We start from the raw sequence: 72,089 nt of genomic DNA on the forward strand, positions 1-72,089 counted from the left end.
ATATGAATATGAGTGAAAAGGAAAAATCATGATTTTTTTAAGTCAAATGATATCCAGTGCAAGTCAAATGATATTCCTGCGGCTGTGAAAACCCACGAAAGGTTGTCGAACAATCTCTTCAGCCACCACGACGGGCAGTTAATGGCGGTTTTTGAGTTAACGCTGTCATCCAAGCTCGTGTACTGTCCGTACTACTGTTAGGTTGACCGCCACGACGAGTGGGTTGCGTCACGGAATGTTTTTCACCGACTTGATTTAGATCAAAACGTTCATTTCCGCACAACCCCTACAAAAATGGCTGCATTTTTCTGTTGATATAAAACAACACTTCTTATTGAAAAGTTCTACATTTATTATCTTCTAATTTTCTCTTTCTTTACTTTTTTCATTTTTCAACTTGCTCTTTGCTGTGTACAAAAAAACAGGATTCACATTTATAGTTGATGCTTGTTAATTCGATGAAAAGAAGACGACCCGCCATAACTGACCTAATCCTAAATTTCATTCAAGAGCAAGTTTACATGTAAACACAGTTTCAATATAAATATATGTCTGAGTATTGCAAACGACATGTTTCTGTTAGTATATCAGCTTTGTTTGACGCTGAGCTCAAAAAAAAAAAAAAGAAAAGAAGAAATTATTTCACTTTTCATTCGTTTTATGGCGACGCTCCTTTGTCTTTAATAACTTTGGAGTTCAAATCAACGATTTCCCTATTTTCTCTTGCCAAGGAGCAATCATAAAAAAGTATGAAGTACTAAAAGCTATTCTTACCCTTTTCCTCAACAATAGTTGAAGAATAGTAGAGAAAAGTAAAAAAAAAGGTATTCTCAGTTTCTCTGTTCGGTACTCTTCCTCGTCCTCCTTTCTTTCGCAATGCTGTGTGGTTGATGTTGGCGCAATTCTTTTGACTTGAATGCCACTACACTACAATGCTGTGCAATATTATCAACACTTTTCACTGATTGCATGCCATTAGACGGGAAAAAAAAGTTGACAAAATATCAGAATTTCCCAACCTTTTCTCTTCTCTTCCCTAACTGCTTTGGTCTGCTAACTAATAAAAAATTAATGCATGAGCCTAACTATCGCAGATTATCCTACACAAGGATAAATACAAATTTTCATAAGATATATATAAAAAAAAAACCATATCCCTCGAGAGCTTAAATTATTTTTCTTGTTGAAGCAAAGCCATTGTAAATTTTGACAAATTATCAATCTTTCGGGTTTTATTGGCTCAATTTATTTTTTTAAGTGTCAAGAATGACTTTTCAAACGATAATTGTGCACGTGGAACTATTTCAAATGATCACAAAATTCGAATTTCTTACAATGTCTTTAAAGCGACATTCTCCGGCAAAGCGCGATAATTTGACCTAAACATTAAACAGGGCCCTTTTCATGGTCACAATCTAAGCTTTTTTCATTGAAATCCTCATCAATCATACAAAGATAAAACTTTCTAAAAAACCCTACATGCTTCACTAGCTGTAGACGAGGAAATTAAATTTGTTGTCTCGTTTTTAAGACAAACTTGAACTACGTCCATTGCGTGCCGCAAAGGCCCTTAAATTGATGGCGTCTCGCGAATACGGCTCCGACCTTGTCATTTTTAAAAATTTTTCCGAAATAGTGTGAAATTCTGAGTTGATATAGCCATGTCTGTCCGTCTGTATGGTGTGTATTGTTGGCACTCTCCCAGTCGCCAAAATGTAAATACCGCCTTTAAATTTGATAGAAACATTGTAAGTTTCTGCACGCAGGTTGGCACTGAAAATGGGCCAAATTGGTCAGAGCGTAATAAAGCATTACCTGAACGCAATTCAGATTTTTTTAACAAAAATTTTTGAATTTTTGCTTGATACTCGGAAAGGATGAAACTTTTGACATTTGCTTTGCGAGTCGCTTCACTCTCTAGGCCCAATAATGGAACCAATCGGCCGTGTCCACGCAAACTTACCGGTAATTAAATTAAATTTTTTCCACTCTTCTGAGGGTTATTGCTTATTTATCGTAAAGCAAAGAAAATAAAACAAAAGCAGGGAAAGCATTGCTTTCAACCTCCTATGGGGGAGTTGATTGCAACTAATCTTGAGCTAGTTAAACGGGTGGCAAAAATTTCCTCCGTGTTCGAGCACAGTTTGCAGTTCACTGCTTAGCTACATCTTGTGTTAAACGCTACCGCTATACTCTACATAATGTCAACTTGCTTCCTTCACTACACAGCTGTTATGTGATACTTAAGTTGATCTCAAGCACACATTGCCATAAACTCGATGCTTGGCTTTTATAGCAAAAATTTAAACTGAAACCAAAAAAAAATTTACTCAACGCCCAAGACATTATTTTCAATATGAAACAAAACTTGAGTTTTCCTTGTTCGTTATTTAACAGTAACACAAGCTCATGTAGAATAAAAATCGCGTTCACTTGAAAATTAAAATTTTTTTTGTTCTTGTTTCTGTTTTTGTGTATAAAAAATCTAAAAAAAAAACTTCTTTATTAACGCATAAAAACACCTAAAATACAAACAATATTTAAAAATGCTTAATACATATAAATATGAATAAAATGTTTTACATGTATATATGTATGTATGTATGTATGTATATATGTATGTATGTATGTATTTATGCATGGATGCATGCATGCATGTATGAAACAAACGCACAGTCAGCTATTTAAGCAGCAATTAATTTGCATTAAATTAATCTGCAATCGTGCGACGATGCTGCTTAATAAGAACTTAAATGAAACAACAAAAAAGCTTGCTTTCTTATTAATCTAGACTTAAAGTAAGAAAAAACAAAACAAAACAAAACAAAAAAGATATTTGTCACTCGTTAAAAACTATTTTTATGATATCGTAACAATAACAAGAGAGTGAGTTAGTCGAGAGTTAGCAAAGAGCAAGATGCATATAGATCGAGTACAACATATAATACAAAATGAACACAGTGACGGAAATAGTTATTCAAGGTAGATGGAGGAGATAACTAAGATAGCTTGTGGATCACTTATCATTTTTCCATTTTATAGAGTTAATTAAGCCTTTCATCCTTTTCGAATTTCTTTGATTTCGTTTCTTAATGTTTTCAATGTGAGGGCGTTCCATATGACGAACTGGGCGCTGAGGGACCTGAAGGCGGAGCTGGAGCACCATAATCGCCAGACGGAGGTGGAGCAATACTGTTCGGATATGGTCCACCATTATCTTCTTTTTGCGTCTTATAGCGTATAAAGTACACTTCCGGTTTACTGGGCTGAGTGGGCGGTGGTGTTGGAATAATAATGTCTGGCTGATCGTCCGGCTTCTTAACCAACACATAAACTAATGTCTTCTCTTCGTTTTGTGGGAGAGGAGGTATTGCCGGTGGCGTTGGAACAGGTGGCGAGGGAGCTTTAATGAACACAATTTTGTAATGCTTTTGTGGCGGTGGCGGTAATATTGGTTTTCTAAAACATAAATCAGAAAACATTAAATTTTATATTGTACATAATTACTATACCAAATTACAATTAATCAAGTTAATAAATTAATCTTTATAAGAAAATTAATTTCAAATGGTCTGCCAAGCTGCACAGAGATCGCAATTTCCGCTTAACATAAACATTGATTTCCTTAAATACTTCCAATGCCGTACGCAGCGACCATAATGCTAGCTAGCTTGGGAGTGATTATAAATGGAGTAATAGATAGGTCTGTCTGTCTTTTGGTTCTCATGGCACAGAGGCACCCCAACAGAAACCTTGTTCTTTCTCATTGCATCTTGTACTTCTGCAGCAGATTAAAGCATTTGGAATTGTTTGTAATCTGTCACCCACCGCAGTAGGTGATCTGTTACGAGAAAAAGGGGTTGTCTTCACCAAAGTGCAAATTTCATCACCGTCTTAAAATTGTTTCAAGTCAGAAAAATTTCTTTGATTAAGAAAAATAAAATTAGATATAAACAATCGGTTGCGAAAAATTCCCTGAAACATATTAGAACCGTGTCCCTAACAGGTTAAAAAAAAAATGAGAACGCTTCGAAAATGCAATCACTCCGAATACCCAGAAATTCTCTCGAAAAAATATCTCAGCTTAATTTATGAGAACTTTCCCGAATAGCGAGTGCCGTTTGCATTATTGCGAACACAACGTTTCGGTTCCTTTTACTTCTTAAATCATAATCACTGGCAAAAATCGTTTCAAAACTTTCTTCGTCCTATCTAAAGGTGCTCTGATTGACCAATTCATCTAAAAGTAACCAAGGAATTTAGTCATTTGGAGAATTCTATTCATCTTACTGTTGGTCGCAGGTTTCTATTTTCTTTTATTCAGATCTTTTGTGAATATTACGCCGATGTGATATTTTAAATTATAAAGCATGTTACATCGTTTAACCCAAAGGATATGAAGATTTAAGAAACTTTAATGTGAAAAGAACAACAAAACAAATTGTTCCCTAAATCACGTGATGTGCTACATAAAGAGTATATCGACAGACTGAGTAAGCAAAACCAAAAGAAAATTAAATGAGAAAAACGCCTTGTTGTGCTCATTTAACAACTTCCCCACACTCCTTACAAATAGCATTCTTCTTCTTCCTTCTATTGTATGACAGTTCGTTTTATGAAATTTTAAGAAATAATTTTTGATTTTTTTGTGTCATGCTTCCTCATATCAGCACATATAGGCGGCTTCTATCAATCTTTGTTAAATCGCTATTAAATTTGGCATACACACCCAGGCGCGCATTTCACTGCTGTTACTTATTCATTTATTAATTCAGTTCAGCTCGACTTCGATATTGAAATTAAATTATAAATGCCATTAAAACTCTTGTGGAGACCACTACGGAGATTTTATAAAGGCCACAATGGAGTGCGCATTGTTTAAGTTTCATGAAATGAAATGGACGAGTTAAGCGTAGGAGAACTAATTTTGTTTAAAAGAATTGGTTAAGCGGTACATCGCATTATATACCTGAACATTTGTAGCGAGGATATATAGATAAGTCTAGGTCCACGTAGAAGAACGGACAAGTTTAGTTCAGCCAATGTGACACTGATAGCTTGGAGACCAAACAATCGGAACGTATTCGAGAATAATTCTCACCGGGGTCATGCGCAGTCTTTTCGTTACGTAAGAGTAGTTAAATTATTTTGTTTAGCATTTAATAAAACCCAGCTTGCGCTGTTGCTTAATAATAAGTTCTATGTGTAAATTGTAGAGGCGACCAATATTTTCCATCTATTGAATTGATAACACTGATAACAGCAAGAGACCGTGCAATTTATTTTAGACCAGAACGGCCATGGGCTATCAAGAGACTTACAAATAAAAGCGAATTAAAGTCATCTGCATATAAAAATATTTAAGCAAACCGAGGGCGTGGAAGTAAGACATAAGAGGTGCTAGCTGCAAACGAGGCGAAAGATTGCAAATTTCCGTGGAAATCATAATCAAAATGAATTTCTATCAAAATTGAAACCTAATTAGCAATTATTATAAAGTGCAAAGAAAAATGAAATCAACTCAAAAAATCTGATAACAAAATCGTTCTAAAGAGATTTACCGTACAAAGAAAACGAAGAGTATAGAAAACCTATTGAGCAATAGTTCATTTCAATCAATATCGAAAAACGGCGACGTATATATTTGCAGGAATATTAAATATGTATACTTATGCTGTATAAGGTTTGCTTCAGATTGTCTCAGCGGCCAGCAAGTTTTATATCATAATTCAGGAAGCATTTTGTTTTATTAATTTTTTAGTTGTTATTCGTCTTCATTGTACTTTGCGTTAATGTTAACGTCTACAGACACATGTGTGTATATAAAAATAAAAAATAAATATATAACATTACAACGTATACAAACGTAGCAATATTTTTTTAATGCATGCAGCATATCAAGCTATATACCATTTCGTGGTAGAAAATAAAAGAAAAGTTAATGAAAGCACTGACGCTTATAATAAGCGACACAATAAAACGCACAAACGCTGAAAATGACTTACATGATAGCGTTATAAGTTTACATGAAAATAAATAGACATACACATGCACTCACACATGATAATAATAATCATATGTTACAGTAAATTGTATGCAAGCAAACGAACAGATATTTTATAAATGTATTTGTGCATTTAAAGTGCTTATAAATCTACTCACAGGTATCCATACACACACTGAAATCGTAAACGGAACGTTAAACAACTGAAATTTTCGTGTGCTTGCCGTAAATTAAGTAAAAAATGAAAAATGAAAACAAAAAAAAACTCTTTTTTTTTTTATCTAAAATTAGCAAAGAAAGGAAAATTTATGGTTTGTCGAAAATAACTTCAAGAAACACACGCACACGTCCATAGTCAGCAGACAAGGATTATTGAAAATTTATTTTTTCAAGACTTTTCAGCCGCGATCACATCACATTTCTTAGAAAAACTTGCAGGCAAGACCACCCACCTTTTAACAGAAATTGCTCGAAACAAACATTTATAGCACATTAACCAGTTAGATCAGCTTAGAAAAAAAAACAATTGCAACATAGAAACAAATGCGATATAATGAAAAGCGAACAGAAAATGAGTTGGCAATGTTTGAAGTTGAAGTTGAACGCATATCAAAGGAATTAAATGACATGAAATTGGCTCCAGTCAACGCGATCTTAGATGATCGACCGCCAAGTCAAAAAAGAGACAGCAATGTTAAGAATATCTATCTATAGTAATACGATCGGATCACAAATGGTGAAATTAAAAATTTGTGAATTAATTGTCCAGCAACTGTTTGTAAGAGTCATACAATTATCCGTTCAATCATAGTGCAATTGTGACAGTATATGTCTTGTGTCTTGTCTTCAAATGCTTCAAACCTTTTTTATGTAGCCCGACTTTTTGCATCCATTATGAAAAATAATTGAATTAAATCGCGAGGTGTAATTGTTTTTCTCTTTTGGTTTTTGGCGAAGTCAAGCGGGGACTTTTTTTGGTTTGTTTTTTCGGTAAACAGTTGCAGAAAATCAAGACAATCGAGTCTTAAACGTAAGTAAAACAGAAAAACAAAAAAAAAAAAAACAAAACAAAATCAAGACAAACGCACGCCTAAAGGTTTGAAAAAAAAGGAAATCTTTGCAAAAATATTGCGATTTCAATCAATGCGAATAGAAATGTCTCCTTTCACTCACCAATAAAATACAAGCAATCGTAGCAATCAAAGTGTCATATAAACGGTCAGCAAGCAGAAATCACATCGAATGGGGAAAAACGCATTAAAGCCTAAAATATTCCCAAAATGATGAAATTGTATTCGTGTACTTTTTAAATAATCGCTTTCGGTTGCACATTAGATATGTTATGTATGGATACTGAGAGATATTGAGGTCTTGTTTTTTTTCCGAAGGAGAGAAGAAAATATTTTCAATGACAAAAAGAAAAAAACAATTACGGCATACACTTGCATCGACATGACCAGACAACAAGCGAAGTTTTGCTACAACTTGAGCATAGAAAACATGCTTTGTCGATTAGTTGCACGCTTAGTTGAATTTTTAAAAAGACCGGCAGATGAATGAATGAATTGTTGCTTATTGGGCGATACACAGCATTACATTAAAAAAGAATAGCAATCAGTTTAAACAAAAGATAGGAAAACTATACTCGCCAGTATACGCATTCGAAATACCTTACAGTAACCGGCTCAAATAATTAACGGATTAATTTAATTAACTTCTACACTTCACTCAACTGACGGAGTTTTTGGACAGATTGCTGATATGCCTGTCTATTTTATACCTGTTATCGACGGCTCAAGACGAAGTATGAAGATTACATATTCCTTACATATTTTTCAGTCTTCTCTATTGAGCACACAAACGGTAGTATCAATATTCCAAAGTAAAAAAAAAGTTTTTCCGACACACTATTCTATCATCGGGAAAATAAGCAAGCCCAGACGTTGTCTAGGAGATTTAAAGAGCATACTTTTCCTCGACACCCACTGACAAACGGAAGGAATTGAGTGTGAATCGGTACCCGTCAATGGCCGTGGCAATAACCCTAAATCAGAAGGCCTTACTGCGCCTAGTGTGATAAAATTATTGCAATTGTACGAACACAAAAACCCTTACAAGGAGATATTGTTAGATAGACAGACATTGACAAATTTGTTAAACAGGAAAGCTTTGGAGCTCAAGTTTTGCTTTGAGATTTCTAAAGATATGTACATCGTCTTGATCATGAGTACATTTTCTGTAACTCCTTTTTTGACAACATATTTCTGTTTGTTACAAACGACATAAGTAAGTCAACATAAGCGTATCTATGACGGAAACTTATACATCTTTGCTTATGACCACACAATGGCAACGCCTAAAAGTTGAAAAAAAATGATGGCCGGGGTCATAATGTGAGATAAAGATCATAATAGATAACGTAACTGAAGAAAAATGAAAACGAATAAAATTTAAGTTTCTTTTCCATTTATGTAAGGCCTTCAAAGCTTTGTCTGCAAATGTATCAACAGTAAATTGAGATTTTTTTGAAAATACGCAGCAAAATCTTTTGAGAATCGTAACTCTTATAATAAGTAAGTCATGTTTTGAATCTCTAATTAGCAGACAGCATTTATTTAAGAGTTGCACTATAGGTCCACTAAAAAGATAACATTGTAAGTTTCGAAGCTTCCCTCTCTATAATAATAAGTCGATCTGTTAATTCTTTCGGGCTTAAAGGCAGCAGTCGGTTTTATTTTGTAAAATTATTCGAAATTAGTCGCAGCCCGCAAATATTCTGTAAGAAGTTCGTTCATCGTAAGACCAAAAGTATCTGCCCTGTTTCTATAGAAACGCAAAACTATCGCTGACTAGAGGGATACTTCTAAGTTGGATAGGTAATCCTACGAACATTTACCTTTCAATATATACAAATACTGAACATGTTCTATATATCACATTACTATCGGTGAAAGGTAACTAACCTCAGGTGAAACTGAAACTGCTGCGGGCAAGGGCATCTTAACTGAAGAGATTGGGAAATTGATAAAGTCCTACTCAATCACTTCACTTTGTAAGAGGGGATAGCATTTGTACCTTCTTCAATTTATTGGTTGGCGTCCTGTTTTAACATGTGTGAAGCACCATCATTCACCATAGCATGCGCCAGCACTGCGGCGAAGTGCACTTCAATATGCTTTCGCAAAAGAAATCTTTGGCTATACCACAGGAATGGAGATATAGACCAAAGAATTCCATTTAAATTCAGTCAAAGTTGAACAAATTGGCGAAAATTGTTTTTCGAAATCCACAGCCCAATTTTTCAAATAATTAACTTTATACCTACACGATGAAATATTATATTTAGGAACTGTCAGCCAAACCTGGAAACAAGAATTCGACTCTAGAATATAGAAAAGTTGCGAAATTGTTTCTTGTACTAAATAAAGTGTAAAAGAAACTATATTTAAGAAAAATAAATTTCATTTATTTTTTTTTACTAAATTTTAAACTTTTATCTACTCGGCGTGCTCTTCGATTAATCGGATATACTCATACTTCATTTAAAAACTGCAACATTAGAAATGTGACAAAGCCGCCAACTTAAACAAAGAAGCAACTATAAGAAGAAGGAAATTGTATTCGTTCGGATCCTAGTCCCAAACATCCACAAGAAATATTACGACTACAACTAAAAATCTGCAAAATTTTATTCTAATCAAAAATATTACTACGTGTTCTCTCCCTGCATTAATGATTGCAAAGATATGGGAACCGTATACCGAAAATATTTTTATCACAATGAAATAAGTTCATAGGAAGTTCCTATAGATGTTGCGCCTTTATTGAATCGGTTGTCGTGTTTGCTCACTTGGTAAATGATTATTGGCGCTTCTTAGACGAAATAAAAAGCTAATTATTATGCGATATAAGAAAAGGTATGAAACTTGGATTCATCACTACAACGGACCAGAAAACGCAAATGTCGGCAGACATTTTGACACGCGCAAGGTATAATACAAACTCAACTGTCTCGAAAAGGAACAAAGAACAATAGTGCATCTTTCATAAAGTTATAAGTGCATTTGAATGGCGAACAGGCACGAAAACGGTGATAATCCTACGAACTTATTGAGTGATATTTCACTTACGGAAGTTTGTCTAGACTTTTTAGTAAAAATCAATTTTATCTGTTATTGTTTCTACTTCCTACTTAGAAAAAAAAAAAACTTAGCCGAAAACGTTGTCTAACCAGTTAGCTGTACCGAAGTCTTTAGCGATATGCACGCAGACTCGTTAAACATAGAGTATGTGCAAGTTGAAATTAGGTTGTAATGAAACGTATTAACAAAATATCACAAAAATGCTTTCGCACATTATTATGCCAAATACGCATTCATAATAATAAGAGTTTATGAGGAAATCCGACAAGGACGGATGGACGTATGCATTTATGACAGATTGTTGATTGGTTCCATCTAATCTAAAATCACAAAATCAAGTACAGGCAATTTTTTTTTACCCTCCTCTACATACGATTCTTTCTAAATATTGCTTCTATAGAGAAAATTTCTCGAGTGAATGGACACCCAATAAAATATTGTATGCAATGATAATGTTCACCTTTAAAATGTACTCTTTGTACACTTTGTTCATTTTTACTTTTTTCTCCTTTTTCTCTATTTTACTATTAAGGCAGAAACTGAAAAAAAAAAAAAAAAAAAAAGAAGTAAAAGAAATCGATTAATAACTTATTAAACTATTGATGAGTTTATTGCCAATTAGTTGTGTGTGGTAATTGCATTATTATATGTGTACAAATCCCATACCATCTCTCTGTCTCTCTCTTTCTCTTGTGTGCATATGTGTGCTATATATATATGCTGCAAAGGTGCACTCTAAGCATACATCACACAATTGCATGCGATCGCAACAATTTCAAACAACAAAGCACCGATCATCGTTACATTGCGTCTTTAGTGCAGTGTATATGTAAATAAAATGTACTTTATATTATAAACTAACGGTTTATGATTTATTAATGCAAAACGTGTTCATAAGTGCGCTATAGTAGTCTTTATCAGTTTTTTTTCTTTTTTTGGTTTTTTTTTTTTATATATATTAATATTGTTGTTTTAGTTCGTGCTAATAAACTTTTCAACGTAGAAAAAAGAAAGAAAACAAAAAAAAAAAAAAAAACTGAAAAAGAAATAAAAAAGTGAATATAAAAAGATTTGTGCCAATAAAGCGTCATTCACTTAAGTGTTGATTTAAAAGTTCCCCTGATTTTTATAAATTTGCTCAGTATTTGTGCATGTATTTAGCGTATTAGTGTAATTCTCTCTCATCGCCGTCATCAATCAATTGGCGCGGAAATCATAAATAAATTTTTCCTTTGCAATTTCATATTAATAATTGTTTCTTGTGTAAATATTTATTTAGCTTTTTCGTACATTTTTTTTTTTTCACAAATCACTGTCTTGCTATTGTTTTATTATCGTTTTTTTTTTTTTTTTTTGTTATTTCGCTATTTTATTGTTATTGTATTGTGTTGTAATTTATTGTAATGCAATACAAAAATTCTTTATATAATTTATTTGCCTGCCGTCAAGTTGACATAGTTTTTTTTTTCCTTTATATATATTTTTTCTAATCTTTCTTAAGCATATTGTCTGCCGTTTGACTTATGAATGCTAATTTTGTAGATTGTGTAACACGACACACATATTGAGGAGAGTTGTCCGAACGAATTTCCCATATAACAAAGTTTCGTAATAAATGTGGGGACAGTTTGCATAAACAAGCTTTACTTGAAAACAAAACAAGAGGGGGAGTTACGTCGTTTCACTCAAGACATTTTTTCTTATTGAATCTTTTTTCTCTCATCATCCTCTTGGCTTCCCTTTTAAATAAATTCTTTGGATTTTTCTTTATAGATGCCATAGGGGCTGCATTTAGCAGCTGCATGCGGGTCGTACCCTCAACAAATTATGTAACGTAATCATATCGATTCGGCGATAATGGAAATATCTCTATATCATCCTACAAACTTATTGACCGATGTATTACAAGTTTTTATTCGTAGTGAACAGATGTTTGTAGGAGCTTAACGTGATTACCCTCCCGCCACCCCTCTCTATAAAGGCTTAATAGCACAATGCTCGATGGCACATGGGATGAGTTTGTGTCGTCCAACGTTCCCAACGCTGTACCGTGGGTTTCAGATCATTAGCACTAACCATCACAAGGGTCAATGGGGCTTTCTCCCTGTTTCAGAACGTATAAAACGTATATTACCGCGTTTTCTGTTCCCGCTCTATCCAATCCTTACTAATTACCACCGTGCTTATACTCAGAGAGTCCCCCATCAGGCAGGCCTCCATTTTACTTTAGATAAAACCTGTACTTGCATAGTAATTTCACGGTCAAGTTTGGTGCGGAAGGCGCACTTGAGTACGAGAACAACCACCATCATGCTGGAGCTGTTCCCGTAGGACTACTCTCAGAGGCCATGCTGACATTAACAGATAGATCAGAATTTTTCCGATAAAAACTATTTCGCCACAGATTCTACAAAGGCGGTGGAGAAAAGCTGCTCACACCGTATGTCTCTCACTCCCTTTAGCCCTACTTGTATATCGCTAGATCACAGGCTTCGCTAGTAGAGAAAATATCGATCCTTTTATATTTTCTATGATGATCCTATCGTCGGAAAAAAGAATTAGATTGTCTGTATGTCTGTCATAATTATTTAATTAATTATTGAACAATTTCCAATTACTTTTTAAAGTGTGAACATTTTTAATTGTTTCAATTATTAATGACTAACGGATTAGCAATTATTAACGAATTTTTTAATGTTTCTTCTCATGTGCTTTTCATCTACAAACTTTTCTACTGGGCTAGTATCGTCACTTTTCAAGTATCATTTTAGTTTTAAAACGCTGACGTTTATGGGAAATAAGAGAACCTAATAAGCATTTTCTCATTTTCTCTTTAGATAAAAATCTCGAAATAGCCAAAGATTTTTAGATATTTTCTCATTTCCTAATCTCTGCACAGAATAAACCAACGTCACGCTTACAACATGTGCAAACACAATGTACTAAACTTAATGTTATCAATGATTTCATTCGTCCTTGAAAAATTTTAAAACCGTGACCAACTTTGACATTAAAAATAAGTAAAGAAATATTCGATAACGGAAATATGTTTAGTACTCAAGGTCAAGAATTCATGAGCAACACATATCTGTCTCTGTTTCTGTTTCTGTTTGTCTTTCTGACTCTTTACTTTTTTGGAACACAAACTTTGAAATGAACAACTTTTTGGGATTCGAGTGGAATATCGTTACAATCAATTTCAACGTTATGCATAGAGTCGATAAAACAACAAATTCATTGTTCTTTCCCCAAATTAATTAATAAACTAAGAGTTCATTCTCTATCATCGTCTACTGGTCAGCATTTCCCTCGAGACATGCCCCTCTCATGCACGCCACTTTAAATGCGAGTGCAATGAAATCGCGTACGTGTTTAGCTTCTAGCAAATTTATTAACTAATAATTTTATATATTATAGAATATACAGAGTTTAGTTCTATAGTTTTTGCGCTATTGTTATGAACAAGTCTAGAGAGCATCTTGTACGCATAAATTGATAGAGCGAAAGAAGAGGAAGGTGACGTTAAATTTTCTAAAGCAACATCTTTTCTTGCACAGATGCTAAACAATGTTGTTAACGTAAAATAAAATGATTTAATGTCAGAGTTCACGACCAGTATCCAGTATAGAACAATTAGGAAATGTGATTTATACGGAAAAAGTAAAAGAGTGTGCGTACGAAACAACACATTAAGGTTTCCGCAACTTATGTCTGGATCAAAATGAACTTCGAAAAATCCCTCTACCTTTCTCTCATCCGCAATCTTTTGCTATTGAAACCTTGGGCGTCACGGAAGGAGTAAAAAGAAATTAACACTTCAGGGATTTATTCCTCGCTTAGACCGAAAGACGAACATTTATTGGTCTGAACGCCGGTACAAGAAACTATGTATTTCTATTTTCCATAAGGTTCGTCAAATTTTCTTATTTTCTTTATCCATGATGGTAAGTCGTACTTAGGCTCCTAAGTGAAGTCTCTGAGCTCTCTTATTTAGAAAAGTCTGTTCCTTAAAGATCTGGATGATCACCGCTTAAATTCATATGGAAGGGATTAAAAACTTAATTAGGTCTTTGTAGTCTGCAGTTCTGCCGGAATATAAAATATTGGTAAACTTAGATTACCGCTTACCTAAGTAATTAAGAATATATTCTCCTTGAGGGAATAGAGCCAGATATTATATTAAGTCGTCTTCTTCTTCAAAGATTCTTTTCAATTGCGATAAATCAATTATGTAAAGAAAAGAACCAAAGGTTCAACTTGTGGTCTACTTCCTTAGCAGATTTGATTGTAATAAACAATTGCCTCGAGCCTGATTAGTTCTGGTAAAGTTTGCATATCCATGCCGGGAGACCCACAATACTTTAAATGTCCTTATTAGTTGCATAAGTTAATAATGAGGTTAGTGAAATATTTAGCACCGAGATTGTCCCTGTTATTTCTAGCCTCTCCTCTTTTTTTAATGCACGCTGTTATAACCGTCTTTGGTTAATTTATTTTAGTCCTTGCATTGTTGTTAAATACTGTGCTAATAACCTCATATTATTACACTTTAGTGTCCTTTAGTGTGACATCCAATGAGTAGATATTGTCCATAGAAGACCCCTCAATCGTGACGTCAAGATTATATATGTATAAGTAAATAAATAAGTACATTTGTATGGGTAAAAAGTCATGAGATGCGCTTTAACACTTTCAATAGAAAAAAAGAATTATTGAAAATTAATTAATTAATTCTAAAGAGACTGTAGTCTGCCTATAATAATTAAAGGTAGTTGCTCCCTGTCACAAAATTCGATACACTTTCCCTGTCATGAGTCCAATTCGTACAGCACTTGGCATTATACAAAAATTATTTTCCTTCTAAACAAAACTACTGTAGATATGATAAAATAAAAATTTACCGTTAAGCAACTTCTTCTTGTAAAAATTGGCTGTGTTGTGCTATAACGGTCTAAGAGCTTTTGCTCGCTGTTTTTTTACACTTTTATACAAGAAGAAGAAGAGAAAGAAGAGGGCAAGAAGCTTTTAAGACCCAAATGAGTTATTTGAAAATTATTTATCATTTACGTCACTTCCCATTAATGGTTTTCCACCCATAAATTTATCTTCTTCTTCTTCTTTTCTTTAATTGAATGATAAGAGTAATTAAGTAACTTACCTGGGCGGCAAATATTCGGGTTCTGGCGGTGGCACATGGACGTACACATGCTTATGTATGACAGGCGGCTGTTGTGGTGGCCCATAAACGGGTGGAGGGGCACCATAGCTGCCACTGGGTACATTTGGCGCGGAATAACTGCTAGAAGGTGGTTCTGGACGAGCAGCAGCTCCACCTGCTGCTACCAAAACTACGAAAACCTAATTGTGTGACAAAGAATATGAAGATTTTTCAGTGTTGGCCTCTTTCTTAGAACACGCTTCGCGAGTTCAATAACTCAAGAAATGATGTTTATTAATTAAAAATTTCAAATTTTCATAAGATTTTCTTATGAGAGATATACGAAAAAAAAGTATTATTTTTTTTTCTAATGTTTATTTAATTAAATTATTTTTATTACACTTTAACACACATACCACATAAGACCGCTTCATTTTTATTTCTTTTAATATTTCGTAAATTGATTTTCTAAAGGATATTTTTTCACTTTTCACACTTCGTTTCAGGTAAGCTTGCACTATACACAAACACGCACACACACTCTCTACTAAACAATTTCTTGTACTGTTTGCTCAACACTCTATATCTGTCTGTAACTGCTGGTAAGTCCATCAGTTTCTTTTATAGCTGTGGCAACTTGAACGTCTTGTAGCTTTTGTGGATATTTTTTCAAGCGTCAATTGCCAAAAAAAATAAAAATAAAAAAAAAAAAACAAAACCAACAAACGAAAAGACAAAATTCGCTTAAAAGAAAAAAAAATTCGCTAAAGCCCACCAAAACGAAACCAACGCTCACGGAACGAAGCCACCAAAGCTTATGTGAAGAAGCAACAACAATGGTGAACAGATCCAATTTACTTTATCGTTGAATTCGTGCGTGGAGTCAGAGTATCTGTTGTTCAGTTACGGTATAATTTTGTTGATTGTCTGTTCGTTTGCTTGCTGTCGATCTGATGTTGTCCGTTGTTTTCTATATATCAATGTATGTATGTATGTATGTATGCATGTATGTATGTATCTTCGTGTATGCGCGTGTATGTGTAAATGTGTATGGATGCAGAGTGAGCAACACATTTTTGTGCTACTGCACTTAACAGCACGTTGTTCGCGTTGTTGTTGTTGCATTGCATATACCACCACCACGAAGCAGACATCTGCCGCCAGCTATGCTATGCTTATGTTGTACAATAACTAAGGTAAGTAAGTATTTTGTGGATCGCATGATAGTGGAAACCATATGCTATTACTTTCGTTTTCATTAACTCTGCCAGACCTAAGACCGGAGCAGACTACGGATCAGCTCTGTTAACGCGTTGCTCTCTATCTGCAATTTTTCACGATGTTTTTAAGTTTTCTGTGCTCTTTGCTTTTTTCTTTTTTTTTTTTTTTTTGTTATGATGTTCAAGGTGATCTTCAAAAGCGTTTTTTTTTTTTTGCAAAATTGTGCACTGATTTTGTTTTTCTTTTGTGATTTTTTAAGAAAAATGATACCGTCACAGATAGTTGCAAGTGTTTCAAATAAGTTGTAACTCTTGCACTTAGCCGCAACAGATTCTTAGCATTGCGCCCATAATTGTGTAGCAAATTGACGATAGATTCAAGTAGTTTTCGCAAACGCCATTTTTACCAATCGCAGATAGATAGGGTGAGCAAAGTTCATTGCAAGTCTAGAGACGAGATCGCTCTTATTTTTTTTTTCTTAATCTTTGCGTTTTGTTTTTGTTCAAGTTTTTCTTAAAAGGTTCACTTTGCATTTATCATCAGCGGCAGCATCGGCGCTCATTATTAAAACATAACATTTGTTCTGACCAAATGTTGCACTGTTACTCAACAGCAGATGATTTTTTCATTTAAAAGTAATTGTTTTTCATCAAAACCAAAAAAGTAAAGAAGAAAACAACAAAAATCAAATCTGATGATGACTGTGAGATTTAAATCAATTAGATTTTTAGTTCAATTATAGAGTTTGAATGCTACCGGACGGTTAGTTTTGATTTAAATTTCGATTGTATCTCACATGTGTGCGTTTTTGCACTGCATTCCACATAAATTAATGTGACCTTCGAACCTTTCAAAATACCGTTGTCTTAATCGTAGGTACTCTCACACAACTCTACTCGGAAAGGTTAGTATTTTCTTGTATTTATATATACTTTACATATAATTACGTAGAGCAATTAATGTTTCCATGTTTTCTAAATAAACTTGCTAAGCTCAAGATGAAGATGAAGATGAAGATGAAGATGAAGATGAAGATGTTAATACATCAGCAAGTAGAGTTGAACTTGTTTTCATTTCAAATACAAACCGCTAGGTGTTTACATTACGCCCTGCATTAGGGTAAGCGCAGGTATCAGCACAAGAGAAATTTGAGGAACATTGCACCCTATTCACCGGTAGGATATTGGATATGATCGTCCTGACCACCGAGCCAGTCAGTGAAAAGGACTTCGACTAATCGATTAGTCGATAAGATGCCTTAGGATTCTTCCCACTAGTAAAGCATATTAATGTACTCTTTTTTGCTCTGCTTTTTGGTTCGCTTAGGCAATATGGCTTTGTGAGAGGTGGGGTTAAATTATTATTAACTAAATTGTTATCATTCGCAACTAACATTCACTTGTAATTAGACTCAGGTTAAATTCAAATTTATGGCACTTACATCGCATATCTCAATGTCTGTGACTGATCTACAAAACCCTGGCTTACTAATCATCGCGAAGATAAGTGATAAGATAACTCAAGATATTTTACGTACTTTTACCTTTGTGTACCCTATTATTAATCATATTAGAATTGTTAAGAGAATTTCGTGTGAACGTTGAATGAATCACTTAAGGAATCATTGCAACACATTGAAATAACAAATTATTCCACGTCAATGAAGGTTCATCACGTGCTTGTGGCCATAAAAATTTATTGCAACGTCATTCGTTACTGGTGACGAAATTTGAATAAATGTTTTATTCACATAATGAAATAAAGAAAAAATAAAAAAAAATAAAAACGAAAAATCTCTTAATTTTTATAGTAAATCATTTGTCATATCTTTGGGACAGCCCGCTATGCCTCGACTGTGCAATTTTTCTCAGTTTAATGCGAAATGATTTAATAAATATTATTATTGAATAAAAGCGACGAAGAAAATGAAATATTTATGCACAAAACTTGAAACTATAAATCAAATCCTAATAAAGCCAATCAAGGGTGAACACATAACGCATAATTTAGCACGATTTCCGTAATGCATGGTAAAGAGCAGCAAGTTCGCCAAAATGAAATGATTTCGATAACAGCATTTGCCTTTCAAATGATGACGAAGGCGCCTAAGTAAGTGTGCGTTTAAGTAAGTAAATAGGTATGAGATGTGTTTTTTGTGTGTTTAAGTGTTTGCTTAAATGTTTGAATGACCACCAGATAACGTTGCATAAAAATCGTGTTTTACACATTTTAAGATATTATTTAGGAAATATATATTTTCACCTACAACACACAACACACAACAAATTTACGGTCAAACATATCTTTCAAAGTGCTATCCATTTCGAAGCACTTTACCAGAGATTTTTATTTTCTTTTACATTTTCCACAATATTTCTCTCAGTTAGTTAATAGTTGCACCACATTTACTGGAATGGTCAAGTTTTGTGATCGTCATGCAGTTGCTTTTGCAATACGGCATTAATAGCTGCAATCGTGGCAACATATTGACCAATTGCATGCTTCATGCATATATTGCTTAATATTTTCATTTTAAATATATAACCTCAAGCTCGCAACTGAGCAAAGTCCCCGCGCAAAACAGCCTCCAAACAACTTTAACCAGCAATCGCTCAAAATGCATCTTTGTCACAAATATGCACGCGTGCGTGCATCGCGAAATATATTTAAGATGCAGTCATATTACGTATGTATGGATATATGTATATATGTATGTAAGCATACTTGTTGTTTAAATTGTTCGTACATCTTTCCAATTGAAATGATTTATCTTTAATCTACGCATCGAGCAGCAGCAAATAGCAACAGAAACAGCAACAGTAACAGCAGCAGTTGTAAGCCTTTGCAATTCCTTTAACTCTCTAAATATATCGCTTCTTAGCCGCTAAAAACGGCCATTAAACATTTTAGATAAAGTAAATCTAATTCCTCTTTCTTTCCACGTACATACATACATATAATATGTACATGTTGTAATGAAGTTAAGTGAATGGATTTTCTCAAGCATTTTTCTAACCTACAAATACAAATGCAAATGCGAAATGCAAGCATTTGTTGAAACATTTGATTTCATTGCAAGCTAAAAACAAGTTCAATTAGTCCTCTGTACGCTGTCAAATGACAGATGTCTTTAGATATACAGATAGATATATGTTAACATGCAAAGCAAGTAGGTATGTGCTTCGGATTAAAATAACTCGAAGAAGAGACGACATTAAGATGAAGTTTCATTTCCTGTTTATTTATATATATTTCGATTTTTTCTTCTTTTTCGAGGTTAAGTATCTGGTTTTACTTATTAAATTAGAGCAATTTGTTAGGAGCGGGACTCGCCAATACAAACCTGAATCCATCAATTGTAATTAACGGCAAACTTCACTTCCTTCTTTTTTTTAGTTTCGCTGTCTAAGCTAATTAAGGGCACTTTCTGCTTTGTTTTCCATAAAATTCAACTAACCAACGCTTACTATCCAGGGACGGTGTGTACAGTCATCAATGGAGTTCACCTCAAGTTCTCTTTTTCTTTTTTAAGTCTTATCCTTATGCCCTTATCTAAAGGTCTATCGCTACGGGTAATCAAAATAATACCTTCAACTATATTTACTCTCTTTTTTCCCACCAAAATTGACATTTATGTTTAATATTGGTTGGCAAATCACCATTAAATACCCTACACCGCTTCGCTTAATTCAGTTATTCATATAACGGTTTTCCAAAATAAGCTCTCACATGGGAAGTGTTCGAAAAAGTGGTCCGATCCGAACGATTTTCAATACCGTTCGTCGTTGAGGCACAGCACGTCAGTGCAACAAATTTCATCAAAATATGTCAACAATTAGTGTTGGTAGTGTAGTTTGAAAATAAGGAACAAGACGGACAGACGCACTTAGCTCGGTATAACAAAAAGTCGATCGATCTCAAGTTCTTCTGAGTATTGGGTACATTCCTACAAACTTAGCACACCTTGTTTCTGTGTAGGGTAGTGAAATAAAAAAAACGCCTACTAATAGAATTAATTAAAATTAAAATTCTTTTTCCAAAATTTTTATTTCAATTTAGTCCTGATTTGATTAAACTGTATCTTTAGAAATGTTTTTATTGTATTGTCACGATTAAAAATGATTATGTGCCAATGGCTGTACTAGCTTATGTGAATTCTAGAGAGGGGATTGCTTTTCAAAATGTTCTACAAGATATCCATCCACGTTTCGGAAATTTCTAAATTTTCTTATGCGGTGAAAAGTGTAGGGTATCGAATAGGCTGCATGATCGACATGCCTGCTTTCTGTGATAGGTTTCTAAGCCTTTTATAATATAATATTCACACACTTATGTTACATAATAAACCAAAAAATTTAATTTAATATATTTGTTTAGATGTTTTGCAAGTGGGCTGGACGGACATTGAAATGAGAAGGAAAACCCAACCACAGAAAGCCCAAACAATAGCCAACAAAGTAGTGATGGTAGCAGTAGTAGTAGTAGGAAAAAACATATATATTAGAGAGGATGGCTTACAAATGCTGTCAAGTGTAAAACCAACAACAAGAAAATGAAAGTAAATTCGCAATGATATCTGGAGGAGAAGATGTACTCGTATCTACAAAATACACATAACATATGATTAACATAATAACTTCATTTTAGTAGCAGGAAATTTTTAGAAAATAAAAATAACATTTTCATGCAAATTAAAAGAAAAAGTAAATTTTGACAAAGTATTCATAACCGAACTGTGAATGAATAAATGCAATATTTACATACGAGTATGTACCGTATGATGTGCTTTACATTGGTCAGGAAAGAAGGCCATCATCATTAATACTAAAAAACGAAGAAGAAGAAGACCAAGAAGAAGAAGAAAGAAACAAAACCAAGTCAAACAACGATCATATGAACATTCGAACTATTATGCAATAAACGATTGTGTTTTTATTTTTATTTATTTTTTTTTTTTTTTTGTTTTTCGCCTTACCCAACTACCTCATCTTACCATCGTGTAATATATTTGCTGAAAACCGATCAAAAAAAAATTTAAAAAAACCAATAAACTGAAACAACAAACAATTCGTGTGCAATTATGTGGCAGAGTCGGAGATTTCAGGTTACAGCTTCTTCTTGTACGCTGCATTATTATACATCTTTGGTATTTACTGACCAATACCAGTTAAGTTAATGATTATCATAATGAACACCATAAACTTCATTTATAATCACTTTAAACTACTTAAGAAAACCGAAACCACGAAAAACAACATGAATGCAACACTTCTTCACGTGTATTATAAGAAGCACATCGTAAAGTGTCTACGAAACCAATAATCAGAGCACCCTGATAGCTGTTATTGTGTATCATTGTACAAGTGTTTTTTCTTTTTTTCGGTAACTTTTTTTGTTTTTCTTCTTTTTCAAGTCTTCATACTTCATACTTTATACTCCATATTGGTGTGCATGCGTGTATGCGTGTTTATGTTTTTTGGTCAAGTTGTTGGTCACTAACCAGCGTCTACAGTGAAACTCAATACCCTTCACTCATTCGCCTCAGCCAAATCTCGTGATCTTAAAATTCAGTCTCAGAAGTATCATAACATTAATCATCGGTTAAGTTTATGAACATTATCGCACAGCTGTCAATATCCATTTATGTTTTTATGAATACATTGCTATATGCATAATAACATTGTATACTTATTGTTGATTTTTCACATAGATGTGTATGTGTGTATATATAGCTGTATATATATATATATATATATATATATATCCGTATGTAAAAATTGATAAGAAATTTTGTAATCTCTGACAATCCTTGTTCCATTTTGATTTCATTTACGTTTTGGATTTTAAAGTCATTCTCTCGTTAACTCATCACCTGCTACCGTATTTAAGTAAGTTTTGTGTTTAACATCATTATCATTTTTTATATATAATCGTTATTTTGATTGAGTAAAATGTTCAAAAAGAAAAAACCCCATATTTTTTGATTTATAACTTAATCTCGATTTAATTATTGCCTCTAATTAATGATTTATATCCTGAAGAAAATTTCGGAACTGAAACTGATTTCTTTGACTGGGCTAACCATCAGCATCTTATGTTCACATCTAGAAAGGAACATCAAGTTCCATAAATTCCAGGATGATTCAAAGTATGACCTATTATCATCCAGATTTCAATAATTTCAAACAAGTTTCCCCAAAGTAATTTTTCGAAGCAGTGAAGGAATCATTTTTGAAGTAATATGCAAAAATGGCCGCCTTCAGGTTTTAATTGAGTAAGAATTTCACCTATCTGCCAACGTATAAAACCAATCAAGAAAGTAATATGAAACTTTATCTAACTGCGAATGCTTAGCACATGAACACATAACCACGCTCACATGAATAGAGTGAACGTTGCCGTGAGAAAACAAAAAATGGATTTTTTAAAAGGCTTGTAAGATAATGGGAAAAACCTGCCTTTGTCTAAAAAATTGTCTGTAAAACATTTCAAAATGTTTGATTAATTGAAATAAATACAATCGTTCAGCAAAACTAGCATTTACTAGTTATAGCACAAAAGATTTGAACGCAATTTTCCTACAAGATCCCTTTAACTTATTGGCACTAGAACTGCGGTCGTTTCATATATGAAGGTTTCTACCCCTTTCACATATTCATTGAAGTCGCAAATATTAAGAAAAATTGTTGAAATTTGGCGGCGTATGCTTATACAGCGTAAACTATACAGAACTTGAAGTAATTTTTATTGCACTTGTGTGAGAAATTTGCTTGTGATTTTAGTAAAAGAGGACCGATAAGCTCTTGCGAAATGATGAAGAAATAATTCGCTAAGAAATTGAAAAAATATTTATTTATTAATCTTGTAATGAAGGTTATGTTTACTATCATAACAAAGCGTAGGCTATTTATGCGACCAAGGCTTTAGATGAATGCATGCATATTTATATATATATGTATATATATAATAGTTGATGTACCAATAAACTGCTTATGTATGAATTTTAAAAACGAAAAAGTTGACGGCAGTTTATATATTAATGTTAACTAATTTAGAAATCATAATTAATTGTGTATAATACTTCCAAATTTTATTATTTGCTTAAGAGCTGGTTTTTTTTTTTATTTACGCTCAATCATAATGTTAGGGATTGTTTTCACACTATATTTAATCCAGACACCAATCAATGACCTAACTTGGAGTTGGAAACAGAAATCACTCAAAAAAAAAAAAAAGAAAAGAAGAAAAACACACTTTGATCGACTAACTAACTAACCCACACGAAATTCCAGCGGTGAGCTGCATGCAATCCTACCTACCACAACATCACAACATCATCAACGAAGAGATAACTCTGACGTAAGAGTTAGTTTAGTGAAAAAGTAAAAGCAAATCATCCTCTCCTCTGACCGATGCTTTTGCACTTGTGCACACGAATTACTATTTTTCATGCCATCTTATAATAGCAATAGTTTTGATATATAAGCAGTGGGTTTTTCCGAAATAAAATGTTCATCATCGTTACTAGCTTGAGAATGTTGCTCCTTATGTAACGAATGTGTGCCAAAAATGCCATAAAAAAACAGCTGGACTTTTTTTTTAGGTTGGGGATTAATTGGATTTGTTTATTTTTATATACGTACACATACATGCAAACGGCATTTCTATGCATAATGCATTTACGAAATTATTTCTAGTTTCAATTTTATCAGAAAATTGCTTCGATTTATGGAAGATGATGAGAATTTCTAAAAAAAAAACTTTAAAATTTTGAATCGAATTATGTGAGATGTTTTATCACTTTTGCCTCGTGGAAAGCAAATACTTGAAAATGTGTAAAGCTTCTCTGAACATGAACAAGAAAGAAGCTGCAATATTCTTCTTATTACGTCCTTCCCACTGTCGATCAATGAATGAAAACAAAAGCGATATGGATGGACAAGGGGGGCTTTGCACCTCTTCGCCTAGAACAATACACAAAAATTTATATCTTTCGTCCATGTGTAGGCGTACTTTCCATGACATGAGATTTTAGGCGAAGTATGGTTGCGACGATGAAGGCAGTCGTTTATCATCTTTCTCTTCCGCAAACAAAAACTTCAGAGAGAAAGTATTTTATCGAATCGTTTGAAACCTAAAGCTAAAACCAGATAAAAAGATAAAAGTCATTTCGTTAAAAAAAATTTCGCACTTCACTAAAAAATTTGTATTTGCGGTCCTTAAAAACCTGTAAAAAAAATAGGATAAACCGGGCTCGCCCATTCATTGCGGCACATTAAAAAAATTATCAGAGATACACGAGGTGGCACAACGATTGTTTACCGTAATAGAAAATACTTCCAAAATACCACTAAATATCGTAAAGATGATATGATACTAGTGAAGTCGTCTTTTCTAGCATGGAGATAAAACGATAGAAGGCAATCTTCATGAGCTCCAACATTTAAGGTCGTTTGCAATAAAAATTAAACTAAAAGTTCATTAACAACTAATTAACTTAACTCCTCGTTACACTCCAACCGATATTCATGTTTACCTGCAAAATTTCTTCATGAAAGAAAAGGGTTAATGAAAATAACTACAGGGTTGACAAAATTAAATAAGGAAGTCATTCTGAGCAGGTAAAAAGTCAATCAAATCAAGTAAAAATCCATCATAAAAATTTGACTAACAATTAGCAAAATATCTCTAATTAAGGTGTTGCTTAAGAGTGCCTGTTAATATACTCTGTGCGACAGTAGACATTCCGTTAACACTACTAAAACTGTTGTCTAATGCGCTGGGAATAATCTCGCGAAATATATGTCGAATCAAGGAGTAGTTTCGTCCAATTATGGGTGTCATCTTCATTGAAGATCTCAAACTTCTTTATATTGATTTCGTTAAGCATTTGCATCTCAGTGGCAACGCTGTAGAACGCAATATATATGTATGTATACACATGGGCTTAGATTTCTTACTGAAATTTTAACTTTGTGTATAACTAATAGTCCCCTCCAAACTTTGTTCAAAAGAAAAAAAAAATTTTTCGAGTTTCGAGTTCCCGGAATAGTCAAAAAACTTAAGCAAATTTAAGGTATCTCTCCAACGTTTTGTAGTTAAGAGCTATCTGTTGCTCAATAAATAGCGTAGGACAGGTAACCTTGAGCGACCTCGACTAGTAATTGACACAGAAAAAAGTTTTAAAAAACGATTGAATGCTCCCTCGTCTCATGCTTGTTTAAGAAGCGAAAAAAACTCAATTCGCCTGCATTGACATCTTTTATATATAATCGTGACCTCAATAGTGTTAAGTGTTTTAATTTAATCTCCACGTTTATTGTATTATTATTATTCTTTTGCGCATTTTTCGTAACACAATTAATCAATTAGTAAATGGTTTTCTTTCTTCTTCTTCTTATATGAACAAAATAACGAGTAAGAAAGTTGTATTCGGATGAAACCGAATCTCGCATTCCCACCACCATACACATTTTTACTTCCCCCTTGCGTGAATGGAATAAAATCCATCTTCTATCTTTTAGTTCGCTAAAACATGTTGTTACGATAAATATTAATCCACGTCCCCACGAAATTTATTTAAGAATTATCGCACTTTTAGGCACATAGTATATCTTCAGTTGGGCAATGTCCAAAATAATTTCAAGCTTTCTGCGCTGCTTCGCTCAAAAAATTGAAAAAAAAGAAAATTTAATCACTTATAACTTGATTGGCGCGTGGCTGATCGTTTCCGTTTTTGTACATAAATAGTAGAGTTTTCTGTAAAGTAAACGTAGAAAATTCCAGCCTTCATAACAAGTTAGTGTTATGAGCAAACGTTTCCAAAAATTTCTTTAGGAAAAAGGAGTTGCTTTGTGCTTAGGCTTTACTGACGTGTGCTCTGATCAATTTGGACCGTGTTCAATACTAATCTGCGTAGAGAAACTTCCAAATTTGAAGTCGATATCATCATTTTTGCAGCTAGAAGACAGCCACGTAAATTCCAGATGGACAGACATGACTGAATCGATTTCGAGTTTCACTCTGACCAGACGTAATGCATACTTTGTCGGGTCTCTGAACCTTCCGTACGAGTATAGCCCCGTCCTTCGGTAGTTGGTATAATAATAAATGAGTTTTTGTTATCCTCATTCCCTTTGAGAACATTTATCTCATTTGTTTTCGAATTTTTTCGAAATGCTTTGATTTATTTTTATACCCGCCACTGGGGGTATACTCACTTTGTTTTCTTCCTAGTTCTTCTACTTCTTTCTGCTAGTGCTTCTACTTCTAGTCCTGGAATTTATTTTTTTTAGGGTGAAAAAATTATAATAATAATATTTTAGATTTTATTTTTTTATTTATTTAATTTCATTATTTTTCTTTTTTGCTTTTTTCCTTTATATATATTTTTTCACATTTATTTATTTCAATATACAGAAATTTCTATTCTCATCATGGGTAAATAATTTATGCTACAATAAAATTATTGTTTTAGTTTTCATTAATAGTTTTTAAGTTTGCGTCGACTTTCCTTTCTTTAAATTTCGCTGTTATTTAAATTAATCTCTAATTCATTACAAATTTTTTAATCTAAACGTTGAGGTGGTTTTTTCATATATCTTTAATTTTGAAAATTTATAAGAAAGTTTTCCTTTTTGACTTGGCTGATTTTTGCAGGATATAAACTGGATTGGAAAATTGATTAGAAATATCGCTTCGCTCTTTAATAATAATGTCCGTTATCGTAAAGACCCCTTGGCATGTTGTACTTCCTATTTGCATCCATATTGTTCAGGCTACCCAAAGAATTTAACCAATTAGCTCGCTGAGCTGACAAACTGTTGCCGTTTCCAATGCCATCGTTTGGTGATCGTTGCAAATCCTCGTTACTAGATTCCAAAATCTTAAAATTATAAAGAAAAGAAAATAAAAGAATTAAGAATTTCCTTCTAATCACTTCACTATGCGTTCAATTATGAGTTTAGTATGAGTATTTTTTAATACAAAGCGCTCTGTCAGAAACTGTCAGAAAAAAAACGACTAGTTCGCTATTTAATCCATATTCACTTAACATCGAGATTCAAGTTTTATTTTAAAAAGTCTTTGCTAACTAGCAACCTTCTTTTAAAGCAATTCTCATTTGTCGCCTTAAATATTGGAGGATGACTTCCAAAAGGCAGGCTGCACTGTCGTGCTTTAAACTGCACCGCTTACAACCTCCAGTATTTTTCAAGTGAAGTCGCTTCTTGGCACTGCATGAAATTTCATCTCGTTTCTCTAAAAACTATGTTTTTGCACCAATGAAGTTTTCCGCAAATCCCATCCATTCGATGCTCAATAACCTTCTCTCGTAACGTACATAGGGTTTTTTCTAGTGATTCACTTTAAACTTTTTTTTAAAGCAATATTTTCAGAAAATCCTACATTTTTGAACAGAGATTATTAGCGATGCACCAGAGCAGATATTCTAACACAAAGGACTGCACTGTGAGAAATGCTGAACCGTCGTTTTAGTTTTCAACGATGATTAAGACAAAAACGTCGATCAGTGTACACAGAACACAGAAACACAGAAGGAAAATTTGTTGCAACCTAATCGTTGATGTTTCCTAAGATAATTCAAGACTCATAATTTCGTATTGTCAAGGAAGCCTCATCCCATGGATGCTTTTCTGGAGAAGTTTACTCAAATTAACCTTCAGTTTTTGCACTGATCTCATCGTTTCATCAAAAGTTTCTTTTCTGCATCGATTTGAGATTTACAAACAGATAATAGACACTGCGGGACAGATTTGTATAGTATGGTGGGTGTGACAGCAATTCGAAGGTCAATTCAAGTAATTTTAAAGCACTGATATATCTGTTCCGTAGTTATTTGAAAAACAACCATCTCGTGCCGAAATCTTTACACAAACTAATGAGTGCACCGCCTTTTGACATCTGCATCTCTTGCAATTTTATTTTTCAACTATCGAGAGCAATTTTTAGAAAGTGTTCATTTTTTCTCATCATCGCTTTGGTATGACACTTCACAGCATCATCAGAATGGATAGCGGTATGTATTGCTTTAAAGTCAGCAAACCATTTACAAATTGTTGTTTTCGGCCGAAGACATTTGTCGTAACACAATTCAAGACCATGCTGAGTTTTTTCCATTTTTTTTTTTTGCTGTTCTAACTTACCCAAATCATTTAATATACAAAACTACTTTACTTTTTTAAAAAATGTCTCGCATAAAGCTAACAGAGCTACGCATTATCACCCTTGGTTGCACATATATAAATGACAGGAGAAGCATGCAACAGAATTAGAGCAAGCGCAGCCGAAGTGTGTTTAATTGGCATAGGATTTCGAGTCCTTTTTTGGTGGCATTATGACAGATCTTATGCGAAAGGCTTGAGCGGCATATTTTCAACACAATGCGTGCGGATTTCTCAATCTTTTTGAAAATAACAGAAGTAGTGTCACAAAAAACTCGCATGAACTCTTAGGCAAATCATCGAGAATGATATGAACTTTTGATATTTGGCGTCGTTTGAGACTTGAAGTGTTCCGTAAATAATATGAATTTTCTGTGCGGGGGAATCAACGTCCATACGCGGGTCCCGAAAACTATTGTCTAATGTCTTATACTTTCTTTACACATGAAAATCAAAAAGAAAGAAAGAAAAAGTGGAAGAAGTATATTCGGTCGCGATAGACGGACAGACGGACGTGCTTAAATCGTTTCAGAATTTTATGTTAATCAAGAATATGTATACTTTGTGCGGTACCTGAGGTCTCCTTCTGGGCGTTGCAAACGTTTGGACAAAATGGATAAACCCATCACGCTTCGGTGGTGGGTGCAAAGAAAATTTAGTCTCAAATATATATTTTTAGTCCTCGCGTTCTTAAGCCGTAAGACATGCAGTTAATTAGGATTTCATATTCATATCATTTCGTTGATTTCCACTGGTGATAGCATTTCATAATTATACAATTCACAACTTAATTAACAATTTTCATGCTCTAAGCGTGAGGCCATAGTGTACATTAAATTACGGTTAACATTATTTGAGCGTCTTTTATGTGTTAATTTTTTATATGTTATTGTTTTTCTCATCAGCCGTAACGGCAACGACGACGACGACGACGATGACATAGTTAGTTGTACCATCTTCGTTCGTAATAGGTAATTCATCTTCTTACCAAAGGTAAGAAGCGTTAAATTTGTGCACATTTTTACAATTGTTACCCTCGCGAACATTTGGTTAAACGTAAGTAAGGTAGCACAGGTAATTATGTTAATAAACTCTTTGTATATAGAAATGTGACAAAATGCGTTAAAAGAAAAGAAGAAGAGACATCAATTTTCACATTCCTCATGGGAACTATGCTAATTATCGAGAGTAATTGAATTTTCCACATAAATATACATACATATATATATATATATATATGAATATATTTGTATACTTGCGTGTAATCTTTATTTGAATTCAAGACATTTTATTACTCAAATTAACAAACAGAGATAAGCGTAATATTGCGATAAAATAATTTGAAAAAAAAAACAAAATCATTTGCAACAAAAATGAAAAATGAACCCAAAAATTATTATTATCAACGCCGAGCTATGCATTAATTAATATATCAACGTTTTATGGTGTGAATCGCTTTAATCTAAGACTGAAGTCAAGTAAGTTCAACGTTGGCTACACACATATGTAGGTATATGTGAAAGTCAAGATGTTAGAAATCGATACATCATTACCCGGCTAATTTGAACGCACCTCTCATCAGCAGCTATAGAAAGAGAAAGAAAAAAAGCCCGCCCACAGCAATACGTAGACATAGGAAATCGTCCGAATACTTGTGCATCAGGCTGATGTTTATCAGCATATTTTTTCTTGTTTCATTTATGTTATTCCTTTCACTTTTTGAAAAAATGCATGAAATGTATGCCATTCATAATAAATTCCATTTTAATTCACCTAAAAGATGGCAGCTTTTGAAGCAATATTCGTTCGTAATGCTGCTTTCTTCGCGCTTGAGTCGTCTAGCAATGTTATACTTGACAAGAAAAAGTCAAAGGTAATCATTGGCAGTTATTGTAATTACATATATACAACAACAACTCTTATTGAAAATTGGAAATTCATGTCATGTAACATGAAATGAATAATGTTCGCAACGTTATTTCGAATAATTTCAAATAATAAAAATGCATACAAGGAAGAAAGACATGTTTGCCTTCAGGCGAACTTAGGAGGCGCATGCAAAATGCAGGTCAACCAATTATTTGATAAGTTAAGCAAGTTGTGTTTACCGTCAATCTTGAGCACCCGTTTCCCGCGACATTTTACTGTCAACATATTCTTTCTCAATGCATCGATGTTGAGACTTTGACCTCATTATCGAGCTTGTCGTTTAGCTATTACGGGACACAGATTCTCGCCTTTTTCATTTAGGCGATTTTAAAACTTTCGGCGGCAGGCGACAAATATCAAGATTAAACTCTGATAAACACTTCCGTTTGGTGAAATTTCTCTGCCCATATCCTCCATATTAAAAGTCCTAGTAGAAAAATGCATTGTGAGGACCGCAATCGTTCCTCATTATGGTCACATATCGTGGACTTAAGATATGTTTACCTTTCGGAACATAGACTGAAGCTTAGGAGTACTGTCTACATGCGACTGATCAGTTTAGTATTAAGGCAGGAAGGATAGTAGCTGATATAGAATGCAGTCTTGAATCGTAAACAGCGCCAATTATCAGGCAAATAAACGATGCGCGAACAGGTAACGTCTGCTTTTCTTCTTAAAGTTCTCGTCAAGGCGAACAGAGGCAACGCTCGGCAAGTGTCCCTATTTATTCTGTAGAAGCCGGGTTTGTCAGCAAACATTACATGACCGATGACGAAAAAGAAGCGGAGGCACCCTCAATTTACACTACAGTGTAAGCGTATCATTTGACGATTTCACCCATTTTCAATACCAACCTGCGTGCAAGGACTTTCATAAATTTTCCCAAACTCAAAGCCGAAATCTGAGTTTCGTGGGACCGGGAGAACGTTTACCGCAAAACATTGGACAGACGAAGTTGTTTAATTCCTTCCGGAAGTTGAAGGAGATCAGAAATGTATATATACCTTGGCGGACTCTCCAGAGTTTTTAGTATGATTACTATTGAAGTCTTAAAGTAAAAGCAACTAAGATTAGCGGCGTTATTGAGGGCTCTATCACACTACTTGCCTACTTGGCCACTCAGGCGAATATGACTGAAGTTACCCTATGGGGTATTGTAAACGTTTTAACATATTGAATACATTCCCAAGTCTAGCATGGAACCTAAAGCCTAAACGGCTTCGGTAGAAAGTAACTCAATCGTGTAAATACCGTAGGTCAGGAACTTCGGACACAATCTTGGCCAACACATTTGTTGCTCGCAATATATCAAATTTTATATCAACACTGCCTTTAGTCTGTGAAAGGCTGCAATAAAAGAAATTTTTTACATTTGGGTTTTCTTTGTTATCAGTTCATCGGGATTTGTAAGTTTGCTTTTCTTTCATTGAAGTGTGTCTGTTTGACTTCAAAAAGCGCACTATTTATATGCATCGTTGTAACTCTTCCCGCTTCATCAGCAGAGAAATAAGGACAGATATCCAATTCTCCCTGAATTCTTGAAATGGAAAACAAAAAAATGAGATCTATTGGCAGCCCATGAGAGCTGATTTTAATCAATTAAGTTTGACTTTAGCTTAAAGGTCTTTCTCAAATGCTTTTGGTTTTCCAATGAAAATATTTTCCCTATTTTCGAGAGATTTTTTTTATTTGGCCCAATTCCAGGTCACACGTACATGAACTCTAGCTGAATTTAAACTCTAACGTGTAATTGAACAAATACGCAATACACACGCATGAGAAGAAAAGGGTCTTGTCTCGTAACTGAACATAGCATTGCTGTTTCCCTCATCCCTCATTTGATATCCGTATCCTAATGTGTAATTTTCAATGCGAACTTTTCGAAGAGGATTTGACAAACCTGTGCTTGCTCGAGGCACAGATGGGGAGAAAAGTATGTAGAGGAGGCGTGATTAAACATATTTATTTAATTAAGTTTGATATGTCAGTAGGCAATGAAATGCAGTCATGCAACAAGTTGTTCGTACCAACAAACAAAAGGAAAAAAGAAAAAACGAAAACGAAAAAGAAAACTCACCTGCAACATGAGCTCACGCAATTTATCCAAATCATCAGCATGTGACCTTGTCGGTAAATAACGGCATTCGCAAGGTTGCTGATGGGCCATAAAAAGCAAAGCCAACAAAAAAAGCCAACAAAGGTTTGCATTCATGCCATGAAACCATGAAGCCGACGACGAAACAGTGGCGGCGGTAAAGTAGGGGGAAACAGAATCATCACCGACTGCCACAACAGATGAAGATGATAATGATGATGAAGTTAAACTATCGTTGTTGCTCTTGTTGCTGTTATTGTTTATTTTGTTAAAATGCATTTTTACGTTTCCGGTTTAACGATTTTACGTTGATCTACAAATGTGTTTTGTGCCGTTGAAGTCGATAGTCGCTGTTTTTTTTTTTTTTTTTTGTTGCTTTTTCTTTTTCAATTTGCTGCTGTTGCCCAGCAATAAAAATTTCGCTTTCAGTTACCTTAAAAAGAGAACAATTTGTGTATTTTAAATATTTTATATCTTACGTCTCCGGTACGTGTTGTTTCTTTTTAATTTCGATAAATTTACGTAAAAATAGTTAAAATTTTAAAATCCATTATATGTTAACTTTTAAATAAGTTTCTTCAGCTGGTCCGGCGTACTTAAGTTTGAATTGCACTCAAATCTTAACGATTTCCAATGATTGGTAATCGCAGTCTGAAATCCTCATTGCATTCCTTTGCTTGCCGTAGTAAACAAACCGGAATTTTTAATGGTTTCAAGCAAACAAAAAAAAGTTTGCAAATATTTTATAGCCTATAATACTTTGTTAAAGAATTTTAAAATTATCATAATACGAAAGCAAAAGTGTTGATCAAAAAAGCCAAAAAAAAAAAAAAAAAACAAGAAAAAGAAAAAGAAACACGTGTGAGTCATATTTAAAAATTTCATTATTTTTATTTACGTTTATCTCAGTGTGTTTGTGCTTTTCTTCTTCTCCTTCTTCTTCTTCTACTGCTTCTGCTTATTTGCCTTATATCTGTTGTCTTGGCCTTTTGCAGTCGTAGTTGACGTTATTTTGCAAGTAAACCGGAAAATAACATAAATGAAATTTATGTCCGTTCTTATAAACACTTGAGATTGTTTTCGCCACAATATGTCTCCACTTTATGGAGTCAATAATTCAATAACTTTTTCCTCGAAACTGTTCAGTAAACTAGTACGTGCGTGTGTATAGTATTTGAAAATAAATTCTTAGAATAATTTTCCAATGACATTATACGAGGAGAGAAAACTTTGCCGTCACATTTTCGATTTTTTGCCAATGAAGCGAGCAAATCCCTCTCATGACAACATTTTAAAGTAAGCAAAGGGAAAACGAAAGAATTTCACTTTTGGACGTATTTCTTAACCATTATTAACTTATCCATGATGGAGAAAAAATTCACTGATTCGATACGTCGCTCATACATCGTTTTACGTATATATTTTGAACTATATTTTTTTATGATTTTTATGATTGAATCGATCGGGGCCTAGCCATCTACACATACAAGTGCCGTGTCCCGTTTTCACAACCCAGTGAAGTGTCTATGCTGTGGGAATGTTATAGCGGTGTATATAAGTGCACGTTTCGCGATAGAGTTGTATTTCTAATCTATATCTAATGTGTGAGTAGGGGAGGCTTTTGTTTTCTCATGGAGTCCTGCGCAACACTACAGCCGGCTGTTTGATCCAAGCTATCGGGAAAGGCTTCTTTATATTTCATCTTCACAGCAGAATACACGTTCATGTAGAACGCCTTCGCCCCCACTTATGGAGTAATCATCACTGGGCTTGTTAAATGACGGATTTAGATTCTCACAATAACTACTTGCCCTAAACGCTCACAGATGCTCCTTATGATGGATATAAAAAATTTATAACCATTTCTCAGATGATATCAGATCATGATTCCAAATAGGTTTCCAAATAAAATAAGAACTCTTACTTGTGACTTACGAGTTAGGGTTTTGAAAAGGCGTAAGTTCCCAAATATTTCTAAAGATTGCTTTTCTCGCCAAGCTCTAAGTGATGTAGTGCAACTTGAAAAGGTATGAATCATCGAAAGTGTGCAACAAGCCAGCACCTTAAACCGTTTAAAAGTCCTCTTCATCTTAATGGAAGCATTTCCGCCAATTTCTGACAGTAACAAGCGCTAATGGGTCAGTTACCTAAATTTTAATTACCGCCTTGTACTTAGGTACAGTTTTCCAAATTGCGTTCCATATTTCTAAGTAGTAGAACTGTGAGATAAGGTAAGATAAGACTTCAGAAAAAATTTCTCTTTGTTTGATAAATAAATATAAACTTTTGTGTTTTAACTTATAGGATCTTATTCTCTTCTCACGCCACTTTAGAGGAGGAAACCTTTAAGAGGTGTTTGTCACATCCCAGAGCCAACCCATGGTCTAATCTATACATCAATTTTTTTTTAATTATTTAAAACTATTTTTTTCTTTTTAATTTCAATAGAAAATATGAGCTACGAAATTTCCTGAAAGCCTTACACCTATCAAGTCATCGTTCCTTTTGTAAAATGCTTCCTTTTTTTTTAATTTAAAAACTAATATAAACTATTAATTTAAATATTATTTAATTAATGTTAATTATTGTGTTCTGCCTTAAACAAAAAAAAAAGCCTTTTCCTTCTTTTAAATTTTCTTAAACTTTTTTTATTTTTATATAATATAAATAAATGCGTGAATTAAAGTAAGATGAGCACTGGCAGCTGAGACTATCTTCTTAAAATTTATTCAAAATTGTATTTTGATTATAAATTATAATGTTAAAATTATACAAAAAAAAATAAAAAATTTAATAAAAACATGAAAATAAAGAATTTTTTACAAAAATATTTTTAAAAACAACTTTTTTTTACAAAAATAATGACGTAGTATTGCAACACGACAAGCACGACAAGGCCAAAGGAAGGAATTCTTGCTTTATAACGAGTTGCACAAAATATTTCTTTAAAGTGTTTAATTAGTTATGGAAACCGATTAAATATTTGACTTGAATTGAATGCCTGCCTGACTCCATTCGATTAGATTGCCAAGTTTACTTACTTTAAAGGTAAACAGTTCTTTATTTTAGTGATTTAATTAGCGATGCAATCACTTAAATAATTCCAAATATTTGTTTATTCAAGAATTTTGAAAAAAAAAAATCTTTTACACAATATATGGATTTAATACAATTTTAAATTTTAATTTAATTTAAAATTTGCTTTTAATAAAATTCTAGTCACTTTTTTTATATTTTATTTTATTTTATTATTATTATTATTTTTTTTTTTTTTTTGCTTTTTGCTATGTATTTTATAATATTAGTATTTGTGAAGAGCTCTCGACTTTATCTAGGATAACACAATTTAGTGTTTGAACGCATATCCTGTGGTAACAATTGTATTTATAGCCAAAAAAGAAATCTCTCTCGATATAACTATGACAACATACACCGAAAACTAAAACAGCAATAACAAAAATACATTTAGATACATATAACCATACATACACACACATACCCCCACATAGACAAATACGTAGAGACGAGATACGTTCGCTTCTTAACTTGACTTTAAACGGCAACAATAAGGATACTATAGCTAACCAATCGACCTCCCGTTCTTTCCATCCTTTTTAAAGGGTATTCTATACCGATATCAGTTATCTTGGCTAATAAAACAGAAAAGCATGTTCTCAAGCACGCATACATACACCCATACAAATTCATAATGACAAAGAAAATCTATAAATTATGTAGTTTAACATGCTCCGAGATTTTCTGCAGACCCCAAAATACACAATTCATTGTTGAATATTTACTGTCTCTACACATTGTGCATATCGCTGTGTACGCGACTTAGTACTGAAAATTCTATGACCATTTCGAAAGGTGGGGATGGTTAGAAAATTTGGCCTGAATATTACGCACGATAGTTGGGCGGGCGGTCGACTGCTTACCATAGAGCACAACACAAACAAATTAAGCGCTTGCGCTTTTCCAGCAATTATCACACGTGTCCATTTAAATTCATTTCGAGAAACAATTGTTTCGAATGTTGCATTTGAATACATCGTAACGCTGAAAGCAAGCATTTACCTAGACACATACACAAACATATAAAAGTACATAAATATACATTCGCACGTACTTATATACATATATATGTATATATATATATGTACATACAAAGATGTAAAAACTATTTTCTTTCAATTTCAAAGTGCATCACTCCCAGTCGCTCTTATCGTTTCTGTTTTTTTTTTTTTTTCTTTCGTAGGTTCACGTCATTTGCAACGATTCATACCGTTCTGTATATAGCTGATAGACGAAACATTTTGCACGGAGCGCCCCATTGATTCGGGTTTCATTTTAGAGATATGGGGATAGACTACATTAGCTTAACGCTGCGTTAAATACGGCCACGAGCACACTTTACTTGCCACAGGGACGTTCTCATTAAAGAATAAGACCAATGTAAATTTTTCGAATTTTTTTCTTTAGTAGATTGTTATGAACCTTCTAGTGTATGTAGAAGAAAACTCATTATACGGAAAAGATCCTTGAAATCTTGTGCTTCTTCACAATGAACACCTGCGACCGATTAGAATAAAGATCTTTGGAAACTGTTCATGTTCGTTTAAAAACAGTCCCATTGACGGTACTGCACTGCTCATCAAGATCAGCATTGAAGGACAATTCGAAATTTTTCCGTGCTTTTGTCAAGAAATTAAAAACTTGACGGGAAGCTTTTGAAGTCGACAATAGAGTTGTATGTTTTCTTTCCCCTTTAATTTATCATCTCGCTTCACGCAAAGATTGTGTTGAAGCTGCGTTTCAAGGGAATAATAACGCGAATTTGGAAGGACAGTGTTGTGATTCTGCGGGTCGTACGCAACACACGATTTTTTCATTCCAATTGCTTGCGGTATCTTCAAAACAATGCGGTATCTAAAAGAATGCATGCAACCTTTGCCATAAGTTCATGTAAACATTTTTTGCTAACAAAGGAGTGTCCTTCTTTTGGGACGAGAATAGAAGTTTTGCATTCAAAAAACTCGTTGACTACATAAAAATGAACCTTGGTAAAAATTTCTACCCATCTCTCTAGAATTTCTTCTCCTTGAAATTATATTTGAACCAATCACGCTAGTTTGTCGCATCGCTTCTTCAGTTAAACATGTCTCGCAAAAATGGCGTATTTCCAAATTTCTATAAATTTTATTTCATTAACATTCTCGGATTAATTAGGGAGAAGGGGTGAAAACTGAAAAGAAGATCTTAGATTACTTATAAAAAGGTTCCTTTTCTTTCCATTTGCATTAGCTGAATAGGAAGTGTTTTGCCACTTAGAAGCACAGACACACACAAAACAAAAGCCTTACATGGCTGAGATATGTAACGTGAGAAATCTTTGCAATAATTGAATTGTGACTTAATTGAAAGTCAAAGTGATTGAAAGAAAGGAAAATAAAAGAAAAGAACCTAACAAAGGGGAAAAAACGCATTACTTCTTTTCATGAAGTATTTTTACGTATAGAAGGTACAGTATTGTAGAGAATTTTAAGATTCAACTAAATGCCAATACATCATCAATTTCTATTGAGTTATATAACAGTAATAATTGGATGTGGTATGAAATTGATTTTCTAAATTCCCACTCGTAATACCAAAAAGTTCATTGATGAAAAGAATTTTTAGAAACAAAGGTATAACTAAATAATGCTGCAGAGAAACTCATTCATAAGTTCGGAGAAGCGCTGCCCACACTTTTGAAATTTAAATTAACAAAATAAAAATTAAATTGAATTCTGCAAAATGCCGAAAATGATTCATCATCAGTAAGAACGGCACACACGCACTCAGGTCGAGACGCAAACGATAGTAGAGCATTTTGGAATGATGCCAGCATCTCAGTCAGAAGGAGAAAGTTTTTATGAGGCTGCAAAATACTGATGTCGTCATAATAAAAAAGCGCGCATTCTACGTGCACTAAAGGTTACTTAAGTGCCGTGCACGTACGACGTGGACCTCGCTTTTGCTGCCAAATAGGAAATACTCTTCTTTTCATAACTTTTCAATGTTTGACATTACAAAAGGACATTCAATCTTTTTCAAGATTTCTTTTCTTTTATTCTCTATCTATTTTTTCTTTCCTTCCCCCCCCCTTTGCCATCACTATGTTCGCTATGTCTTCCTACTGCGTTTGTTATTGTGTTTTCAGTTTAGCGAAAATATTGACTGGGCGAGTAAACATGTGCATGAAAGTCATGAAAAGTTTATGCTTAAGCCATTCATAAAAGTAAAATTGATTTTTGTATAGATTTTGCCTTAAGGAAAACAAGTTCTTTTCCATTATATTTTAATGAGGCATTTTTAGTGCCATTTCAGCATCGTCCTTACAAGGTTATTGTAATCATAATACTCATTATTATCGCTCAAATCAAACTTTATTCTATAAATGCCTAAGCAACGTTGATGATGTAAACGTAGTTAACAAAATTAAATCAAATGAGATTAGAGGACAATCCTTCTCCTTAGACCTTAAACACAGCATGGATACTGGGCTTTCCAGAACAAAGACTTCGTCAACATTTGTAAAAAAATAAAAGGCAAAAGATTTACTTAAACATTAAACAATAGCTTAGACAAGATTAAAAAATTCCAAAGCACGTGAACATTTGACGCCAAAGATTCTTACAGCAAAACTCATCCCAGGCTTCAAACTTTCACTTGCCTTAGAAACGCCATAAAGATGTTGAGATATTTTCGTACCAAGTTCCTTATTGGCTCCTTTAGGTTTTCCTTAAAAGACTTAAACCGGTCTCGCTTACCTTTTCTAATTAAATTAAGAGAAAAAAGTTTCAAAACTGATTTCTATTTAGACATAGCTTTCACATATACCTTGGTGTTATTTTTACGACGAATGCAAGAATGGAAAAGTGATTACTCGCGAACATAACACATTCTACACAACTTACCTTCACATAGTTCTTCTTCCAATTATGCACCCCATCATCACTTGCCAGGGTATATTAAGTTTGCGAGAATGGTTGCACACCAATGGTTGCTTACCTTCACATAGTTCTTCTTCCAATTATGCACCCCAGAGACTTGACATAACCCTGTCTCTCATTGCATTAATCGTCTAAGAAATATGATCTCAGTTAATTCAATTCTTTCTCTTCCTCTATACATTCGAATACTGTTGCATTCAACTTACAAGTTGTTCAAGAAAGATCGCTTTCAAAAATGGATTTAATTCGTTTTGAGACGAGCACGACAGGAAACAGTATTTGCGTTTGGTTGAATTCTTTAACTCAACTCTGAGAGTGGACCTGACTTTGCAAGCAGTGTTTTGAAAAAAAGTGAAATATGAGTAATAATTTAAAACAGAGAGCAAATTTGGTCGCAGACAACATTTTTCATATATTTAGGTATCAGAAAGTCATTCTGAGGCGAAAACAGTCCTAGTAATTTTCTACAGTAAATGCGTCGTAAAGCAAACCCATTTAAAATGTTAATTGTGAGCCTCCCTTACATCTACAAGTTTTATACGTCAGTGCAGCCCTTAATCTTAATAGGAGGCTGCCCGTGTTGCCATTTCACAACTATCAGAATAATAATGGTACTCGTAAGTCACATATGCTTTTACGGAAGAGCGTGCAATTTAAACCCAATTTTTATCCGGGATTAACACTTGCAAGACATCGATCGTTTAGTTCTTTTTTTTGCCAAAGATGACTGTCTGGAAGTGGGGCTTGTTCTTGCGGTTATCCTTCTGAAAATAACAAACATGCATAGTGAAAATACTCTTTGTACTCGGGAATAATATGAAAATAATGGAGATTCGTTTCGCTAAGAGCGACTTAGACTTTCTCCTTAGACAGTTATGTGGTGAACTTAAACAGACACGCAACCGGTCTCTCTCGAAACCTAACACAAGCATATACATCGAACAGATGACACCTCTTTTTGCTTTTTCATAAATTTAGTTTTAGTTAGGTGAGGCACCAATCCTAGAGCTACGCAGGACGGGTAAAACAAAAACAAAAGGATGTATTGTTCATTCCTTACTTAATTAAATAAAATACTTATTCAATTAGTTTAAGCAAAAAACATATCATATATTCGACCGGACTTGAGTTCATAGCCGTCGCTTCCATTTCCACTTACGCTGCAGCCTAAACACCTAAACAAACTATGCCACAAAAGCGACATGATACGAGTATATGCAAGTTCACATTCATATGCCTTGCTACTTAGTTTAATTTAAACGCTCTCGTATAACGTGCACACTTCAAGGCATATTCAAACTTTTATGATTACTGAAACTGAAAAATATATATTCGCAAGTGAACTTTTCGAATCTGATTATAAAATGGGTACAGGATAACAAACATATATGTAATGAAAACTAGGAGGAATAATTATAATAAAAACCTTTCGGTAATAAATAGAGAGATATGTAGAAAAATAAGGATAATTCAAGAAAATAGGTAAAGTTCACTAAAGTTCATAGGTGCCGGCATCAAAATACCAAAAGTGAACGGCCAAACATATAATAGAAAAAATCAAAAATTGTGGATTCTATTACTTATACTTGTGCATACAACCGCTTATGCTCGTACATACAGCATAGGAAAAAATATGTGATCGAAATGCGGTACTTTTTGACTCGTGTCAGAGTGTTAGAGAGCGAGACCTGTCCAAGGTATAACATTTAAAAAGCAGATATTTTTAACGGTTTGTAGAGTTTTAACTACAATTCACAAAGGATTTCCAAGTGTTTCTTTCACATCAGAGTTTCAGGAAATGCTAGATGCGAAAGTCTCCAATCTCATCAATATACTTTTTCACATAATACTATATTTTCAAAAGCCATTACATCATTGAAATAAGGTATTTAAGGGTGGCCCGTGACCAATTCTAAAATTTTTATTTGTTAAAGATAGACTTATTATCTAAATGTTCATAAGATATTAACTTTTGAACCATTATGTGGCTCCTATAACACTAAGGAAATCCTACTTTTAACTTAAAATGTATACATTACTTAATACGTTGAGCTTTCCTATTGCTAAAAACGCAATTATGTGATACAGTGAACGTAGCATAACAAAACGACCTAACATATGCACAACAAAATCAAAATTAGGTCAAAATATTGTTAAAAATGAATACGCGTACTTAGCGTTGCTGTGCAATGAAAGTAAATGTGAAGATTAAGCGGAAACAACGCGAAAATGGAGTAGGTCAGTAAGTTGATTAAACGGGCAAATGTGTCAATTGTATAAATATGATGAGATGCATAAAATATATTTAATTATAAAAGTAATAAAACTTACTTAGAATTATGTGTAGGTTATTTTATGCATGGTTTTACACTGTACGCGTTACGGTCTATAATGCACTTATATAATTTTAGCATTTCTAGCGGTATACAAAAGGGTACAAAGTAAACTTTAAACTTTAAACTATCATTATTTTGAGAAGAAAAGCCTGTCATCTGTTAGGAGTGAGTCGTCAAATGTTTTTAAAAGCGTAGCAAGACATGTCAGTTTCATAGAAGTGAAAAGAATCCTATTGTAGTTTAGGCGTCCTAACGTTGAGCATGGACCTAAAATTATCGTTCCATTTCTTGCAAGCACCCCAGCGGACTTATACACGCTTATGTGCTCGCCTTTTCATAGCCAATGTTTGCTTAAGAATTTTCATTGTTGCATGAATTGAGTCATTGGGCTGAAATGAAGTTTAAAAATAAATGTAATTAGGTTGTTCATGCCCTAAACCTTTAAATACTCTTCTTATTCCTTACCAAAAATCTGATTTTATTTTAATAAGCAGAATAATTGCCGGAATACGTGCGTACATATATAAATACAATTCTCCGCCCACCAGGTGTTCCCGTGGTGTAGTGGTTATCACATCCGCCTAACACGCGGAAGGTCCTCGGTTCGAGACCGGGCGGGAACAATGGTGGTGATTATTTTTGTAAATTTTTTATTATAATTGTTCGTTATTTCAACCTCAGGAATACAACGTACGATTTTATCGTAAGTTTCCGTGGTGTAGTGGTTATCACATCCGCCTAACACGCGGAAGGTCCCCGGTTCGAGACCGGGCGGAAACATGCAATTATTGGAGATAGTTTTTTTTTTCCCATCCAAAAATGTATCCATTGAAAAAAATTAAGTTCTCCCTAGATATCTTGAATATAAGAAAGCTATTAACATGAAATGAAAGCGTCTTATGCGTTTTCTTTGCTCCCAGTAACCAAATAACGTTTTCGTGCAAATATTGGTTACAGCATTGCAGATCGGCTCTTCTCTAGTTTAAGTAATGTTGACAAACTTTCGAGTTGCAGCCATTCCTCGCAGCAATATGCAATAATGAGATTTGACTCGCATTTTCCACTCATAAATTATTCGCCTCCAATATACTTTAAAGGCAATACTATTTCCGTATAAGAGCAAGAAACCCATCATCTTATATTGCATCGTAATGTAATCTGAGTAAAAATTAATTTATCTTCACAAGAGTTGCCCTCGTTTCTCAAGCATATTTCATATCCATAAAAACTTTTAATTATCATTTCTATAAGTTCGGTGGGTGACATAAATAAAATTGTAATTGTAGCTCTCGCAAAATGCTTTCTACACTTGCCTTTCCCTTTTAACTTTTGGAAGATAGAACGCATCCCTGAAAGTGACACCTGGTAAACATCTTCACACGAACATGTATGACGTAAAGGCGTGATTTTAAAAATTTACATAACAGAATATTTCTTTATTATTACAATATGGTTGATATGTCTGCCACCATTGGCGTCGTCAACTTTATTGTTATCTTTATTATGGCAACTGTGCCAACGCATAACATATTTCATGTGTCACTCATTGTATTATACTAGAAGTTTTTATTCTTCTCCAAAATGTTGAGTGACTTAATAACATCACTATGGATTTACTTAAGAGGATTTTTCATAGAAAGTTAGCAAAAAATAAAAACAAAAAAAAAAAAAATTTGAAAAGAAGCATTTTCACTTATTATGTTATCAAAAACATAATTAAACCTATTTACGAATAAATAAAGAAGCATAAGCTCCAGGATATAAGATCCGAGCAAGCGTTACCTAGTTTACAAGAACTATCTTAAATTAACTTAAATAACAAAATGTTTAAATTTAAAAGGAGATGAAAACGAATAAATGATAGAACGAAAAGCCTGCCTTCGCAAGATGACAACACAACGATTTTACTCACTTGTCCTTCTCGGACAAAGTGCTTAATTTTCAACTAACGAACTGTAAAACAAAGCGTACTTAATGCACTTGTTTTTATTTAAATCCAATAAACCAGCTGCAAATTTTGATGTACGGATGGTTATCCATGACTCGCGACCACTAAAGTACACACATACGATAACTTTGAGAGAATAAAAGTTGGGCAAAGTCAACCTTTAAGTATCCTATAGCGGTTCATCTACCCCTCTCCAAACTGCTCCCTGTGGGACGTGAGTGACGTTTCACTCCGTGTGCCAGCGGGCACCGCAGGGTTGAGCCTTTCCGGCAGGCACCTGCGTTAAACCCCCTGAAACTACCCCTCTACAAATAGAATAGAGAATTCAGTAAAGTTGTGAAAATTGGATTTTGATGCAAAGCAATATTTTATTCACTTATAGGGGATAGAGTTCAAAATATAGGTCCCATCTTATTCGACTTTCCGCACGCATTTAGTACACTAACGACCCATTTTTTCCTGTTAGAACGGTTCTTTTTTCAGAATATGACATTATTTGATGAGTTGTCCAATTCACTTGCAGTGGAACTCGTACTTAGACTAAAGACGCCAGTGCACCAAAATTGATTAAAATAATGCGTGTTGTAGATGGCGCAGAATAATTCGTGGACATGTAATACACGAACTTAATGCAAACTATACCACTAGTAATGTAGGGTGCAACCATTTTCTTTTATATTAAAGAAAGAATTCAAGGCACGTTCTTGTGCTCCGGTGACCTCATGCAACGCAATCTACATTGGCTGCGGAGCATTTAAAACTGAATAAACACTAAGGTTGTGTGTGGTGCTCTAGATCCACACTAAAATAAACATAAAACCGTAATTACAAGAATATTCATTAAGTTTGATAATAAAACAACATTACTTTGCGTTTTCAATGCACTCCATAGATTACTGGAGATGAATCATGTTACTACTTAGATTTTTCATGATTATTTTGAAATTATTTTGAAACGTTTACAATATATCCAGATATGAAAAGTTTTATAAGATTTTCGCTGTTACTACTCCGCAGCGAACTCCTTTACGCTTGTGATGCTTTAGTTCAAGTGTTCGCTCCTGGTTACTAGTCAGTTATCTACGGTAAGGTGTGCTGATTTGAACGGTCATTTGCAAAATCAAACGCACCACATCATATACATGACATGATTCTCGACTTCCATCCATTTTTTATTGTTTCGAAAATGTCTGTAATAAACGATAGACTAAGCAACCCTTTGAATACCGAGATATTCAAATTATCTATGAACCAAATCAATCTGGGAGCACCCTCAAGAGATAACGCTGCTTTGTGACCATTAAATTATCCGTAACTTTCTTGAATTTACGTGCGATAAACACTTATTAAGTATTTATTTAGGTATTAAAACAGCTTTTTCCAAAAACGGCCATTACTACTTTTTAAAACTAATAGTGAATGAAATCGTCGAAAATATCGCAAAATTAAAAATTGTGCTTTTGAGAAAAAAGCCCTTTGAAATCTTAAGTTAGGCCCGGCATTCGACGCCCGTTGGACTTTTTTCGTATATATTTAAAACGTTAGGAAAATGTGCTTAAAAAAATTCACAAAAGATTCGCACTGATGACTTAGTAAATATTGTCACTTTCAATGATAAGTACATGTGAGATGAGATGTAAAAGAAGTGAAAATCATTTTCATTACTCGACATTTTTAACTCTCTTTTATTTAGTAAATAATTGATTTTCCAGTTTTTTAAGTTAAAAAAAGAAAATGCATTAAAAGTTTTTTAATGAAAGTTGCAAATATTTCTCGAATTATCCAGTTTCGGAGTGATAAAGTAAAATTTAGATAAAACTACGCAAATTATTCGAATGGTTAACTTTGTAACAACAAAGAAAATTAAGAACTTAAATATTTGAAAGTAATTTGTTACGAAAACTATTTTGCATAAATTCTTGACCAAGCCATTGATAATGTTGGTTTGCATGTTGTTTACATGACCAACTTGCAGTCATTCAAGGAGAAGGAACACCAAAAAAAAAAAACAAATTAAATAACTAAATAAAAGAACTAAAGATTAGTTTTTCTTTTTTCCCCCCTCTCTCGATTTTCTTAACTCACAAAAACTTTTTTAATATTTCTCATATTTATGAGCAATTTAACTAATATTTTATTTCCATACATTGCAATTTATGAACGCTGCTGATTAATACAACCACAGGCTATATTACCGGGTTATCCTATTTATGGTTAAGTCTTGGAATTTAACGTATTTTTAAAGCTGCTAAACGCATACAAATACGCGATTTATATGAACGATATAAATATTATAAATGAAGGTGCTTAGGTGTAACTAAATGGGTTAACAATTTATTGCGCTCAAGCAGCAGGAAAATGTTCTTTATAAAGTAAAAAAGAAAAAAAAAACTTTAAGAACATAAATGAAGCTGTGATTTAAATGGCTAACTGGTCTACAAACATTTAAATATTTAAGAATTTTATCGGCCTGAAAATCTATTTAGTGAAAAGTTATAAAAATCACTCAAATGATAATTATCAGCGCTTTCATCGTTCACACCTTATTAGCTTGAAGTGAGATTGCCTCAGCACTTAGTTATCATACAGATACGTATTTGCTTTTTTAAAAAAAAAAAATAACGCGAATTTAAAAAAACATCATCGCGGCCATACCAAGCTAATGTTTCCGCCCGGTCTCGAACCGGGGACCTTCCGCGTGTTAGGCGGATGTGATAACCACTACACCACGGAAACGGTTGAAGTGCACTTTCATTATTCTCTTATGTGAACAACACGAATATATTTTTAGCTAATGTATACAAATTGTATTATAATAAATTCTATTCAAATCCGAATTTTTATAACCACCACTGAATATTGAGGAGTACATTTATTTATCAAAATGTCTGCAACGCCATATATGTATGTATATTCTCGATCATCATCATGTTCTGAACCGATTTAAGCGTGTCCATCTGTCCGTCTGGCTGTCTCTCCATCTGTGTGATCTCCATTGCAACCAATGTGCTGGCCATGTCTGTCCGTCTGTGCGTTGCGTGTTGTTAGCACCCTCCTGGTCGCAAAGGAGAACCTATCGGCTTCAATATTGATAGATACTTTGCAAGTATTTATATGCAGGTTGCTGAACACAAGGACATGATGAAGTAATATTTTCTTAACAATACCGTCGATATTGATATTAAATAAAAGGGCTTGGAGAGTAGAATGCGACAAGATACGTGTATTATTTCTATATTAATTGTGGTCAAACCGCTTCAGAATTTGATAATCATCGCGAATATATATTGTCTCTCTGAAGCTTCCTTTTGATGTTGCAAACGTTTTGAGGAAAGGATGATGATGGATACGAAAATAAGATTTCAACATCCTACATTGTTAGGTGGGTGTTGTATTTTTTCGTATTTTTTTCATTTCATTCAACTGCTTCAAATGAAAATTCATTTCGTTGTAATTTATAGTTATCTAGTATGAAATAACTACATCAGCCAATAGATCTTGAAACTAAGTAGAAAGCAAACCTTTTTCTTCCAAAATTCGACTTTATTCGTCAACATAGCGTCCTTCAACACTGGTGCAATGAACCTAACATTTCTCTAAGTTGTCGATGTGACTCAGACTCTTTCGATCCCCTTTTAATGAAACCAAGGGCAAATCTCGCCTTGAATCCAACAGATTTCGCATGGAGATTACATGTTAAATGTGTGAACGGGTGTTTTAAGCTTGAAAAAAACTCAGAAATGGACAGAGTTAAGTCGGAAGTGACTGAAAAACTATACGAGTTGAATTTCTGGTATACAAATTTCGAAGAGTCATTGTGGTATAAGTGGGTGCATTAATGTCTGGACTGATCAAAAATTATCCGACCATATTTGTTGTGACCTTTGCCGAATAACTTTGTGCAAATAATTCATAACGGTCAAACAATATTTCCTTTTAACCCTTTTGTTAGCCTGAAGAATTCTGCAGTGCATCACATAAAGTTATACGAAAGAAAGGCTTATAGTGTAAGTACAGCGTCATTAAAAAATCGAATATAAGAAAAAATTAGTTTTTTCTATTAAAACTAAAATACGATCTAACCAAGCGTTTCCGTGGTGTAGTGGTTATCACATCCGCCTAACACGCGGAAGGTCCCCGGTTCGAAACCGGGCGGAAACATCGCTCTGTCACGTTTACTTTTTATTTTTATTTCGCATTTACAAAAAAACATACAAACATTATAGATCTTCTCGTTGCGAGCAAAAGAAGCAAACATATGTATTAAGAGTACGAGTTGGAGTCATTCATTACAAGGTATAATAAATATTAAAAATATTTTAAATATTTGTATAGCATAGTTTGATCAATTCTGCCTGGCATGAGTCTCCGAAAAGTATGCGCCATAAACTTGTAAAATAACTAATAATCTGTAACTGAACTGTCTTATCGCGAAACGTGATCTAATTGCTAATTCTGATTTAATTATCCATTTAGTAAATTATTTGGCAGTAATTACCGTGCGGACCGTGGGGAGCTGGTGTACAAATGTATGTGATATTTATTAGGGAAATTGAAGAAATTTTACTAAATTTGTTTAACTTGTTGTGGGCAGATTGAGGTAAAGCAAAAATTAAATTACTTCAGTGGGCAATACTTTCAGGAAAGTTTACACAACTTGCTTAGTTATTCATATGCACAAATTTAATTAAATTAGGCCTTAGGGAAATTCTTTTAATTTATAAAAGCCTACATGCACTTATAATTTAAAAAATGTATTACTTTCTGAATGCATTTATTTGGAGTTCGCGCTTTAACACTCGCTCAACACTCATGTATTCCACTGTAACCACGGGTGGCTTTAATTGCCATAAATTTATTAGCATAATTTATGCGACACCATTTACGTACTCGTATGTCCCAGTATTTCTCGTAAATATTTTCGTTTCATTTACGAGAGTGTATTCAGTTTTACTTTTGTTATCTTTACATAAATTGCCGAAAATTTCTCATTAGGACAACAAACGTAAAGCAGAAGCTTTCAATTATTTAATGGTTTAAATCGAACTAAGTACGCTGGCTTTTCACATTAGCAAATTCATTTATTTAATTTCAAGGACTTCGATTGCGCATTAAGTTAACTTATTCAGCTTCTGACTGCAATAATGAGTCTTCGAAGAAGGAATGACATTTTAAAGCAAGAGAAAATTGCATTATTTTCCTGAAAAGTGATAGAAAATATAAATTTTATCGAAAGCAGAAACTGTAGGGTTAGTAATGTAAGATCTTATCTGTCGAACAAAGAATCATTCTTTCGCCAATTTTTGGGATAATAGCGGCCATATGTCACTAATAGCAAGCCAAGTGATGCTTCTGAATGTTTAAATCGTTGAGAGAGTAATGATGTAGACTTCACCTCTAACGTAGCCCCAAAGAAAAAGTTTAAAATTGTATGAAATCCACATTTCGAAAAGCCTGCATGTCGATAAAGTATGTTGTGCAATAGAGGGATCGTTTCCCCAACTGCGCCCCCGTGCTCAGGCTAAAGAAATCAATCAACCGAATCCCGCAACACAATTCGTCCACTGTAAAAAGGGAAACCGCCATTATTTTCGAAAAATTGGTGGATGGTGAAGTCTGTTGCAGACGCTTGATCGATTGGCCACACCCCTTCAAAGAGGTGTGGCTATTTTTTTCTTCCTTTTCTTTCTGACCGCAACTCTGTTACATGTACAAGGGACATCAACGCAAAGGTTGATCAAAAATAGTTGAAAAACGAGAAAAAGTTCGAAATGTTATTTGAATGAAAGAAAAAAGAAAGTATAGTTAGTAGATGACGTCAGTCGATTATTCACTTGAGTTTGCGAACCTACAGCTGTAAAGGTTTTGTTTGTCCAAGTATTCAGACAGATAATAACGAGACTCCTCGCTCAAAATAGTTCTGTTCAAATAATAATGATGATGTGAATATACGACATTATGCATGTTCTGCTGGCTCGAATGTCAAGAGCAACTTATAAGCATGTAGGCCGAAATCTCATGGTCAATTTTTCCAAATGTCTTCAAATGGACAAAATCCGCACAAAAACCACCCTCGCATCTATATAAAATACAAACTGGCCGGGCAAGCACGGCTTGAAGTCTATACATCTGTAGTTTGTTCGATATTCGAAACCCTCTAGTTTCTACTTCTAATTCAAAATTTGCAAATTCTGCTAAAGCACCCTGTACAAAACCCCGAAAACGATTATAAACGATTTCAAATTATCCCTTCAGAAGAATATTTCTTCGAAGCGTATCTCTTTACTCTTAAGTTTCATTTAACAAGAGTCAAGTTGTCTACCCTTAAATGCATTTTTTGTTTTACAACTTTGCACATCTGCTTACGAGCAATTCTTACTAAGAGACGCACGTCACTAATAAAGCAGTTTTAATAGAACAATTTTAATTTCAAGTACGGAGCACAAGTGAAACACAATCATCACACAAGCACAAGCGAAACACGGCATAACTGTTTTGGCTTCTTGTTGTGGATGTGTTGGCGAACGAATGCAAAGCCAAATGTTATCATAAGAATCAATATACTCTTACTTAATTACCTCTTTTATAATTTCAACTAAGTTCTCCAAAATTATTAATCAGCACGTAGGAAACCTAACCTAGAATAGAAAAATAAAGATATTTAAGACAACTTCTTAAAAAACGTACATACGCAACATTTTGCAATAACAACCCCTTTTGCCTTGGAAAATAATAAATAAAAAATCCATTCTATCCATTTCTTTTTGCCAATGAACGGGAGAAATCTTTAAATGAAAAGGGGGAGCTTAAGCGAACATTTCGATTGGTAGAAAAAAACAAGAAATATTGCCTGTCATTTGAGAATGGATTCAATAGGATTATCGCAGAATGCGGGCAACAATATGAGCAAACATCTTTATCTGAATTAAATAAACACAACGGACTTTTTTAACCTAAAGCTTGACTCGGAAATACTCTGTCCTTGAACACTTTGTCAATCCGATCTTGATGACGCAGGGGTTGAACTGATGACACACTGATAATAATTTTTGTTTATTTATTAATTTTACTGTTACACGTTCGTTCAACTATGACATCTCCCTTTATCAAGACGGCTTTCAGGTTATCGTACATATACACTCACATGAGCCCCTTTGCTTAGCGCTGAAGTAAATCAAAAAAAAAAAAACTCTTTCCCATTTTTACAATTTCAATCAGAGCTTTGTACCGCATTGCAATCGTTGTACCATAAAATCGTGATGCGATTCTTTACGTTGAGAAATTGAGAAAACTGGTAACCATACATGCAGTCGGAAAAGGGCGACCATCATGTACCTTATATCACTTCGCCCAACACAATTCTTCATTTACTTTTCGGGTAAAATAAATACCTTTCCGCGTAAAGACATGCCTTCCTTTAAAGTATTCATGCGGAAGAGGAACTAAACCGGGGGACTGACATGAATCAAATTTAACAAAATTAATTTTCTTGTCAAAGATCTTTTAATTCTTCATCAAGGTGCTACGAATTACATTTTCTTTCCATACAAAAACTTCCGCGCAGTTCTGCAGAAAGGAAAATTATTATTACATAATAATTTCTCTCAAACTAAGGCATTGTGAGGGAGTGATCGGAAAAATTGTTCAATTTATGACATTTTCAATAAGGATCGTGTTGAAGGCCATAAAATATCATAAAAATTAACTTTAAAATTGTGATTTGTAGGACAGACAGACGGATAGACAAGCTTGCTTCAATGAAGCGAATGATTCCACACCGATTGGTTTAATAAAAATCCGGTCTACCTTAAGTCCTTCCAACTAATATAATAAAATAATTTAATAAAATTCAGATATACCTTAAGTCCTTCTAAAACGAAGTACGTACGCATACGTGCGCAGAAAGTTAATATATCCTGCGCCACAAATGTTGCAGGATAACAATAATATATAAATAAATTTTGTAAATCGTATAATGAAAGAAAAAGAGACAGTCAGAAATTGACGGAGCAAAACAAAAAAAATACACACAGTGTTCCACAGAAAAATGAAGAAAAGCTCATAAACATGTGCACTCATCAGGTACATCGATACCTCCTACGAAAAATGAGGAATTCAATGAAATTATTGTTTTTGCTGAAGAGTAAAATTCTTCGTTTTACCCAAGGGTGCCATCATCATCATAATGCTCATGGCTCACATGTCTTTTGCTAAAATTGTTCACAGGCATGAGATATTAACGAGATCTAATATAAATGTTCGCATAGGCGGCAAATAAAAAAGATAATCTCTAATAAACACACATACAGATAAATACATAGTTGTACGTAAATACATACAAGCTACATATATGCGGCCATAGTTATATATAATCGATTTTCGATGATGGGAAAAATTTCATTAAGTGAAGATAAAAAACCCAGTGCTTTCCGTCAATTTGAGCAGACCGTCCGATAGACATACTAGACTAGATCAACTCCTTCATTTATGCTGATTTGTAGAATCATGCGTCTATGCCTAGCAACACTCTGAGAAATATTTTGCTCTTACTGTGGTAAGTAAAAAAAAATAAAAAAGAAAAGCTCAAGCAGACAAATTATACTCTTTGTACACATGTGTGTGTGATCTTTAGTGTTGAAAGTACAGAAACATTTATTAAATATTACAATTTCTCTGGTGTCTGTCGAGAGCATATCTTTCAGCGCGAGGGAACCAACCAGGCGGCCCTATAAAAACACATTGAATCGATAGAGGATGAAGACCTAGAGGTAGCTGAATTAATTAAGGATAATAGACAAATGGCAACTTGCAATGGTTTTGCCTATTAGTTTAATGGGCAAGCGGTGCCAAAGTCCGGAAGGTCGACTGATCTCTTCGTTCGTAATGGCATCAAAGAATGAAACCCGTGCTCCAAAGAAGCCAACAAAGCAATAATCCGGTTTTCACAAATGACAAAAACGCAGATTGACGAGCCGCTGACTGGTCAGTGAAGCTAATAGAAGAGTTTCTGTGTAAATTCCGCAGGATGCGGTTAGAACGTCCGCGTAACTTATCAGTGAACAGTCAAGCAACAAATATTCCTGTCAAACATTTCCTAGGAAATATTGAGCTGACCATAAATCCCGCTCGAACTTTACTTACACTCTTTAGTTTACTTACACAAGGGTCATTATATTATTTTCATCTTCACGTTTCCTCTCTATTGTTCGACGAGAACTTTAACGACTGGCGATTGCGTCACGCAGATTAAAACCAATTAAAAACGTTCTTATACCGCAGAACGTATATAAATGTAAATTTTTACCCTTAGTAGAATTTAACAAGAACAATTATTACAAGCTTAGAAAAAATTTAAATAAATATTGTTGACACGCTTTAGGAGAATCAAAACGACCAAAGCATCACATAATTTGCAACGTGTTATCTTGGCTTCATTGCATTCGTAACAAATTCATTGGGGTTTCATCACCAACTAAAGTAAACTCAAGGAAAACGAAAGAATGTACGACTAAGACAGTTGTGAATATAGGCGATCGTAACTGAGGCACGCGATCTTCCGCATTTTATCAATCCCAAATATAACACGCTGGCTGTTAATAGCAGAGATCTCCGTTAAGTATTCTGGCGCTTGGCAAGAGTTAAAAAAGCCGGTCTGTAACTTGTTTAGACAAGAACACTGGACAATCCCACGAGAGTATCTGGACGGGATAAAATACGCCACACCGCCAGGATCATAGGGAATATTGCCGATCATAATAAAGGTCCCACTCAGACGTGGCTATTAATTACATCGGACTCCGTACCCCTGTCGCTGTTTGATTGAGGTTCGAAAAATGCGAAAGTATGCGAAGGAGAAGGTCCAAAACGATAAAATTTTTCTTCGAAAAAAAATGGACTCTCTGATAAGACTCCCTAAGCCTGACACAAAAAATTGAAAATTATTTACCGCGACACGAGTTACTTATCGTTCTTACTTAGCCATTACTAAAGCCATTTCAATATCGAAATTTTCTTACTCTCGCTGTCTAAATAAAACTTCTTAGTTCAGTTGTTTGTCGCGCAAAAATTAATTTGAAAAGATATAGTTGCTATCCTTTTCCTTGAAATATTTTAATTAAATTAAAAGAACTATAAAAAATCTTCTTAAAGGGAAAATCATTTGAAAATGTAAATGGACGTCAACGCACACACAAAGAAACTTACTTACAGGCACGTGTAAATGTAAGCCACATTAAACCACATTATATTGCATAACTGCGCATTTTGCTCGTAACATCGCAAACAAGTTCCAACGTATTGAAGTTATAAATAAATTCAAACAATGGATGTAATAATCACACAACTGCATTTATAGCATTTAACACCCTCGTGGAACAAATTGTGAACAAAAAGGAAAACATCACTGAAGCAGCAATACCGCTAACACACTCGCTACACTTTCAATCGAAGCTTTACGATATTCCATCGTACGCCATGGACCAGCATGGGGGTAAAAGATAACAGGAAGTAAAACGTTTTTTTTTTTTTTTGTTTAATTCTTCTTCGCACTATCCACTTTAAAAGTCATATCGGCCTCTTACATCAACCCTCCAAAGATTTGGTAGAGGCGTGTTTCCCCACGCAACACAACGCTTGACTTGACACTTTACCTCTCTCTTTGTACAGCATGTAGTTCATGTTTGTCGCGTACATTGTTAACCATACACGCAAAATAGACTGACTACCCAGACAGTCAATGTCGAACGCTTTTAAAGACTAGAAAAATTGTATAAAGTATTTAAAAACAAAATCCCTCTGCACTTGCAAACGAAGCTAGTGGCCGTGAAAACACCCAAGCGCGCATATGAGCGAAAAGATAAATGGTTAATAGTTTCATCATTGCAATAAATTGTAATTAGAGAGGGCGGTAGTTGCATTCGATAGCAGCGTATAGAAGCGTAAGTAACGAAAGAAAAAGATCATTTCTCTGATAGCGTTTAGTGTCCGCGTAACTTAACAAACCTTACCATGTCCTTGTTGGGCATCCATTAAAGTTAACGATGATAGCTGCAAATCGTTTTTACAACAAATAGACGACAATTACTGATAACACATTTGCCCCACAAAAAACCAGAAAAATAAATAAAAAGAGAAAACAATTTTGAGAAGAAGAATTGTTTTTATGTAAAGTTAAGAAAAAATCGCTTGAAACATTTGCTAAACGTTTCTCACTTTGCATTCCCCTTATCTAGAGCTTTCACTTCATAATTTTATTGAAAATCGAATAAGCCTTTCCCGCAACTACTCTGACGATGTGTTTAGTTATCCATATTATTTTCAATTTTTTTTTCTTTGATAAGAGCACACAAATAAAGCTTAACGTTTCGTTTTGTTGACTTTGGCTTGCATTATCATTACTTTAACAGCGTCTATGTAGGATGACAGACTTAACGTAAGAGCAGAACATTTTTGTTTTATTCTTAACCCAAAACTAATACAGCCCGTTATCGCTGCAGTTGCATGGATCTGCCGTTAATTTCCCCTGACAACCCACATCGCTTGCATTAAGATTATGACCATTTGCAATTCAATATGTCCACTTGTTAAATCCACCCACCTATAGCTCTCTCAAGTTTCTTTGTAAAGTGCCTAATTTTTGATAATAAGAATTGCTAGAAAGTAGTCATTTAATATATCAGCGAGAGCCGTGTAGCTTGAAGGCAGATAGACAGACGAACAGACAGGCTTAGCTCAATTCAGATTATGATTCTGAATCGATCGGTATAATAAAAGGTGGGTCTGTTTTAAACCCTTCTGCACGTTACACACGGCGGCAGCAAGTTAATACACCTTGTACCACAAGTGATGTGGGGTATTAAAACGCGTATAACTTCTTAAACGTGACATCTATGTTAAAAACCATTTCGAGGCTGTAGGAAAATCTGCGCGCAAGAACACCCCACAGACGATGACAGAATTATTAGTCGGCACTTTTTTGTGGAGCGGAATTAGGCGGTAGCTGCATTCCATGATTTAACAGATTTGTTGTTCCTGTTTTGTTAGCATATGGTATTTAATCCTTCTTAACTTTTGATTTAATTAAAACTTTGTAAAATAAGTATATAATTTACATATGCTCAACAAGCAGGTTTCCGTGGTGTAGTGGTTATCACATCCGCCTAACACGCGGAAGGTCCCCGGTTCGAGACCGGGCGGAAACATTGTGGATGGTGTCAGGTGAAGTGGGCCGATTTTTATTGATCATCACTAAATTTTTTTACTTTTGACTTTAATTAAAAACCTGACTCAAATTACTATTTTAATTATTATGAAGCATTATTAGACATTGAATAAATAATGGAACAAAAAAGAAGTTCACCATACATAGTTTCTGAGTGATACTTATTTACATCATATGCTGCTTAAAAAAATAATTATATAATTTAACTAAGGAAAAGTAAATATCGCGCTTCACTAAGGGCTTCACATGAGCATGGTTACACTAACAACATGTTACCTTCAAGGAGAAACCTGAATAGCCATTTCATATAAATGGTAAAGTAATGTATATCAGTTGGCAATAAATCGTTGACAATAGATTAATAAGTTCAGAGGATGAAAATATGCGAAGTTAAAAGCCAATATTTGGTTGTTACGTAGTAAATCCATAAAAATATGCTGAATGTTGAAATTCACGTCAAAGGAAAGATTAAGAAACAGCAAAGTATTATCCATTTATCCTAGCAAATCAAATATGGAAGCAATGAAAATCGATACAAATATTTCATTTACAAAATTATATACTAATGAACCATTTTAATTCTGAGTCAGAATTTAGTATTATCAATATGCAGGAAATGTTTAATGAAGATTTGAAATTCGTTCGTACAACGAGGCAGACACTTAGCAATGTTCAAACGAAAATATCGCAAAATTCTCAAATGGTCGTCCATGATGCGATAGAAAGCATCGTTGACGAATACAACGCGTTTTGGCAATAAATCATTATAACCATTAAAGAAATCATGTAACATTCCACTGAAATCCAGGTTAAGTCTCTTTTGCTAGCTGATCTTTTTTGAATGAATTTCGAAATTTTTGTTGTTTGTATGTCTTTGTAATCATCGCAACCCTTAAACTTGAAATATTCGGATAGAAAAATTAACCAAAGATATAAATTTCCAATGGAATATCAGCGCTTGGCTAAGTACAGTTTAATTTCAGTCCCATCACTTTCTAAACAACTACTTATTGTATTCGAACTAAGTCAAAAGAGAAACTGATTTATTCAGCCTAAGCGAGAAGTACAACTTATTTATTCAACCTAAGCCAAAAGTAGAACTTATTTAAAATACTTCGCTGTTATTTGGTACTTTATAGGATGTCGTCGGTGTGTTTGGCTAGACTTCAATTAGTGAAGGCAACCACCACAATAATAATTAGTGCATTTATTTTTCGTTAGGGAAGTTGTATTATATATATAATACTTAGAATTGAATACCGCGTGTTACAACTTGATATATGTACGTCCTTTAAACATTCCTTTATGTAGCCCGGGTAGCTCAGTCGGTAGAGCATTGGACTTTTAATCCAAGGGTCCAGGGTTCAAGTCCCTGCTCGGGCGGCGCGGCAATACTTATTGTTGTGATTTTTTTTATATTATAAAACTAAGTTCAAAAATACGTTGAAGTATTTTTGTCGTACTCTATACAGAATTGTGATCGCTAAATAATTCCTCAAAAACGATATAGGCTTTATAAATAAAACACATCTACGAACGGAGATTTCTTTACAATTAGCAAAAGTTTGGCGTCACAACTATATACATTTTTGAATTGCATTTGCACTGCCAATTCAAAATAGAGAGCGACAAAAACATCGCTTGTATTAACTTATAAATTTACATACTTAAATATAAAATATATGTTTTTTTTTAAAAAACGACGGATGCATCGGCCGGGAATCGAACCCGGGCCGCCCGCGTGGCAGGCGAGCATTCTACCACTGAACCACCGATGCCTGACAAATACTGGCTTACACTACTTTTAAATGGAATAGTAATATGATTTATTAAATAATAATAAAGAGATATTGAAATAACGTACACATTTTATTTACGAATTACTTTAACAAATTTCCCCAAAATATCCAACTGCTGTGTTGAAATTACGATTAACTTTATGATTTAAAACTTTAATTGCCTTAAACTACTTATATTTTTAGTTTTATTGTGTACGCAATTTATTTGTATAAATAGTCAATGATTCAATCTTCGTAAAATGAAATTTTTGTAAAAGAAATAGCATAGTTTGGCGCTACAATTTTAGAGGTTTAAGTGTTTTTAGGAAAATAAATCGATGTCAAAAAAAATAAAATATTTTCTCAGCGCTCTTGCATCGGTAGAACGTTTGTCTTTTCGAGCACACATTTTGTTCAGAAGCTGATGAGTGCAGGCAAATTTCCAGATCTGTTCCGGTTCTTGCGGTATTAACTTCATTTTAAATGAATTGATGTGTGTTAAATTTTGAATAAAAATATATATATAACGATTTTCATCTTTTTACATTCTTTGGATTATATGGATTAAAAATTACTATGCTTAGTTTTGCTGGCTGCCGATATTTAAACGGAAATTTGCTGAAAGTGGTGAGGTGATCTAGTCACATTTATTACCCTGCTAACGCCTTCATAAAAAATTTGTAAGTGACGCCCAAGCAGGGACTTGAACCCTGGACCCTTGGATTAAAAGTCCAAGGCTCTTCCGACTGAGCTACCCGGGCCACGTAGGCGCCGTCTCTTATCTATGTTATTGAAAATTCGTCTTTTTTTTGATATATTTATTTAAATATATATAAGATTAATTTAAAATGGTCATGACAATTTGTAACTAAACTTTAGTGAAAATGATATTTTAATACTAAAAGAAATTAAAGTATACGCTATAGTTTTTTGGGAGCATTGTTTTAAGGAAAATCTAAATCAGTGACTTTTAAATTCAAGGATTACAGCGGCACACGCAACATGAGGGAAACAGAAACCAATCCATGAAAATACCTTTGCAGTCGTTGTCAGGATCATACGCCAACAAACGATGCCATTTGTATTTTTGCTCACAACCGCAGTCATCCTGGCAGCGTGGAGTTTGAGCTTTGCTAAAAATTTTACGATGGTCAAGACAGTAAAATTATGAAAATAATGTATTAATTTTAGGCGAACGGTTTAAACGAGTTAGTATGTACAAAGGAAATAAACTTACGAACATATTTCTTGGTGTATGGCTTGTTCAAAATGTTGTGTATTAACTATGGCTCTAATTTTTCCAGCTGAGTTTGATGCCCAGTAAGGAGTAACTATCTCAATTTTTGATTCGCAGGCATCTAATCTGTATTTGAAAAAAGCATATGTAAACAATATAAAAAAATTTTGCATAAATCTGAGGTATTTCCACATATCTGACCTTCCCGAACCCGACGATCTTGAACCATTCGAATTAGTTTGCTTAGCATTACGGCTACCAGCCTGATTGTTTTGCCTTTTATTTCTAAGCTTGCCGAAGTAGCTCTCACCAGTTTCTTCCGCATGTGCGTCTAACCGATCGTTTTCTGTTATCACTGAAGGAAGCACACCTGGAGGTATAAATATGTCCGGTTCGTCTATGAAACGTTTTTTACGCTTTTTAGCTTGTTGCTTAGGTCCACCATTATCCATATTCATTTCAAAGTCACCGTACATTCGGCGCATTAAAGCTTTATTCTCATCAATAAAACGTTCAATTTTGTCTCTACAAGGAAAAGATGGAATTACAACCAAAATAATACAAGTTATTTGTCTTCATCAGATAAATAAAACAAGTAAAAATAAAAAATTTGGCGTTAAAATTGCTCCTGTTGATAACATGGGGGAATAAACTTCTCAGCTTGTATTCTATAATTTGCATGATATTAAGGGCACCATCATTTAATTGCGATATCTTAATACTTAACATAAAAACAATTAATCGCGGGAGAATAAATAGCATAGTAATGGTTCATACCTTGCAGAAAAATATTTCAATTGTATTAATTTTCTGCCCTTTCCCCACATATTTTGGGTGCTTACCATGTTGCACCCGTAAGGGACATGACTTGGTTGATCATATTTTAAAAAAATATAATTTCAAGTTGATCGGTATAAGAAAAAAGAAGAGCAATTTGTATCTAATTAATCGATGGTAAATAATGCAAAGAGCAATAATTCAACTCATAGTGAGAAATGTAACTCGCCCCTATACAATTATATTTCAAGTAATCCTAACGAGCTATTTCTAATGGCGCCGTGTGCCTGTGGGAGAATCCGCACTTAAGAATAACCTCTTCAACGTTGAAGAGAAAATATCAGCATCAACTACTTGGATTACAATATTTACAATATAGAAAGCCTCCAGTGTTGTTATGAAAATCCCACATTTTATGATTTGAGTATGGATGGTAAAACCAAATTCATGACGCTTCGTCGAACAAAGAGATTACCAACAATCAGAAGTATATATAACGGAAGAAAGAATGATGTGAAGTACCGGTAAGATGTTTGGAAAAGATTATGTAAGCAGAAAGAATAGAAAAAGCATCGTATATATGGGTTTCTGTAAATACTTTGTAAATAGATCTCTATAAGAAATTTAGATAACTTCTACGTTAATTTAAAAATATCAATTTAGTGGCATCAAATTCATCTCAAAAGTAATTAAATAAATACGTAAAGCCTTAAAAGGACCGTTTTACCTTACAACATAAAAGGAACGTAAAAATTCATTAAAGAGAGGGAAATATGAACCTTTGGGACACTGCAAAACCCAACAGAAATGTTCTGTGGTGTTCAATATATCCAACACACGAAACACATTGGACGAATAAACGCCGCTAGTGACGCGGACATTAAAGGATTCAATTCAAATAGTGACTTTAATTCAATGAGCTTTCCATGCATTCCATGTCCTTGAGAATGATCAAATATATACGAAATGTAAACAGGTATACTCAAGATCGGTTTTCAAAAAAAGCGCAGATGGAACAAAAACCGACACATAAAAGCTCTTAATAAAACCAAAATTCATCTGAGGCATGTAACACAAACGTCAACAAAGTTTATAAAAACCAGCTCGAATGGTTTAAGTAATGTCATCAAAATTATAAAGTATATTCTTAAAGAAAATTACAGCTTTGTGACTTGTTTATCATTACTTAATACTTTAATATTTCAGTAAGCTGCAAAAATAGACAGACATTTCTTTTTTTAATTACTTAGTTCATTCATTTTTTAACAAAGATGGCGTGAATGATGCACTAGAGACTGTAAATAATGAATGCCTTCGAAAGAGATGCTTAGACGAGGAAACGTCAACTCACTGAAAATCGTTCTCGATAGCCGATTAGTGATTTTCGAATAGGTAAGTGAAGTTATCAGCGTATTCACTATTTTCACGTCAAAAGCTACATGCATATGTTCATTCGCAGCGGGACCATTGTATCAACGTTCATTGTTGGCAAAATGGCGAGAACTCAAATTCGACTGCCTCGACCCACCCTGTTATCCAAACCAAACGACTCTTACCTGTCAAACAAACTTGTAAAATGCTTTGATTTGTTTTGATTTCTCTCTGAAATCGGTTAGCGGTTTTTTTCTTTTACATAGTTAAGCAAAGAAACTCAACAATTTTTGCATGAATTATGATCAATATATCATCTACAAATGACTACTAACCACACTAATACCATCTACAAACGGCCACTAACCACACTTACATAAATTATGATCAAAATACCATCTACAAATGACTAGAAATATCATTCACTCAGCAAACAACACTAGCTTGAACCGTTAAATATACAACTAATAATAATATAATAATATTTATTCTGTTAAGCTTGAATATATAACGTAAAGTCGACTTTTATAAAGAAGGATATAAAAATAACAAATCGAAATTTTTAGACGTCTGCGTACAGGCATCGGTGGTTCAGTGGTAGAATGCTCGCCTGCCACGCGGGCGGCCCGGGTTCGATTCCCGGCCGATGCAAACTTTTTATAATAAATTGCAAGTTCAAACCCGTGAAGAGATAGATGGGCTGGAGAAAAAAATTAAAAACAATTATCTTGTTTTTCTGTCTACACATTTTTAGATAAAAACAGTATTTGCTGTGATAAAAATCTTAGTACCGTTTTTTCAATTATATGCTTAGAAAATACGATGACTAATGCAATGAAAACTGGCAACTTTGCAATTTATTTTATATGCGTATATTAAAATATCTAATTTCATTAGCGTTAATAATATCATTAGCATGAAAGCAAAGTTCGTTTCGGTTTCGAACTTTTTTTTATATATTCAAATAAAAGCGCGAAGCAATTGACAAATCCTGTGTGCAAATAGTATGGAAGCATTGAAATTCTCCTTTAGAATAACTAAATATACAATGCCTGAGGTAAACTTGCTTTCTAATTAGAAAATTCATTTTTTGATATATTTTAAACTTGCATTGATTTGTGGAAAGCAATTTTTTGACAAAAACAAATATAGTTGGGGGCAAAAGAGTAGTGCAGTGAAAATCGTATTAACGTATTTTGCTCGTTGCGCGGATCAGCAAAAACATGAGTCAAAACCCACTCACATAGCGCCCGAGCAGGGACTTGAACCCTGGACCCTTGGATTATTTAATCGATGGGTACCGACTGAGCTACCCGGGCTGTAAAAAACGCTTCACATAAACAACTTTTATATCAAAGAATAGGTATTTTAAGTTCTGGTTCCTATTTGCGACAATTATTAATTTCATGTAAGGCCTCACAATGTATATATGACATTATCAACATGACATTCCGAATTGATTTAACCATGCCTAAGCCAACGCATACACTCGCAATTAACAAAGTATTCTTCGATTACAATACTTTAATTAAATTTGATTGGTGCTACAGATTTTCCCTAGCTCGCTGAAATTTTATAAAGGATTAAAAGTTTAATAGTTAATACTGTTTTTTTGTCCTAATAGCGACTTTGAGGTATTTTAAGTATACTAATTTTGATAATTTAGTTCTATTCAAAACTTATTTACATTCACAACATTGCCGTTGAACTTACATTGGATAACTGTTGCCAGCAGTTGGACAGAATAACTGATGATAACGTTTTATACATGGCACACCTTTGATAACATCGCCTCGTACATCTAAGCCCAACGCCACTGATAAGGCGGTCCACCATATCTGCCAGAAAAAGAATTAAAAAAAGATTAAATATATTTTTCTAGCAAAGCAACGTTGAAGAAGATAACCATTGTCTAGACGATGCTTTTGTACTTGAAATGACAAGCCTAATAATAAACAGTACGCATTGCATTGCATATGGCCACAGAAAAGCAGTTACTTGAGAAAAAAGAACACTATTAACCCTTTCCTCTCCTATGCACAGTGAGTAAGGGAAGGTAAGGTGTTTTATCTTCAAAGCATTGCTAGCAAAATGGTCCTCTTGGAATCCGCTAGCTCCCTTGATAATCAAAATTGCATAATTTGATGGACCTAAAGTCATGCATGTTTTTTGAAGCGTACATGTGGTCTTTTTTAAATGGCCTCACCAATACACCACCACAAAATTCTACCTAACCACATTTGGGACAACTAGACTCGACGTTGCAATTATTGTATGTAAATTTATTAAACTTTTTTTTTCTTAAAAATAACATTTTACATGCAAAAAAAAAAAACAAATGCAAAGTGCAAAGGAGTAAAGAATGACTTTGTTGAAAAAATAGCGGTATTTATTAGTTCTAGTGTTACTTTATCAGCTTTTTAATTAAATTTATTTAATTATCATGCTCTCTCTTCCCGACATTCTCGAATAAAACAAACACCAGAATTTATAGTTTACTAATTTATTCTACCAAGTATCGATTTTAAACATTCTGTGGTAATATCATTTTCTCTTCACGCTTTAAACATTGCACAAGTAATGATCTCTGTTTGATCAAATATCATTTCACTATAACTTTCTCGTTTATTCATCTCTCTGTTTTCACTAATTAGAGCAGTAACAAAATAGAATATTTTATAAGAAACTTTTCAATGATTTTTTATACTTTTTCTCTGTTAATATCGCTCTGACTTACTTGCATACGTATTTTGAAGAAAAATATGATATGATATAATAGGATGATTCAGAATGACCTTTCATTGTATATAATAAACTGATTGCTGCTTTGAAATATAAACGATAAGAAAAATGGAAAAAAAACCAAATTAAATCTGAACCGAAAACGTTGTGATTATAGACTGGCTGGAGAAGTCAACCATTATTATTGTGGCATCGGTGGTTCAGTGGTAGAATGCTCGCCTGCCACGCGGGCGGCCCGGGTTCGATTCCCGGCCGATGCAGGATTTTTGCTACGGCAGATAATTTTTTTTTAAATCCTAATTAAATTTATGCAATTAAATGAAATTATAATAAATTTATGTATATAAATTTCAGAAAGAAAACGAACTTTTTTAGCAAAGTTTACCAATCAAAACAACCGGCCAATAAACGATATTACGCCATGTCCGTTGTTCAGATTTACTGTGCTGATCTTACTTCACCTTGTTGTTGTCTGTTATGGCGTGAAAAGGTTTTGTACAGCGACAAATTCCTAACATTTTACTCTCTATTCTCAGTACATTAAGCTCAAAAATTCAAATAAGCTGAAGCTAAAATGTATAGGTTAACCACTAAAAGGCAAAAATTCAAAAATAGCGAAGTTGTCTCTCTCTCTTTCTCTTAATCTTTCACCTACAATTGACAGGCATTTTGTTAGTTAACTACAATACTTTGACGCTATACACATTTCGCTTATGTCAGAAGCAAGCGTTCAGTTATTGAAACGAATTTAAACAAATCTTCTTCGTAGTAATTATGAGAAAGCAAAAACGAAACTGGGAAAAACGATGTAAATCGAAAATAATTTTTTTTATATCTGCCTAGCAAAAACAATATATTGCTTAACAACATTGAAGACGCTTGTTGGTTTAATTGTCGAACGTTTGTAAAGATATTTCCATTCTCGGGGAGTCGGTGCAAAGTTGGGTGTCTTATTATACTCATAAGATCCTACATTAAAAAAAAAAAATAACGAACTCGCTATTTACTACCATGCTTAGTATCGAACATCATTGCAGCATTCACGAGGTAGAATACAGAGAACGTTAAACATGAGTAGTAAAAAATGAGTCCACATTTGAATTTTAACGCTTAATTTAAATTTAAAACTCATGTTATTCTTCCTGCTTGCTATTCTTTGATGCTTACTTCTTTCTTAAGTAAATCAATTAAACAATTTTTTTTTTTGTGCATATTTTGAAGTGAATTATGACTAAGAAAATGGTTTTATTTGAAGTGCTACACCTCCACCATGTATTAAAATTTTCAACCAGTGCAACAACTGTTTGAATCCAGTAGGCGCACTTACGCAACTAAAAGCCAGCTTTCACTTTCAACCGTTAACATTCAACTGTTAAGCAAAAGCAGCTGAAAACGAAAGCGGGAGTTAAATTTTTCATACGTGATTAACTCACTGATTTCAAACACATAAAAAGAATATATATTTGTCTGCATCAAAATCTTTCATTAAAAGAATAAAAATAAAGTTAAATTTCCATACGCTATAATATTGCGAGGGCATGGGTAACTTTTTCTATTTGTGTCGAATAAAAGTGGAAATTTATGTCGTATATCTGTTATAACTTATGGGCAAAATACGGTCTTCTCTCTATATCTAGTCTCTTTAATTTGATACCCGACTGATTATACTGTTAAGAAAAAATAAAAACTCTACGTTATGCGATCCACTATATTTATTTTAGGGTATGTAAATAAAATCAATCTCAAGCCAGTCTAGGTATTTGCTATTCCTATTTAAAAACTAATGGAAGATTTAATAGTGAGAATTGTTGGAAATGGTCACACAAACATCGCAGTTAAGAAAAATGTCTATTCAAAATTTTATATTTCTATTTTTTCGTTTTTATTTTGGGAAATGCTGCAAATGCCAAAAATATTTTATACCCATTAGCGGATTCCCTAACTCCAACTGTGTTCTGCCTTCTTGCTTAAGGCGGGCTAATCGGAAATATACTTCCCCGTAGCGGACACTGCAAACGACTGTTCAGATATTAATATTAATATTATAAATAATAATAATAATTAAAAGTGAAACAAATAAGCAAAGTGACGTAGGATATCACCATGCATTGTTGCAGTATAATATATGTTTAAAGTTACCGACAAAATGTAGCGTTTTTTCTTTCCTCCGCAGAGAATTTATTAACAAATTTATATCTGTTAACTTTATGTACTGGTTCTATTAAGCAGATTCACATGGCATCGGTGGTTCAGTGGTAGAATGCTCGCCTGCCACGCGGGCGGCCCGGGTTCGATTCCCGGCCGATGCAACGGACTTTTTTCTTGATCTATTAGTTAATAAATCATTTTTATTATTTTTGTAAAATTTTGATCAAACATGTTTTCCAAAAAGTAAAGGCATTGCCAAATTCCTCCTGCAATGATAAGGACGACAAAGCCAAAAGCAAGAACTTAATTGGATTAAAAACTATTCTACGCAAATCTCAGTTCCTAATTTTCAAACGCATTATCCAAATTGATCGATCATCGATATTACACTTATTTACGTTTTTCTTCGCGGTTGCTACAATTCTTTTTTAAATATTAATTATGGCTCACACTACTTTTAGTATAGAGCGTGTTAAATTTTTGGGGATGTATGTAACACCCAGAAGGGCCTTTTATTATATTAATTCCTGAATCGATTTAAGCATATCTGTCTCTCTGCCCAACTGGCGTCTATATTTCTGCGTTCATCACACAGGTAGCAATTTATGAAATATTTTGAAGAAATATTTTGGCGACACTGATTTCTTTTGATCCTAGCGACGGGTTGCATCGGCGCATTTTTACAACCACTCTCCATATAACACTTTTTGGAAAAAAATTTTTGTATGAAAGCAAATTGAAATTTTCGAATTAAGACCTACACTGAACCCTTCTTACGTAATCGTTCCTACGAAAGGTAAGCTTTCGCGTGAAAACTTTCTATGATAATAGTCAGACATCAAAATCAATTGTACCAACTTTGAATCATCTAAGTGTGCTTCTTGTACCCAACCCTCTAAAAAAGTTCTGATGGAAAGTGAATCTTTATGTGACAAAAAGGTATGTTTTTTAATATATCGTTATCAAAATTGCTTCGTAATTGTAACCTGACAAAGAAACTACCTTTACCATGTTTGGACTAAGTAGGTCTCACGTTTAGACCCCACACCGTATAAGCGTACTCATGGAAAGCAAGCCTTTGCATACTAGACAAGTACAATTTTTAGTATTTTATCACGGAAAAAAATGGAAGAATTCTATCAGATGGAGTGGCGTAGGGTATCATATACTTAGCTTTACCCGACTATAATATTTATATTTGTTTTAAAGTTACTTTGAAACTACTTACTGGTATTTGGACTAAAGTGCCGTTGTTTAAGGTGGGATACGAATACAACGGTACAACTGGCACAGTGTTGTTTTTCAATAGTATGGGTCCTTGTATGGGAGTCACCGTCGGCATAGACGACTTCTTGGCACCATCTATGTAACGATATGAAAAAGAAATAAATATTATTTTTTATTAGATTGTTGCACAAACGGAAGCATTGACTGCCACATCCCACCCCACGCAAAATAGACGGGAGCCCGTTCGTGGAAATTTGCATTTAAGTTGTAAAATATGACAATTATTTGTTAGCTCGACGACACCTCCAATAACTACTGCACTTAATGTTGTTAAGAAACGTAGAAGAGTTTAGCGGGTGGCAATAACCCGCTATGAGCGCCTGGTAAAGTGATTTGCATAACGTAAACGCTTTCCATAACATCTGGCATTAGACATCTGCATATGTTGAATGCGTGAAGTAAGCTGACTAATAAACTCTAGCGTAAAAAAAAAATTTAATATCTCCGTATTGACTCTTCTAAGGTATACCAAGGGTCCTTTTATCTTCAAATTTAGTATTATTTTGTTTTTAATTTTGCGTAAATTCACCTTAGTAGAGAAATATTTATAATCATAACCAAATGTAACAGCGTGCATGCTGCCATACTACGCCTCTTATTTTTATTTTCCTTAACTTCTTTATTTAAATTGATCGAAATACTCTAAATTTAAGTGTGGAATCTTCTCCAATAACTATGTCAGCTTTTTTTTAGCTTCGTTCGTTTGGCATAAAAAAGTCAGCTTTCACTTTTTATGATTTCTTGTCATTTGTTATGCAGGACCAGCCCTTTACTTGAAAAACTTGTTCCAATTTTTCTTCTTTTTTTTTTAATTTTATTTATTTTTGTAGAAAAAAAAGTAATTTTTTTTTTGTAATTATTTAACTCATCAACAAAGTATACTCAACATAGCAAGAAAAATATATTCGTTTTACAGTAATTTTGAATACGTTACAAACACTCTTGTCATTAAATAAGAGGGGGAAAAATAAAAATAAAAAAAAAGGAGATATAAGAAATTTTTGAAGTTTCTTTCGTTAAGAACACGCAAATTGCATTATTATTATGTAATATAAAAAATTTCGCTTTTTTCCAAACCTTGTAACGTGTTGTGCCAAATCAAGCACATTTTCAAAAGTTTGTAAACTTTGTAAACTTAATTCAAAAACGTGTCTATTAGAGGTGCCACAAGTTTTTATTCCAACGGACGGAGGGACATTAATAAACGCGTTTGCCAGGCTTCAACGTTCCATTCCTCATTTTGATGATATTTAGAATTTTAAAAGCATAGACACGAACAACCGGACAAATATTGTTAGTATTTTCATAGCTTAACGCATGGATGTACGAACAGATGCTTAGAAATTGTTTTACTAGGACACAATATTCTATTCGACGGTGAGCGATTTTCACAATGTCTTATGCACAGACAGAGGGACATACTTTAACTTTCTACTCCAATTTCAACGATATTAAGAATTTTAAAAGCACACTCACGTACAAACACGGTTGGATATTAATGAATTAGTACGGAGTCACTTTCCGCTCCTTTCGTTGCACACTGGATAAGAAATTCAGCATACCGTGATCGTTGTGCACTACACGCGAAAATATTGCACGTGCTCATGATTCGTTATTACACAATAACGCTTAACAATTAAATTTTAAAAAGTTTAGTATGTGACCACGTTCACAGGCAAAGTATATATATGTAAATGCATTTTGCAACACCTCAATATATTGTTACATTTAATTTTTCGCACAATGCTTTTGAGCAACCATATAAACCAGATACATACATTTTGTCTCAAAACGTTTGTGACATCCGCAATGGGAAGCTCCACAAATTCCTTAAGGTATATAATATATACTCTAGGCATATCCTCCCCGTACGTCTGCATCTACCGACTGTAACGTCGCTTGCAAACATTCCTTCCACAGTAAAAAAAAAGGATTGAGTTTAAGAGATTCGGTTACAATCGACTATAATTTTCTTCCTTAGTTGATCTTTTTCTCTTCAGAGACCATTGTTTTTGTATTTCTAATTGTGATTCTTTGTTGATATTTCTAAGAATGCATGCCATTGAATAACATATCAATTTTTGTTCTTGAGAGATTTTATCGCAAATAATTTATCACCAAATATTTGAACAAACCCGTAAATCCTATCCTATCCTATCCTTTCTTTACAAACAGATGGCGGTAGCGAATGTTTCTTGCAACAGCTAGAACAAGCAAAGGTATACAAATGCATCGACTAACAAGTTTTCGCCGATTAAGAACATGGCCAGGGTCACCCGTTCTTCTGGGGAGATTTGAATTAAAATTTTTTTTTTTCAATATATTGCTTGGATCTTGCCAAGGTGCACAAATTGTTAACACTTATAGCGAAAACAATGAATCCACCATTACGTTGTGGATATATGGGATGAGGCTCATGTTTAATTAAATAACTTTATAACTGAAGTCTATTGGATTTGGTGTAAAGGAAAAACCTCTGATGCTCCTGAAGGACTTTTACAAAAAATAACTTTCGGGTGTGGTTTGCGGACTGAATAGGTCATTTTTGAACATGGAAATGGCGTTGCAGTTACTCTCAATGACAAATACCTTTACTATTGATCAATTTATTTTCGAGTCGCGCCTACTTTCGAATTACTCCGAAAATATCGAGATGCCTCTTATAACCCACCTTACTTTCGATGTAGAGTAAATTAGGTTTGTGCATATATCTGCGTCATCTAAGCGGACTTAATATAGATATAGAGACCTTTTATACACCGCTTGCTTGCTTTTTGTGCTGATGTCGATGAAATTTGGTGCACTGAAGTGTTTTAGCCCAAGGATAAACGCTATTGATAATTGTTAGATGGATGTAGAAGCGCATTAAGCAAATTGGTGTGGGATATTTGCGGGCAGGCCTTGGCCGACTGTAATGTTTTCATTTGCTTTTTTATTTATCAATCGGCTCTGTCACCTTTTATACGCTCTTTGTTTTACTCGATCACTAACATGATGAGACCCTAAAATCATCTATTAGGACAATCGACACGACATTTTTCCTTCACTTCTTTCTCATTTCTAATAATTCGTTCACTAACAAGTAATTTATTTATTTTTTCTATTTTTTACTAATCTTTTTTCGAATTTTTTTTAAAATTTTATCTTTTATTTGTTTGTTTAATTAGTGCTCAGGCACACATATGATAACTATTGAAAAGCCTGTGAATCATATAAATTTTACAGTTATGACTAATAGAAAAAATGTTCAGAATTAAAGCCGGTTTAATTAAAAGTACTGCTATTATTAAAGAAAATAAAATTGTATATGTATGCGAGCGTTTATATATGTTTGCATATATGTACGTATATACATTTTATTATGATAACATTTTAATAAAAAAAAATTGCAAATGTTTCAATATTCCCACCAACGGAAAAGACGATACAACGGGAAAGACACTTACATCTAACAGATACGTCGCATCGTATACTGTAGTGTAGACGAAAATCTTTAGTCTCAAGCCAATTAATTAGATGCGAGTCTGAAATACGATTTACTTAAAGGTTTTTAAAGCAAAAGTTTGCAACGTATCTTTGGCGCTCGTCTCGCAAACAAAATCATCGCTGTTCATTACACAAATTCGATGGATTTTAAACCTAAGCGAAATATATCTTTTTTGATCAAGACTGATCACGTGATAAAAAGACAATTTTTAAATCAAAACGTTCCACTTGAACACACCATTGCAACGCTTTGTCAATCCTAAAACCTCTCTAGTAGTCGGAAATTAGTTTTCGGCGCATCTAACCCTACTAAAATTTTGATCAATGAAATATTTGACTTTAAAAATTGCTAAGCAAACCCTCTAAACTACCTTAAAAAAAGAAGAAGGCGAAGGCTCTGAGTTGCTAGTGCTCATCCTAGAGTTTATATGTTGGGTCTAGAAAACTGGTAATAGTAATAAATACTATTGGTTAACTGTCAGAAGCGGGTTTGATTCTGGAGATTCATTAAGAACAACTCTAACTATGATCTTTGATTTCAAAATCATTGTGATTTTGTTAATTCCCGCAGCAAGCAACGACAGGTGGATAAAAAAGTGTATGCAAGCAATGACGCTCTTTTCTAAACACAAGTAATAAATTTGTTTTTTTAAAAAAACAAAAAACAAACATTGTCTCAACATCGTCATATCACGGCAGCTGTTAAATAATTTGTTCCAATATTGAAAAGCAAAAACCATTTTTTGCGCTTCTGTTTGTTGTGAAAAGCAAACGCAATGATTTAAACTTTAATTTTTCGAAAGCGCTACTACTTACAAGTAAGTATTAATCATGTTTGTATTATTTTCTAGGTCTTTTTTTCCAGGTTAATGCAAAACGCGTGCTTAAGCCAAAGGTAAGTAAATTTTATTTAAAAAAAAACAACAACAACAACGTATTATTTATATATCCCCTAAAGTTATGATCATGTTAACAGGGCATGCACATACACCACACATTTTATGACGAAAGCAAGCAAAACATTTTCGCCGTT

The 72,089-nt window shown here is 33.9% G+C and overlaps 3 protein-coding genes and 11 non-coding genes across 15 annotated transcripts in view; 8 read left to right on the plus strand and 6 right to left on the minus strand.

Annotated features, from left to right (window-relative positions):
* Positions 1 to 3,098: 3,098 nt before the first annotated feature.
* On the minus strand, positions 3,099 to 15,850 carry LOC119633890 (leucine-rich repeat extensin-like protein 3). Its single transcript, XM_038027701.1, has 3 exons — positions 15,721 to 15,850; positions 15,305 to 15,504; positions 3,099 to 3,459 (listed from the first exon to the last, which is right to left on the minus strand). The coding sequence occupies exons 1-3, from the start codon at positions 15,736 to 15,738 to the stop codon at positions 3,099 to 3,101; spliced, it is 579 nt and encodes a 192-aa protein (XP_037883629.1). The 5' UTR covers positions 15,739 to 15,850.
* An 11,260-nt stretch (positions 15,851 to 27,110) lies between these two features.
* On the minus strand, positions 27,111 to 33,122 carry LOC119633699. The gene is made up of 2 exons (XM_038027385.1): positions 32,714 to 33,122; positions 27,111 to 27,410 (listed from the first exon to the last, which is right to left on the minus strand). The coding sequence occupies exons 1-2, from the start codon at positions 33,008 to 33,010 to the stop codon at positions 27,231 to 27,233; spliced, it is 477 nt and encodes a 158-aa protein (XP_037883313.1). The 5' UTR covers positions 33,011 to 33,122; the 3' UTR covers positions 27,111 to 27,230.
* A 9,490-nt stretch (positions 33,123 to 42,612) lies between these two features.
* Positions 42,613 to 42,685, plus strand: Trnav-aac. Its single transcript has one exon. It is a non-coding gene; the product is annotated as a tRNA-Val (tRNA).
* Positions 42,686 to 42,769: 84 nt separating this feature from the next.
* On the plus strand, positions 42,770 to 42,842 carry Trnav-aac. Its single transcript has one exon. It is a non-coding gene; the product is annotated as a tRNA-Val (tRNA).
* Positions 42,843 to 46,673: 3,831 nt separating this feature from the next.
* Trnav-aac lies at positions 46,674 to 46,746 on the minus strand. The gene has a single exon. It is a non-coding gene; the product is annotated as a tRNA-Val (tRNA).
* Positions 46,747 to 48,098: 1,352 nt separating this feature from the next.
* On the plus strand, positions 48,099 to 48,171 carry Trnav-aac. The gene has a single exon. It is a non-coding gene; the product is annotated as a tRNA-Val (tRNA).
* A 7,966-nt stretch (positions 48,172 to 56,137) lies between these two features.
* On the plus strand, positions 56,138 to 56,210 carry Trnav-aac. Its single transcript has one exon. It is a non-coding gene; the product is annotated as a tRNA-Val (tRNA).
* A 1,330-nt stretch (positions 56,211 to 57,540) lies between these two features.
* Trnak-uuu lies at positions 57,541 to 57,613 on the plus strand. The gene has a single exon. It is a non-coding gene; the product is annotated as a tRNA-Lys (tRNA).
* A 324-nt stretch (positions 57,614 to 57,937) lies between these two features.
* Positions 57,938 to 58,008, minus strand: Trnag-gcc. The gene has a single exon. It is a non-coding gene; the product is annotated as a tRNA-Gly (tRNA).
* A 688-nt stretch (positions 58,009 to 58,696) lies between these two features.
* On the minus strand, positions 58,697 to 58,769 carry Trnak-uuu. Its single transcript has one exon. It is a non-coding gene; the product is annotated as a tRNA-Lys (tRNA).
* A 123-nt stretch (positions 58,770 to 58,892) lies between these two features.
* Positions 58,893 to 72,089, minus strand: part of LOC119633447 (protein spaetzle 3) — an 18,828-nt gene continuing 5,631 nt past the window's right edge. The window contains exons 2-6 of one of the 2 annotated variants that reach the window (XM_038027003.1): positions 67,512 to 67,645; positions 63,107 to 63,231; positions 59,447 to 59,770; positions 59,250 to 59,371; positions 58,893 to 59,141 (exon numbers count right to left, since the gene is read on the minus strand). In XM_038027003.1, the coding sequence (XP_037882931.1) occupies positions 58,969 to 59,141; positions 59,250 to 59,371; positions 59,447 to 59,770; positions 63,107 to 63,231; positions 67,512 to 67,645 (878 nt within the window). In that variant the 3' untranslated portion in view covers positions 58,893 to 58,968. Of the gene's footprint in view, positions 59,142 to 59,245; positions 59,372 to 59,446; positions 59,771 to 63,106; positions 63,232 to 67,511; positions 67,646 to 72,089 lie in introns of both variants that reach the window. The other variant, XM_038027004.1, reaches the window with a different exon arrangement.
* Trnag-gcc lies at positions 61,974 to 62,044 on the plus strand. Its single transcript has one exon. It is a non-coding gene; the product is annotated as a tRNA-Gly (tRNA).
* On the plus strand, positions 64,325 to 64,395 carry Trnag-gcc. Its single transcript has one exon. It is a non-coding gene; the product is annotated as a tRNA-Gly (tRNA).
* On the plus strand, positions 66,374 to 66,444 carry Trnag-gcc. The gene has a single exon. It is a non-coding gene; the product is annotated as a tRNA-Gly (tRNA).

This window comes from Glossina fuscipes, unplaced genomic scaffold (genome assembly GCF_014805625.2).
Source record: "Glossina fuscipes isolate IAEA_lab_2018 unplaced genomic scaffold, Yale_Gfus_2 2, whole genome shotgun sequence".
NCBI lineage: Eukaryota > Metazoa > Arthropoda > Insecta > Diptera > Glossinidae > Glossina > Glossina fuscipes.

Excerpts from the sequence above, each read along its gene's own strand:
- LOC119633890 (XM_038027701.1), bottom strand. Across the intron at positions 3,460-15,304 it reads CCCGAATATTTGCCGCCCAG|AAAACCAATATTACCGCCAC; the intron begins GTAAGTTACTTA and ends TTTATGTTTTAG.
- LOC119633699 (XM_038027385.1), bottom strand. The coding sequence starts at position 33,010 with ATGCATTTTAACAAAATAAACAATAACAGCAACAAGAGCAACAACGAT. Across the intron at positions 27,411-32,713 it reads TGCGTGAGCTCATGTTGCAG|ATTTTGGAATCTAGTAACGA; the intron begins GTGAGTTTTCTT and ends TATAATTTTAAG.